Genomic DNA, 57,445 nt, shown 5'->3' with positions numbered 1-57,445 from the left:
CAGCAGTAAAATTTTAGAATTGCATGCTCTTTTTAACATGTGCTTCACTTAATTTTCCGGTAAATTAACATTTAAAACCATCATTGTTTCTTGTTCGATAGTAACTTCAATAAAACTATATTGTTTGTTTTTTAGGTGACGTAAAATCGGAAAGATGGAAGGCTTGTTTGGCGAAAATTGTGACAGGGATACCTTGTCTGCCCCTATAAAATGCATTAAAGTAAGTGCGATTTCAAGCATAATTTACCTTTCAAATTCATTTTACGTATTTTTTGCCAACAGTTGATGATTTGGGATTCCATGGGGATGATTTTGATGTCATTCTCATACCTCTTTAGCAATAAAACTCATTTGCTGCAATTGTACACAGAGTTTGGTTTTTTCTTGCTTAAAAACCTGTTTTAAGTGAATAGTTTTAAATTTTATGTTTCTTTCTCTGAAAATATTATAACTATTCCGTTAAATTGTGGGTAAATATCAAATTGAAGTGATATTTTTCTGAGTGACAGGTTTTCCTCTGTTTTCGATATTGTCTGAAGAACATAATTCAGTGATAGCAGAAGAGGTCTTCAAAATTCTTTCAAATGCCATCCAGAGTTACCAAACCTTCCGGTTTTGGCAAAAAACTTGCTTTTCAGCTGAATCTCCCACTTTACCCCAAAGCTGAATACTTTACGATGTTCTGCAACGTAGCATCATTTGATTAAAATTGTTCTGCTAGTTCTTCAAATATTGTACCCGAAAAATGTGACATTTTCCACGAATTGGGTGCCAAAAATCGAAATCGTTTCATATAGGTGTTTTTTTTTTTAAAAACTGGACTGTTGCTGTGCAAATGAGATATTTCCGGAAACATCACAGCTTTCAACCAAATGACTAATTAAAGAGCTCTGAATTTGGAAAATTAGTTGATCATGAAAACTATACATTAAAAAAAAATTTTAACGAGTTTTCAAGCCTAAACCGATGGAGATTCTCCAAAAATAGTTTATATGCTTTCTAAAATGCATAGAAAGAGCAAAGATACAAAATTTTATAAAAATCCGAACCTAGGTGTCAAACCAGTTTTTTGGTTAATTTTAAGTATCATGAAGGAGCAATTAAAATATTGTTACAAAATAAAGAAATTGCTGAAATAATAAATAAAATGCAACGAGTTTTCGTCGCATATAATAAACTTTCTAAATAAGCATAATAAACATATAAATACATAATACATATAGTACATAATAATATAACATATAATAATACATAATAATAATGCATATAATAAACTTTCTTCAAATCTTTCTAAATAATAGGGAAGTTTTCGATTTTCCAATTTTATTTTTATATGATAGAGTAACATGTATGAACATCATAGGTGAAAATTTTTTTGCGATACAATAAGTAGTTTTTCTAAATTAATTTTTAAAGTTCAAGCGCATGTGACTTCAAATGGCATAGGAAGTGACGTCATGTGCTCTTCCGATACGGGAGAAGCCGAAGGACATGCAGTTGGCTTCGAAGACGAAACGTAAAAGGCTTATCTCCTCGCATTTAACTCCTCGCGTTTCTGGAACATTAAACCTCTCATCCTCTCGGAAATATTCGAATATCATCATTGATGTTACTTGAGGAAGATTAGTTAGATTGTGCTTTAATGAATCCGGCCTCCATAGTGTGTTCAAAAGGATTATTGAATTTCTAAAAAATAAAAATATCAGCGCGCTCAAAATGTCCCTAGCGAAAACAAGGGATCTTCGGCAGAAGGCTGCCCATTAATGCCCTGTGACGTAAGCTCGTGACGTTTCAGAAGAGCACACTTTTGCGTGTGGATTTTTAAAAATTCATTAAAAATCAATCACGGTGTTTTAAAATTCGGCGATGGTGAATTTTTTAGTTCTGAGGGTCAATTAACAATATCCAATAGTCAAAATATGAACATTTAATAAGTTGCAACTTCCTTATTGAAATATTTTCTGGAAGCAAAGGGATTGAAATCTCAAACAAGACACGCAATTTCCGCCTATGTTCATGTTTCAATGTTGGCATGTTTCCAAAACATATGTGTATGGAGGAAATTGCAGTTGATGAAGATCGATTGGGAAAGTCCTACAAAGGACTTATTGAATGCAACATCGCGAGCTTTCCACCAAATTATCGTAATTTGAGAGAATTTTAGATTTTTTTTCTCATTTTAAGAAATTTGCAGAACTTCGGCAAAATTCTATCTTGAGTTCGAAGATATTTGTAGAAAATTTGCAGTTTCTACAGATTTTCTGCACCGCAGTTTCTGCAGAATTTTCGCTACTGTAGCTTCTGCAGATCTTCTGCAGATATTTCACTGAAATTTGCAGAATTTCTGTAGAAAATTTGTCAGTTTTCCTTTCACATTTGAATAGAGAATTTTTCTGCACCTTCGGGATTCTGTTCTGCGACGTATGTCGCAAATTTAGTAGTATTCTGCTTTGGGGCCACTTTACAATTTATTTTTCACAACCTTTTCAATTCTTAATGATCCTCCCATGTTTTTAGCAATTTAACTTTATGTTTTGATATTTGAGCAAATTTTTTGACCTCCAAATTTATATTTTCACGATAGTTTCTTGTTGCAAATTGATGAGTGCTCTGCCATGTGCAGGTAAACGGCAGTAGCTGCAGAAATGAGTTTTCGAGATATTTTAAGAAACGCGTTTTGGATTCAATACTAACAGTAGGGAAATGTTGGAATTAGACGTTTTTTTCGCGACTTTTTTTCAGCGGAAACCAAGTAAGTGAGCTTGTACAATACGTACAATCGATGACAAAAATGAAAAATGAAAAATTTGCAGTTACTGCCCTTTACCTGCACACGGCAGTGCTCCTCTGCTGTAGTTAACAAATTTTAAAAACCTCCCTGCTTCTTAATTTTTCAATTGTTATTGATTTATATTTCTTCTAGTTATCTGTCTTTTGTCTCTTTACACATGTTTTATTTAAAGTTACTTCCGTTACTAATATTTTTTCTTGAACTTGCTTTCTTCTTTCTTGAATTTTTAGAAAAATTGCTTTTTGGGAGTAATTTTGATGTCCTCATTTAAAAGTTACTGAAGCGCAACTGAACTTAATTTGCAAAATTGTATAACTAAGTTTTTGTTTGTCTATTTTTCTCTCGTATTTTTCTAGTTCTAATTGCCCTCGTCAGGCCTCAAAATGCAGAGTTTTGTATATACAGTCAGTTCGCGATAACTCGAATATTACTATAACTCGAAGTTTTATCAAGTCCTGATCCCTTTGTCTTAAATTCCATGCTAATTAATCTGAATATCTCGAAGTTAACTTCCTTTAACTCGAAGTTTTTTCAAAGATGACAAGAATTCCTGCACATTAGTATCTAAAGCAAGGAGAACACTTGTTGAGTCAATGTGCAATAAAGGAGTTACATGTGCTGAAATGAGTATAGCTTGTTTTTTTTTTTTTTTTTTTTTTTTTTTTTTTTTGCATTACTCTATTTTTTACACTTAGACATGTTGCTTGACTACAAATCTGCCTTTAAGCTGTCAACTTAACTGATCGTACCTTTATTTAAAATCTGACCTAAGTTAAGATGCGTTCCCCTTCATTCTTTAGTTCGATCATTTGCTGATAAGTTCTTGAGAAAGAGTGAGAGAGATTTGTCTTTACTATTAATGATGTCTAAGCGAAAGCTAAAAACCTTAGATTTAGAAAGTATAGTTAATTTCTATTTATGACATCGAATGGAATCCAACAATCAAAAAGAAAGATTCTTCAAAAGTGGTACGAATCCATGAATCCGAATTTGAAACGAATGAAGATGTACACCTTTCCTGAAGTAGAATCAACTCTGTTCAAGGGGTTCCAGAAGTATCAAAATCAAGGCCATGACATTCCTATAAGTGGGTCTTTGCTGCGTGAGAAAGCAATGAATTTTGCTATATAAAAAATTTCCACGCCAGTTCTGGGTGGATAGAGATGTTTAAGACCAAATACAACTTTGTCTTCAGAACTCTTCATGGAGAAACTACATATTGCGAAAAACTTTTAAGTTCTGTAATTCTATCTGTTATGCATACGTAAAAATTAAAATATTTGATGGTTTTTAATATTAAAACCTTTAAAACGGAAAGTAGTGTTAAGTCAAACTGCCGATAAGTCGAAGTTTTTCGTCGGTCCCTCTAGATTCGAGTTATTGCAAATTGACTATATATTTAAATAATCTCCCATACTACCTACTTAAAAGGGGTCCCCGCATCAATAAAATAAAATAAAATATAAAAAAAAAAACTGCTGCAGGTTTTTTTAAAAGGTGAAAAAACTATCCTTGTTTTTTTTTATTGGTGAAACAGACACACATAGTGAAAAATGCATCAAAACAATCCCATGATTGGCCACCAGCATAAAATTATTATCTTAACTACAAATAAGGGCTACACTGCTGTGCTAAGCACAAAAGTAGTATCTGCAGTGGAGCTCAAAATGAGAAATTCATGATTAAAGTTTTACAACTCGTTTCTTTGATTTGTGACTTAATTAAATTTCAACTTGCGGTAGTTGTTCGGTAAATAACTTATCTAACCTACATAAGGGCATTTTTTTTTTAAAGTCTTAATTTAAAATTAATGAATGCAGTTACGACAAATTTTCTCTTCAAAACCTTTTCATATGCTAGGTTAATTTCACCGTATGTGACTATTACTTAAGCATTTTTAGGGGTATCTGCACAGATACGATAAAAATAGCTTAGTAAAATGCACTTAATGTGTATAATTTTTAATAGTATCTTTAAATAATACTCTGCTTTACTTAGACTTAGCTTCCGCTTTTTTTTTGTTAATACAAATCTAACAGAATCTACCTTCTGAAAAATACCATTTTTCAAAATTTTGGACATTTAAAAATGTATAAACCATAATATTTTTCTGTTTTTTATATTCAAAAAATGTGTTGATGTTATCATTTATAATTTATTTTCTAGATTCATTTTTACCCAGCCTGAAGATGATTCTGACAGTTGACAATACTTAAATAAAAATATAATTGGCCATAGAATGAATTTTTTTTTTCATTATTATTTTATTTTCATGAAAGAATTAGATAAGAATATTTTGAATGCATTTCATTCTAAGAATTTGCTTTTTGAATAAAAATTTCAATAGAAAAAAACTGAATATTTACTTGAACATTCATCCAAATTAGTATTAGTTTTTATTTTCGACCTATATCAACTATTTAATTATAAATTAATTTTAGTACTCTGTTACAATAAACTGCTACCTTATTAAATATGCTGCTTTACTAAGGTATAAAAGTCGTATCTACAAATTACTAAAGAAAAAGTGGTAACTGCGCAGATACCGCTTGAAAGGCTTAGTATTTGTCAATTACATTCAAATTGCCTTTGCAAACTAAGCAAATTTGCAGTTACAACTCTTTTCTTAAAGCGTTTTTTAACATTTTGCGTTCACCAATCGGCAAAAAACTTGAGATTTTGGTAAATTAAATTACTAACAACCACCTGGTGACAATAACTCAATTTTGATAAAATGTGCAGATACCATATCTGTGCTTAGCACAGCAGTACAGCTTAGGTCCCCGTTAAGTCTAAAGTTGGCCATGTTTATACTGTATATATCTAATGCTGTCTAGTGTTTTCCCCAGACTAACGAAGGGGCAGGGTGTTTGCAGATGAAATGGCACTTTAATTCACTTTTATCACTTTTTATCTTTTTAATAGAAATATTGTAGTACAAAAGATGCTTATTTTTAATTTTCTGTAGACGCATAGATATAAAGTTTAAGTATATTTCAAAAGGAGTTAGTTCTTTAAACAGTTGATAAAAAGCTTTTAATGTTTAGTGTAAAAAGTTACACTAAAAACTTAAAAAAAATCAGATTTACATTCAAATTAAACTATGGAAAATGAGAAAGTTAGATTTAAGGCTTGTGTGAATCTTTACTTTTTGGAAAAAGTTTGCTTTTGTGATAAAATTTTGATAAAACTTCAAAATGACGATGAGAGTGCATGAAAAAAAAAAACAGAAAAAAGGGCAGGGAGCATCTTGCGGTACTATAAAAGGGGCAGGGTGCAGCACCCCGAAACATTGCTCTCTTATTTTGTCTTTGCATCCAATGTAAATTACAATTCAACTAATTTTTTTTCAGGATAAAGCTAAACTGGTTCCTGCTTTTCTTAAGACAAAAGGTCTTGTGAAGCAACACATCGACTCCTTTGATCACTTTATTAATGTTGAGGTGAGTATGTTTTTGTATTCGTCCAGAGGCTGAAATTCTGGACTTGATTTGCTTCAATTTCTCTTATCCCTTCCTTGATCGTAGTCTGAGTAGGTTAAACATGCCAGCAAAAGATCCGCAGCATTCTTGAGAAAACACAAAAATCCACCTTTTTACACATTTGTTAAATTATTACTATTTTAGATTTGTTTTTTAAAGTGAAACTTATGGAATGACTTTGAAGTTCTGATCCTCAACCTTTTTGTGTGACGGAAGTGATGTAGTTGTTTGTAATTGTTGCCAAAAGCAATAGTATAGTGGATGCTGGTTAATTGAATCAACAGGTTTAATGAATCAAATGGTCAGAAAGGGAACAAAACCCAGCTTTACCAGGGGTCTGGCCAGAGGATATTTGGGTCCGTTAACGGACCCTTCACAAAAATCCGATCAACCAAAACGGACCTTTCACAAAATCCCGATCAAACAAAACGGACCTTTCACAAAATCCCGATCAAACAAAACGGACCTTTCACAAAATTCTGATAAACAAGATCGGATGTCAAATTGTTTATTGAAAGAGCAAATCTGAAAGCAAAATAACGCATAATTCTGTGTATAAACCGATAATTTTTGGAACCTTTTTTTAAGTCAAATTAGAGGGATCAGCTTATACAAAATCGGCTAATTTTGAAAAAAAAAAAAAAAAAAATCGGCACTCTTGGGATGCTCCTGCAAGCGATAAATAATTGCTACTGCCAAATAAATATAATGGTTGTTTGTTTTATCACAGCTAATTAGCAGCGGTGTTTTTGTTAACTTTTCTGAAAAGGCATTGGTAAGCACTTTTCTCCGCTCATGACTTAATAAACAATAATAATATATATCTGCGAAATGAACTTAGAACTGCAAAAGGATAGTAAAGGTGAGGAAAAAATATGATCGCTTCAGATAGTGTTACCAACTTCAAAATTATCACCACTTAGCGTCCGGCGTTGAACCTTTATAATGACTCGATTAGAAAATATTCTCATCATTTTGCCAGCTTGTCAATATTTGCGTTTTTACGGGTGCGGGTGCGATGTTTAATTGTTATTTTGGGAGAAAATTATATGGGTTTTGATTTTTCGATGCTAACACAAGGATGATTAACTTTAAGTAAACTCTTTTAATTACCTTTTTTTTTTTCTTTAGATGTCTACATTTTGAAAAATGCAATCTTTTAACATCCGATATGAGAATCATATTTTTTTCTTTTTTCAAGCTAACTTAGCTTTAATAGGATTCAAATAAATGAAAAGTCTCTTTATTTCTGTTAGAACTCTCATTTCAAGTTTTTAAAGCAAAATTCCATTTTCTGTTATGAGTCAAAAATTAAAATGCTAAGTAGATGTTTTAATTAATTTTATTTTTTGGGTCAACTGTGTCCAGAGATATTAATGATATGTTTATCATAGGACTCTAAAATGCAATTTTAAATTAATTTTATCAAAAATATTTCTTTTACAAGCCGTTTTTATACTTTTGATGCCTTCACTTTGAGAATTGCGATCTCTTTGCATCCGCTATGGGAATCCGATTTTTCGAATTTTTAATGATTATTACGCTTTGTTAAGAGGTAAACCATTGAAATATCTTTTTATTTTTGTTTAAATCATGGAATTTATAAGTTTTAAACGAAATTCTGTGCTTTTTAAGAGTTTCTTGGGTCAAAAAGTTGAATGCTGAACCCTATTCTGAATTTTATTTTATTTATTTATATTTTTGTTACAATTATTTTAAGTACTGTACAGAAATATATCTAGTATAATTTAACATAATGTAGAATGGTAGATAAATATTTATACTTGAAAGAGCGATGCCCCCCCCCCCCCCGCCAAATATTAGTAAAAAAAATCCATAATGATTTTCTCGACGTAGAAGAGGAAAACTTTAAGTTTAATTGATGCAGTTTGTGCCATCTCTAAATTCTAAAATTTCGTTTTAACAAAAAGAAAAAATTTTTTTTTTTTTTTGCAAAATTTTTTGATTTTTCACAAAATTAATTCACTTTTCACAAAATTATTTGATTTTTCACAAAAAACGGACCCTGTGAAAAAACCTGGACAGACCCCTGTTTACTGAATTAGCCGCTTAATGGAATCAAAACGTTTTTGAACAAACATGATTCAAAGAGCAGCAGCCACTGTTATTGAAAAGTTAGTTTTGTGAATGAATTTAACAAATTAATTTTCAGGCTGAACCTAAGCAAGCATATATTTGGATTTTGTTCATTTTAAACTGTTCAAACGATGCAGGTTTTCGAAGATTTCTTTGATTCAAGTCAAGTCGTTTGTTTAAAAGTGTAATCCACGTTGCTTAAGTTCAGCATTGAAATTCATTTGCCAACTTTTACAACAAATTAACTTTATATTTACTATTGTTTTTCATTGCTTTTAGCTGCAATTGAAATGTTGATTTCGAGTACTGTGTTTACTCGTTGTTCATAAACTATTTTCTTCATTAAAGTATAGAATTTTGTTGTGAATATGCCTAAGTCAGGCACAGAAAGAACAAGAGTGTAGTGTGAGTGTCGGTGAAGTGACAGTTCAGAATGTAAAAAAAAATAAATAAAAAGTTTCACTTTTATTGTTTGTCTTTATGACATACAATGTTTTACATTTTTTTACTCAAATATTAAGTTGAATACAAAAATGCCATTGAGATTTTTATTTTATAGCTTAAGGATACATTGTAACTTGTACTATAACTTGCTCAAGCTCTTCCAATGTAATCTTGAACCAACATTTATGTACCCAATTCTAGTAATCTTTGTATGATTCTTAATAAATTAGAACTAGATTATTTTGCCTATGCATTTAAAAAGTTCTTATTGCCTTTTTATGATTCAGTGTCTAATATTTAAAAAAATTCATTTTTGCAGATAAAGAAGATTGTTAAAGCTAACGAGAAAATCATATCTGATGTGGATCCATCTTTTTATATTAAGTAAGACTTGCTAGTTTATTCCTCTAGCCCAAAAATTTTTAAAAGTAAAGTCTGTCTACAGTTTAATCTTGGACCATCCTTTTTCATGTTCATGAAAAAATAATTCGGAAAAATAAAAATAGTGAATGCACAATTTTCTTATGTTATTTGTATCAAAGTCGTTGAATATCTACAACTACGGTAAAATAACTTTTAATAGGAAAGTGCTTAACATGAAAAAGTGTTAATACAGAGTGATGCAGAGATCTGAATAGTATATTGTGCAATTTTTTTCACATCTTTTAACACAAAAAATTATGTTGATCTCTTTAGTTTGTGCGATTGAGGGTATTTATTTACATTCAAATGTGTTTATTTGAACTCTTCCAAATCAACTTGAAGGGTTTTCTTTTTTAACTGTGTCACAACACAATTGACAATGTTCTGATTATAACTTTCCTGGCAATAAGTTCACGTCTACATATTGTGTTCCAATTGTTCGGAAAAGCGCATACTGGTTTTTAAAGGCTGAGTTAACCTTGTCTATCCCATTAATCAAAACTGGACCTAAGCCGTGGAAGTGTGGAGTATCACTGAGCTTCTAGTTATCGGACAGAAAACTAAAAATACTCTTTAAAATTCATTACAGTAGAGTCTTGAAAATCCATGGTAATTGGGGCTCATGCCACCTTGGATTATCCAAAAAATTCTTCCAGATTAAAGTTTGACTCTTTTCAGATGGCAGAAGGAGGAACGCCTTTTACGTCTTTGCACAAAGAAAAAGAAGTTTTGTTTTCAAGAAAAATTTATCACTGAAATTTCAACCTAAATTTTGCTTGTTAACACTTTCAGGTCTGAGCTATTTCGACTGAATATCTCCTTCTAGACTGGGGTTTTTTGGCGCTTTGCATGTTTTTTTAAAAAATACTTGGAAGATGTGTATTTTAGTAATTTTTATTGTATTACATATTTTCTTTCATAATAAAGGAACTAAGGAACTATTTGAATGAAATAAAAATCATTTTTTAATAAGAAATTGTTGAAAAAAGCATGTTTGAAACTTTAAAAAAAAAGTTCTGAATAGGAAAACATAGTTTTTAACCATAAAAGTGTACCCAGACTCAATTAAAAACTTACCTGAATCTTCAACAAATATCTGAAAATAGGCTTAATTTGAAAATAAACATTATTTAATAAAATTTGCTTTTGTATAGTACATTTCAAAGCACAAACTCGAATCTAAACCCCCTATTCTATCACGATTCATGTAATTATTTCTGCCTAGTGCTGTCATCTCTCTCTCTCTCTCTATATATATGTATATATATATATACATATATATACATATATATATATATATATACATATATATATATACGTATATATATATACGTATATATATATATACGTATATATATATATATATATATATATATATATATATATATATATATATATATATATATATATATATTTGAAAGTAAAATGTTCCTAGATAGTATCTAAAATGGTTAGAAATGTGTAGAACTCGTACTTTTATAGCTAAGAGAGAAAAAATTTGACCCTGAGAGAATCTTGGGCTTAGTTCCCTTCACCAAAAAGCGGCAACCCGAGTTATACTCGGGCATAGACCTCAAAGTGTTAATGATCTCTAAACAAATTTTGACTTTTTTTTGCTTTCAGGATGTCAGTATATATTTGTGTGTGCAATTTGTAGGCAACCAAACATACATTTTGACAGTGCTCGAAATTATTTCGATGAGTTTTGTAAATATGTTTGCATCTATGTACACATGCGAGCGTATGTATGTAACTTACATACAGTTAGTTGTAGAAGGTGTGTACGACTCGTGGGGTGTCAAGTTCCAAACCTTCTTTTTTGACTCCTATCAATTATTCCAAAAGGCATGTTTACACGTTCTTTGTGACTATTAATGTAAATTTTACTCATCAAGTTATTGTCTTCTATCTTTTAATCCATATTTTGTTGTCTATGAATATTATGTGTCACTTAGGGAGTGTTGTTGACAACAACCTTTCAATGGATTTTTTTATTATTTACTGTATGTTCTTAAATAAGTTTAAAAGTAACTGAAGATTTTTTTTCCACAGATTTTAATGAAAATTTATTTTTTTTGGAACTAAAAAATGTAACTGAACTCACTAAGTAAACACCTTGATTAAGCGAAACCTTGAACTTTCGAGACTCAGATTTTTGAGACTCTACTGTATTTTTGTCCATGATAATGATTTATATCAGTAGTAAATGACTGCAGCGATTGACTTTCTTCACTGTTATTTTTCAGGTATTTAGATATAAATATTGGAAAGCCTGTAATTGAAGAGGGATACCATATGGTTAATTTGACTACTCCACATGAGGTAAGTCTCAAATAATTTGTTATACCTTTAAGATGAAATTTATTCTTTTGTGAAGTTATATTGTTAAATCATAAATTCTTATTAAGTGTAACGTCATTAACCCTGGAGAGAAAAATTTCAGATCCAAATTCGGTCATTTTTACCTATTTATTAGTGCTAAATTATCTTGAACAGTGATTTTGAATTTTGTTGTATATACAGTAGACCCTCGTTTTATGTGGGTTTATTTTACTCGGATGAGTTTTGGTTTTACGCGGATGCGGCTATGCAAACAGATAAAATTGTCCCCTCTCTCAAAATCCAAACTCCTAAAGATTGCAGATTACACGTAATCAACTGCATTTTGGCATGCTAATCATCGAGCTTGGGCCACTGGAGACATTTTATGTGATTGGTTCCAGAGCTTCTTCCAGAAGTAAAGTTACCGAACTCACACAGTTCAGAACTCAATGGAAGAAGAGCTTTTAGGAGTGACACAGGAGGCCAAAACCAACGAGGATACTGACGTGGGTGACACACAACCAAAAATGTTCACATTGAAAATGTTGAGCCATTCCTAGACAATAGAAATCTGATTTGTTAGTGAAGGAAGATTCTATCATGGAAATGACACAAGTGATCATGGATGCGCTAATGTTCTGCAAAGAATTACAGAAATAAATTCTTAATGACTGCCAAAAGACTATCATAGCCAGCTCCTTTTTATAAACAGGACATTAAATTAATTAGTTTTCTTTTTATGCATGTTGTGCATAAGTCAATTTAAGTACACTTTAAACTCATTATACAATTATTCATCACTAGAATGACGTATTTTGTTATCTACAAAACCAAACTCCTATTTTAACACTAGTATTATGTCTCCATTTATGCGGTTTTGATTCACGCGGCATTTCCTAGGAACGTAACCCCTGCCTAAAATGAGGGTCTACTGTATTTTGACTTTGGTGTGTTTAAAATTTTTCTACCATATTTTTGCAAATATAACTTTTAAAAAACATTTTGAAAAATTTTTAAGTTAATATATTTCTCTATTGTTATTTCTCTTTATTTTATTTATTAATTTATTTTGCTTTGATTATCTGTAGCCTAAACAATATAGACTTATTTTTCTCAATTTTCTTTCAAGTATTTTATCTTAACTTAATTTTGCGAGTTTGTAATTGTAAATATAATTAAGCAAATAGTGAGTTTGAATGGAACATGTTACATGCTGTTTGTAGAATTTATCACTTTATTTTTTATTTATATCATCAAAACAACATGAGTTTCTTTTTTTTTTTTTTTTTTTTACACATTGAGATTTTTTTCAATTTGACAGCTGCATTTCCATTTTTCAAAACTTTAGTCAAAATTTACTTGTGTTCACATAAGTTAAATGTAGCTTTCAAACAGAGTTTTAACTCTGGAAGCAAAAAAAAAAAAAAAAACAGATTGTATTTAGACAGAAATACAATGTTTTTAGCGCATGACAAAAACGATTGTTTGATTTGTTTTTGACAAAATTTGCCTCTAAATGCTGCTTAAAAATAATTTCTTGCTTAGTTACTTAATTTTTTGAATTAATTCTATGCCTATGTATTACATAACATTAAATTTTAAGCTAGCCATTTTTAACTAAATAACTAAAGTGTATAATAGCTTGTTAGAATTTTGCAATAGCAAATTCTCATTTCAGTTAACAGAAGTATTATCAAAAACCATTTTGGATATTATTAACCAGTTAAGTTTAGAATTCTGTTTTTGTCTTTTTATTAGTGAGTAATTAGCAAATGAGTAGCATTATTTAAAACTCCATCAAAAAAATTCAAATTTCTCAAAAATGTAAGTTTTTTTAATGAACACACAATCACCCGTTTAATACAAAATTAAATTTTTTTTAATAAAGGATTTTAGTTTGACTTTGTATTTGATGAGTTTATTTTTGATGATAATACAGTGAAATCCCCTTGCAACAAACTTAAAAGGCCATAAATTTTATTCATTGTAATGGGAATTCCATTGTAATGCAATCCAAGCAATGGCCTGGAGGTTAAATTGAGACTGAAATTTTATTTCGTTGAAACAGAAATTTCATTGTATTGGTTAGATGAACAATCAAAATAGAAACATCTTATGCTTAAGGGAAATATTAGTAAATTGATGCCCTCAAAAAGCTCAATTAGTTCAAAAGTATCACTCAACATGTTTATTCATTAAGTTCTATGATTAAAAATAATTTAAAGATTAAAATTTAATTTTTCTAAAAAGAAAATGCAATGCAGAAAGACTTTTGAAATATAATGTGCAAGACTTGAATAATGCTTTTCAAGTATTCAGTATCGAAATGAGTTTTTAAAAAATACTTCAATTTATTTTTAGTGCCGTTTACGAGACATTACATACAGTGCTCCAATAACCGTAAATGTAGAATATGTCAAGAGTCAAAAACGGTTCATCAAAAATGACCTAAACATTGGAAAGTATGAATTTTTATGTTTTATATTTTTTAGCGAAATGATAGTTATAAAAAAATAGTTTGTTCTAATTTTCATTTATTCTCCATATGATATTTTACAAGTAATTTTTTTTTTTTTGTTTAAGACTGTTTAGCACAGAAATGAAATACAGTAAACTCCCGATTATCTGTGGAATAGTGTAGCATGGTAACTGCAGATAGTCCAAATAATAGGTAAAAAACAATACTGCTGTGCACAATAGCTAAAAAAATATGAATAACTTACATATATTTAAATTATAGCTGAAAACATTGCTATATTGCATCTACTAACATTGAATATGAAATATATAAATATGTAAAAGCTCAAAACAAACAGTAGCACAATCATAAGTATAATAATTTATTTAATAACCGTTTAAAAAAATTGTAAAAAGACCCGTGGATAATATGAGCACCGATAATCCAGAGTTTACTGTATAAGGACGTTATAAACTTTTACTCCATAGTTTTTTATAGTAATTCTATCAGAATACTGGTGTTAGTTTCTAATATAATTTTTTAAAACTTTCAAGCACAATAGGACCCTGTACTTCATTTTTTATGCATTTCTGCAATTTGAAAAATTGTTTCAAATATGTGTTAACTTATTTTATTACAAAACCTAATGATTATTTTTACTATTCATGTAATTGAGTTATAATTTATAATAACTAAAGATCAAAGTATAAAATTAGGGGTATGTTTTAATATTTTATTGGGAAGGTTTCTATATTTTCTTTAAGAAATCCCTATACTTCTTATTATATTTTTGGCAAATGTCCTTTCTAGGGCTCGGAAAGTTCCTTTGAGTGCCTTTTTTGCACTCTTTTTAGAACAAAATATATACATATGTTTAATTATAATATACCCTGATAAGAGTGGCTAACCCTTTTGATTGTACTAAATTTACACCCCATTTCAAGTGCCAAAGGCGGCATTTTTCTTGCTTAAAGAATACTTAACTAACCTTTTGAGGTTTGAACATCAAATTTCATCACAATTGACATCTCCTTACACAAAAATATTACTGCAACTAAAATTTGAACATTTTAGTATTTTTGCTCGATACTTTGAAATTTTGAGAAACACATTTCTCACAGAATATGTTATTTGATTTGAAAAAAAAAAAAAAAAGTAATGTAAATGGGGTTTGGTTACAACTGAAGTGCCCTTCTCAGTCAAAATTATTACCACATAATGATAATTCTCTAGTATTATATTTTCATCCATATTTTTAATGTCTTTTAATTCTTAAATTTAATTATTTTATTTCTATTTAACACAAACTGCCGAACGGCAACACGTAATTAAAAAAAGTGAAAAAGACGCACGAGATTGTGTTCCACGATTTTGGTGAGGAGAAAATAAAAATGACGACTTCTTGAAGTATATGTGATGTAAATAAAGTTTTGTCGATTTTTATAAAATAATGGAGTCAAATTCTTATACAAAATTAGGGTGTTGTTATAAACCTTCACAACTTAGAATTTATGGTTCAAATGCTGAGAAATTGAAAATTTTCAACATGGGAAAGTTTTGGGGGTAAACAAATTTAAACTATATGTGTCTTTTGTAGATAAAACCAGCCATAAATAAGACAAATTTCTATGTGCTAAAAAGTAAAATAAGAAATAACTGCATCAGAAACCACAAAATGCATATAGCTGCAGACACGTGTTTCGGCATTACATAGAATGTCTTTTTCAATGCAAAAGAAATTAGCTTATGGATGGAAACACATCCGACAAAAACCATTTTTTCGGATGTCCTTGATATGTATCTGCAGTAATCTACAATTTGCTTTTTGACGTTGTTATTTCTTATTTTATATGCCACAAATGTTGCAATTGCTGAGGGCCTAAGGGAGATCCGAAAAAGCGCATGAATGATATTTGTCATAGTTTTGTTCGTCTTTTAAAGAGCCCCAAAAATGCATTGCAACGGGCCCACAAACCTGTGTATATTTCAGTGATCAACGATTGCAAAAGTCTTGTCTATTTTTGCTTTTACAAGAAAATCTCTGATAATTATCCTAAAAATGACTTCCAAATATAACAATAATTCTGCATTTTAGGATGCCCATTATGCTACGCAGTTCTAATTGTCGCCTGCGTGATAAAACACAATTTGAGCTTTATAATCTGAATGAATGCCCCCTGGATCCGGGCGGCTACTTCATCATTAATGGAACGGAAAAGGTAATTCTCATGCAAGAACAGCTGTCCAAAAATAGAATGATTGTTGAAAAAGATAGGAATGGTCTAATAGCCTGCCAAGTTACTAGGTTTGTAACTAATTTTGTTCCTTTTATTATTGGAGCAGTTTTTTCTCCCTAAATCACTAAATTGTTGTTCGCATTGATCCATTAGATTTTCATTGTTTTCGAATAGGCAATCATAAGTAAAGCAAAAATATGTATTGGTTTTCTTGTCTAGAACTATTCAACTTTTTTTTCAACTCTCTTTTGTGATTGTGAAAACATTAGTTGTTGAGTACGAAGAGAAATGGTTATTGTTTCATTGCTGGAATTTCTTGTTTGCATTTTTTGCTATCATTGCTCTACCATGAGGCAGTTGCTTGAGACAACCCTGAAATATATTTCATGTATGCCCAAATGCTTAACATTAACCCACATGACAATTACCTAAATGTTAGTTGAATCAAAACTTTTTGCTAGTTAATTAAAAATTATAATTTCTCAAGTTTTCAAAATTAAATGTATTTTACTTTTAATTATACAATAAGTACACCAGCATAATTTATAATATGTTATTAAAATAGTCATCAAGTGACTTCATTTTAGGCCATCAAAGGTACTTTAGAAATCTATTCTCATTTATTTTTTTTAATTACATGTTTTTAACTTGATGTCCCCTGCCCCCATTTTTTTTCTGCTACGCATGTACTTGTTTTCATTGAGATAGCTAATTTTCCTATGCCTTTTTTTGCATTTAAAAAGTTATTGTTTTTTTGGTCTCGTCGTTATCGCTCCCCTGCTTTAAATTCATTCATTTCTTATGAACTGTGCTCTGTCGCATCGAACATCCTTGCTCATTTTGTATTGTTTTTCTCTTTAAGCTCCACACATGAGAAGAAAACGAGAACCAATATAATTACAAAGAAGGGAAAGTTTTACATGAAGCATAATAGCTTTGCTGATGTAAGTATGAGGGTCAGTCAATAAATAATGAGGTAGAGGCTATAAAACAGATTTTATTCGTCATTCTTCAAAAATACTGACGGAAATTGTTTAAACACTTACCCCTCTGGGAAATTAGTCGCATAATTCCGGGCTCATAAAAGTCTTTTGGCTGCTGCTGGAACCAATTACGCACGCACTCCTTTACTTCATCTTCCAAATGAAATAGTTGTCCCCGAAGTGCCTTCTTGATTTCCTCAAAGATGTAGAATCATATGGGGATAGATCAGGACTATAGGGGAAATGTTTCAAGACTTGCCACTTACATTTCTGCAAATGTTCTTCAGTTGCATTGGCTGTCTGTGGTCCAGCATTATCATGCAACAGGATGTCAGCACGTGAAAGTTTACTGGGACCATACAGAGACAATGCAAATAAAAAAAAAACTTTTGGAGAAATTCAAGTTGAAAGTCTTCAACCTATATAACTATGACCTATATAACTATGGTCTTGAACTCTATAGTCCAGATCTATCCCCATATGATCCCACATCTTTGAAGAACTCAAGAAGGCACTTCGAGGACAACGATTTCAGTCGGACGATGAACTAAAAGAGTGCATGCGTAATTGGTTCTAGCAGCAGCCAAAAACTTTTATGAGCACGGAATTATGCAACTAATTTCCAGAAAGATCAGTGTTTAAACAATTTCGGTCAATATGTTTGGAGAATGTCGAATAAAATTTGTTTTATAGCCTCTGCTTAGATATTTGTTGACTGACCTTAATATTTATTTGCATTCAATGCTTTCTAATTTGGTTTTTAAATTCTTGCTCTCACAATAATAAAATGAAATTGACTTTTTAATCTGAAATTACTTCCGTGTTTACCAGGCAATTATTGGCCTACTTACACCACGACACATTAGATATGAATTAGATTTGTCAAAACATAAGAAAAATAGGAATTTAATTGTGGTAGAAAAGAAAAACAGTGTTGTGATGCATAAACTTGCAAAACTTGTATTTTTTGGTGTTGTAAACTATCGATTGGCTGTCTGTTCTCTAGTGTTATCATGCAACAGGATGACAGCACGTGAAAGTTTACCGTAACCACACATAGCCCATGCGAAAAAGGAACTTTTTCAGAAATTTAAGTTGGAAACCTTGAAACCCCCCCCCCCCCCCATAGTTCAGGTCTATCCCCATATGATTCAACACATCTTTGAGGAACTCAAGAAGGCACTTCGGGGACAACGATTTCATTCGGACAATGAAGTAAAGGAGTGTGTGCGTAATTAGTCCCAGCAGCAGCCAAAAGACTTTTATGAGCCCGGAATTATGCGACTAATTCCCAGAGGGATAAGTGTTTAAAAAATTTGGGTCAGTATTTTTGAAGGATGTTAAATAAAATCTGTTTTATAGCCTCTGCCTCGTTATTTATTGACTGATCCTAATAGTTATTCGCATTCCATGATATTCTAATTTGTTTTAAGTTTTTGCTCTCACAATAATACAATGTAATTGAGTTTTTTATCTGAAATTAAAAAGTGAAATCTGAAAGTTTCATCTTTCTAACGTTGTAAATTTCTAAGCGAATAAAATTTTTTGTCTATTTTTAAAATTGATAGGAACCTTATTTCTGGATTGACCCTCGGATCATCATATGTGTCCAAGTTATAATATTATAATTGTTTTTCTGAAATATAGGAGTTCAGAGTTGTGATGTCCTTTTGTTTTATAACACTTTTCCATAAGTAGTCTAAATGCATAACAGTCTCACCATTGACCCTGTAGTTGCAAATTCTAAGGCACAACTCTTTGATGAGTATTGGTGTCATACTGTCACATATGTTCAGAGCATCAGGCCTCTTTCATATGCCATTGTTATGAAGATGTTTGAAAATATTTCATTTGTTCATTTGTTGTAAAGGTATAATGAAAGACAGAAAAGCCAAGGTCGATTTTCAAATGCAAAATGCTGTGAATTGCACACAACTCTTTCAATACTTAATCATCAGTTGAAAATACTGAATCTTTTGTACATCACATCCTGGTTTGCAAAACCTGTAATATATTGCTTTTCAGTTAGTATGAAAAAAAAAAAAAAAACTAACGCTACTTCTTGAATTCCTTTTCAAGGCTCTGCTGTAGAAATGTTTTATAATAGTTAAATATTTCTTTAAAAACGTATAAGTTTTTTTATTACAGGATATACCTATAGTTATTGTATTTAAAGCCATGGGGTTTGAGAGTGATCAGGTCATTGTTCAACTGATTGGAATGGATGAAATAACTTTGACAAAACTTTTCCCATGCATTGAAGAATGCAGAAGAGCACAAGTATTTACCCAATTACAAGTAAGGCTTCCGCATTTTGCAATCATGTGTGGGGATAAATCTTTTGACAGTTGATGTGATCAATGGGTTTTTAAGTGTTTTAAAGTGATAAAAATCCTTACACACGCAGGGTTTCCAACCTTGTAAGAACTATTTGAGGAGCATCTGTGATGATTTAGCGGAGCATTTTGAAATTTTGCGGAGCAGCTCAGTATTTTGTATGTAAATCAATACAAAAAATTTAAACCTCTTCTCTAAAAGTGTTCTTGAGCTTTGAAACCTGTTCTAGAGTTTTGTTTCTTTGAGCTCATTTTAAATAATTATTTTTAATAAAACAGCTTTAAACACTATGTCATGTTTTGAGTATAAGCATCTTTAATTTCCCGTATTTGCATGTCTGTCATAGCAAACTGGGAAAATATGATAAAAATAAATTTAATTTTATCAAAATCTTTGGTAACACCAACGAGGAAATGCAGAGCAAAATAACTTCTTTGTAGAGCTGCAGAGTCTCGCTTTTTTTGCGGAGTAACTCTGCAAAAAAAAGGCAACCCTGCATATGGGAATTCTTTTGGTATAACATGGATATGATATTGGTTTTCACTTTTGCGATTTTTCATTTTGAGTTTATTATTGCTTTTTTTTAGTAAATATAAATCCATTTTTTATTAATGTGTAAACCTTAAGAAAAAATGCATGTCTTGGAAAATTATCCTTATGATTTTTTTTAAAAAGTTTTTACTGTTTTGTGCTTATATATATCTTAATGTTATACTGGAACTAATGTAAATCAGCAAAATTTAAAGCAAAAATTGTTATTTCTGTTCTTTTAAGACTTATAATTTTTTCCATGCTTGGAATATATCAGTGGTATCTCCGAAGAGGGTATTAAATATATACATATCTGTTAATATGTCACTCCCAATGTAAGAATATCACAACTTTAGATCGATTCATTTTCCTGAAGAGGCATTAAATTGTTCTAACCCTATTTTTAAGCTGTGGTGTGCAATAAATTCTCATTTATCTCAGCTTGAATAGCATTTTAGATTATATAACCTAGTATGGATATTATTGTGTAAAACTATATTTATTATTTTGTGCAATTATCTTAGAATTATCTCTATTGCAGGTATTACTAGAATTATTTCAATTTTTTTAAGTAATAGAGATACAGGTTTGTCCTGAGTACACAGAACAATTTGGCAAAACATTCCTGACAATAATTCTGAATTTATTGCCATTTTTCATTTTTTGAGTTATGACCCTCTTGTGACAAATTGCTTTTAAGGAGAAAAATTTTATGACATGACTAATTATGTGTATCATTTTGTGATAAATGACTTAACATTTGAATTAAAAAAAAATAAAAACCTTTCAAATTAAAAAAATCAAGCAGAAATAAATACCTTGGAATATTCAAAAGATGCATTTCTTTTTAAAACGTCATAAAATAATAATAATTATTATAGAAACATTTAATCTAAAACTTCCAAAAAAAAAAAAGACTCTTGTTCAGCCGAGAATGCTATAGATTAATTTTGGATATTAGGTAACTTATAGTTGCTTACAGATTGAGTTTGTGCCTCTCAGCAAATAAGACTGTCTTACTAAACTATGTTGCAAATATACGCTGGGGCTTACTTTTAGTTCATGCCTTATTTTCATGCATATTTTATTAAATATTTCCTCCTGCCCAGAAAAGAAAAAAAAAATATTTATTCATGTTCAAGAAATTTGTTCAAATTTAAGAAATATGCTTATTCCAGTTCAATACATTTATTTCTCTTTGATAAAATTCAAAAAATGAAACAAAACCCTTAATACAAGCATGTCTTCAAGCACAGATCTAAGGAAGTCATAACCTCCCCTTAAAATAACCTTCACTTTCAAGAAACTACAGGGAAGGGTCATAGAGCTCTATTTATGCTGAACACTTCTGTCCCCTACCGATTTCTGTAGCAAGATGTTTGTTCTTTCATATGATGATCAATCTTAATTACAACTGAAACCATGCTAAGGCCTGTTTTTTTAGGAGATTTTTTTTTTGGGGGGGGGGGGATACACTGATGTTATTTTCTTTCTCTCTCTCTCTCTTTTTAAATTCACAGCTTTCTGAACTTAATTGGTGACTAAATAACTAAATTCCTCATTTTTTAATTTAAAAGTACTATCTAAACTTTTCATAGTTTACATATGCATCGGATGTTAATAATATGTCATTCAGAAGGAAATTAGAAAATGTTGTTTATTAAAAAAGCTTAAGTTTTACAAATGTAAATATTGCTTTGCTTGTTAAAATTGAAGTCAAAACAAAGAGTAAGAATAGGTGCTTGTTAAAATATCACTTTACTTCGGAATTGTTTTTCACTGCTTCTGAAAGACTGAGTTGTCAAAGTATTTTTTGAGTTGCATGGGAGTTGCTGAAGAAACAAATGTACATTTTAACCACTCTAGTCTCTGCATTATTGCTCACAAGTTGTCTTTTTTCTGTACTAAATCAATCATTCTCTACAACTTTGTAGCTTTTTTCGCCTATCTCGTTTCGTTTTCCACATAAAAATGCTAACTCTTCAGTTTTCCACTTGGTGGTGCTGTAGGTGGTTATATCCAGCAGCCCATTGCTACTTTGTTATACCTAAATGTTCCTTTTTTAATATAGCTACAGCCATCCTAAAGTAAAGAGTAAGGGACTTTAGTGGGCATACTGAACATAGTGTGAAACCACTCTAAAACTACCATTTATCTTTACCTACTTTCCTCATATTATAAAATATCAGAGAAATGTCTTTATGCTTTTGTTTTATGTACAGTCTATTGTTCACTTTATTGTGTAGCTTTATTATGCTCTTTTAAACAGCAGATTAAATTAATTGAAATATTTTAGGCACTTCGTTACATGGGCAGTAAACTGCGTCAAAGAAAGATGTGGGCTTCTTCTCAAAAGAAAACTCCTATTGATGAAGCTAGAGATCTTTTAACCACCACAATTTTGGCACATATCCCAGTAAGTTGAAACATTTCAAAGCTTATCTTTAAAAATGACAATGGATTTGTAATGATTTTTTGAAAATATAATGAAAAGAAATGGATTTCAGCTTCAGAAATGTTCATCCGTTTTTTTTCTTCACCTTTTAAACTCACTTTCTGCACTGAAAAAGGGTAAATGTATCCCAGTGTGAAAACACATGTTTGTAATAATTTGCAGTTAAATTCCTTGGTTCAAAGAAAAGGACAGCTCCCCTTTTTAAAATTTTCAAGAATCATAAAAAAGTTTTAAAGATTCATTTTTAAAGGTTGTTTCTTTATCTTTAATAATATGTTAAAATCTGCTTCTATGATATTGATTTTCATGATATTTTAATAAAATATTACCTATGTGCAATTAATTGTTACATATTGGGAACTTTCCCATTCTTTGTTCATAATACATATAATAATCCAAAAAGAAAAGATTTTTTAATAATGGTTAAAATAATATCTGGTTATAATATAAGAAAACATTGTGTCATGTGTTAAAAAGTTTCAAAATAATACAACAAAATATTTAGTTTTTTTTCTTCTTTACTTTCCCTTGAAGGTCAGCTTGTTACAGCTCCTTTCCTTTGTTATCTTATGGAATGTTGGTTGGAGATGTCTTATTCTTGTGCAGAATTAAAGCAGGGATCAATCTAGATTTTACTTTTAGGTCCGCTTTTTGTGGGAAAAAAAGTAAGAATTTTTTGTGAACTCTTTCCCCTTTGTGAAGAAAACTATTTTTTTGGCGTTTTTCCTTTGCGTTTTTTGTGAAAAAAAATGCCATATTGTAGGATGTTTAGGCGTCACAAATCCAATCTGAAACCACTTTGGCCTGAAGGACTTCACTGGGAATGGCTTGAAAGCTGGAAGTTTTTTTTTTTATTGATTGTTTTGCTATTTATAAAGCCTAAAAGTGGTGAAAAAACTTACATTAGAAATTTTGTGAAAGGTCTAATTTTCGTGAACTAGCTGCTTTTATGACATAGAATTTTGTGAAGGGGTTGCAAAGTGGCAATTTGCGTTTGAATCCACCCCTGTAATGTTAATATTTTTCTTCTTTTATTTCTCTGTGAAACCCAATACTTGCAAAAAGTGTATTTCTGAGGTCTTCAATTTTTGTACCTCGTTGGCATTTTTTCTAGTCATATCCTGCAAATATTTATTATTATATTTCTTTTTGGACAATTAGCTTTTTTTCCTTAATGATTCTACTTTTTGCCCTTTGGGAGTGTCAAAGATGGTCCTGGAATCAACCGTTTCTGTATGCTATAAAGACTGGTGACTTTCACCGAGGTGAACGTCTAAAAAAATTTTGCTATAAAATTTGCCATTCAAATCACAGAACTGCTCTTGAAATGTGCTTCTTCTTAGTAATCCTTCTGGTCTGAATCAGATAACCTCTTGTGTTTGTTTGACTTCATGAAGATGTAATGTAATAGTCTACTGAATGAAATATTTGCCATTGATATTGTCGCATAGATGAAGCTATCGAAAACAATGTGAAAGCCAAATGAAGGGAATACTCATTAGTCTCAACTCGAGATCTTGATTCAGAACCACGAATGAAAGTTACATCTGCTTATATGCAACTTGAGAAAATGCTGGAACTTTCCAGACTTGGAAATATACAGAAATTAATAGAACATTCGAGAAAACACGGGAAACAGCAAAAAGGAAATTTTAGTAAAACTCACTTTACCCTAGTTGGGATTTGAACCCGGGTTGCTCACATGGCAGGCGAGAATTCTACCACTGAGCCACCGTTATCCACGGATGGGAGGTACGAACTTCGCTACAATATGATAAAATTTGTTTTCTATTTCTCAATACATCAATCAGTTCAATTTTGCTTTAGGTTGAAGATTTCAATTACAAGGTGAAGGCCGTGTACATGGCTATAATGATCAAAAGGATTATTGCTGCTGAGAAGAACCCCAAGCTACTTGACGACAGAGATTATTATGGCAACAAAAGATTAGAATTAGCCGGCTCCTTGCTGTCCTTGTTATTTGAAGACTTGTTCAAAAGATTTAATTCCGAAGTAAGTGCTGTCTATTGCCTATAAATTTTATATGGTAATCAAAACTTGATTGTTTCTTTTAAACATTGGAATGAAGCCCACTGAATCCAAATTTTAAAGATTCCAAGAAATCAAGAAAAATTGTTTTAAGCAATTTTAAAGGTACTAGAACAGTTTGCAAAAACAAAATTTTAAAGTTATGCTCTTTTTCCTGTCAATGAATATATATTTATAATACAGTCAAACCTCATAAACATCTTACATCATTTAACATGAAATACTTGTTTAGTTCTGTGAGTTAAAAATCACTGATTTATGTATTGGATAGGATGAAATACTGCTAACAGTAAATAGTTATTGTGGGTTTTACATTGAGGAGAGGACATTATTTTCTTTAGAAAATAATGAGATTTTTTTTGTTCTTTTGACCACTGGAGAGCACAGCAAAGTTACTTTTCTTACAGCAAATTTCCTGAAGAGTTCAAACTGAAGAGAACTTCAAACGTGTTTCTCCTGTAAAATTTCATTTCTTTGTATTGTGGCACTCTTCTTCCAAATGAGTGGTATGATGTCTATATTCCAATCCCTTGAGTGAAGTTATCGCATACTTTTGCTAGAGAACTCTTTTAAGTGCTTATATTCTAAGTTATTTTGTTATTTTTTAATGTAACAACTTTCACGTCATGCAACAATGGGGTTGTTTCCTTCAGTCAAAAGCACTACTTTTTGTCACTGAAATTGATAGAATAAGCAAAAAAATGTAACATGGACCCAGAAAATACTTTCATTTTCGCAACAGTTGTTTTTAAATTAATTTTTTAAGATGTCCGATTTTTCAAACAAGGCATGGTCTTGATGACGTCACAAATGATGCTCTTTGGGGCATCTTTCTACAGCGTTTCCACGTTATGATAATCAAGCAGCGAATTAAAATTGCGCTCTACGCTTGCTATCAACCCTATCGTTGCCAATACATGTGAGTAAAGATGCAAATTAAATATTTTGCTCAGTGAATGGCAACACTGAATGGCACTTCATCATTTGTGATGTCATTGGACAGAAGGGTAAACATTGAAAGCTTACTGATTTAAGCAATTTTTTTAAAAAATATTAAACTTTCAGAAAAAAAGACTTTTAAAATTTTGGAAACAACCCCATTATGTTCGTTTTTTAAATTTTTGATAAAAATTATTGATTGTATCATATACTGTTGGCTGGTTAAAAATATTGACTAGTAAGATTTCTGAAAACTCCCCGCCCCTTTTAACCAAGGAACCAAATGTTATTTTCAGAGGGGAAAATTACCTATTGTATATATATATATATAACCTTGTTGTAGGTTTTTTCAAACATATTTCATTGAGTTTCTATAAATTAACATGATTTTCTTTTTTTGTGCAGCTAAAGTTTGTAATTGATAAGTTAATTCCAAAGTTAAAAGCTGGTCCATTTGATCCTCTGAAGCACATGAAGCCAGACATTATTACAAATGGGTTAGTCAATGCAATTGCAACAGTAAGTATCATCATTACTGTTCAATTGTTCAATTATTTGATTTGTGTAATTCAATATTGTGTGTGTTATTCAATATTCAATTTGTTTGCTTTGTTTTGTGATTTTTCCTTACTATTAATTCAATGAGTAAAATGAATGACCAACTTAGACTTGCACACAAAATTATTATTCACCAGTTTGTATTTTTGAAAGTTTATATTGGTTGTCTAGGTTATTTATATTTCAGGGGATAGTTTTTAACTTTAAATTATATGTAAGTATAGGCAGGGTTTGCCCAACTAGGGGGTGTTTATGGCGCAGGCTGCACCATTAAAATTTTTAGGAAGGTTGTTAGAGGTATTTTCCTCCCTCTTAGGGGGGGGGACTCTTGTTTTGGGGGTCTTAGATACTTGGGAAGAAGGGGGGTACCCCTGATATAAGTGTATATGTATTTTTTTTTTTTTTTTAATTGAAAGAGGAACAGATGTATAGAAGCATTTTTTCAGAAGCCTCAAAGTGTAAAACTAAGTTTAAACAAAGATGAAAAAAGTATCAATCCTCAAAAAAATGTGTAAAAGATAAATAGCCGAAATAAAAGTAATGAAATTTAAAATAGAATTTAGAGCATACTTGCTTCAAAAGACTAAAACAGGTATTCCATCAGATTAAATGCAATCAGTAGAAAGTAGCTACATCCAATCCTAGTGTTATTCATAATACATTTGAAAATGTTTCCAAAAAGTGAAAAAAATTAACAATGTTAAACATCAATTAAAAATGTACTGTAGTGTCAGCATTAAGCTGCTAGAAACAAAAACAGTACAAAATTATACAGGAAAAACATAAATTATCAAGAAATTGCAAAATGAGAAATATAGCAAAACATGAAAAAATGGGGGGGGGGGGGGGGGGACCGAATACCAAATAATACCAAAAAAAGCGTGAAGCAAGGACTAATATGTCATCAGGGGAAAGATTAACCCCTACTTCACAAAGCTCTTTATGTGCTGCATGTGGGAAGGTCCCAAAAACATGCAACCTTCCACAAGATCCTTAAAACACGAACAGAAAAGGAACAAAATCATTAACTTGTTAAAATAAAGTCAAGAACTGAGTTTCTATTGATTTCATTAATCAAAGTATTACAAAAAAAACTTAGATGGAAGGTACAGTAGACCCTCATTTTACACAGGGTTTACATTCTACGGAAATGCCGCGTGAATCGAAACCGTGTAAATTAAGACTTAATATTACTGTTAAAATAGGGGTTAGGTTCCATTGATTTTTAAAAAAAACTTCATTTTACTGATGACTAATTGTGTAATAAGTTTTAATGTATTGATTTCTATGAACAACATGCATAAAGAAAACATAAATTTACTTTGTGTTCTGTTTATAAAAAGGAGCTGGCTATACGTAATAGTCTTTTGGCAGTTATTAAGAATGCTGTTATTAAGAATTTTTCTCTGTAGTTCTTTGCAGAGCATTAATGCATTCATTTCCATGATAGAATCTTCTTTCCCTAACAAATCAGAAAGATCATTTCTATTATCTAGGAATGGATTAAAATTTTCAATATGAAGGTTTTGGTTGTTTGTCACTGATGTTGGTTTCCTCGTTGGTTTTATCCTCCTTTGTCACTCCTAAAAGCTCTTCTTCCAGTGAGCTCTGAACTGTGTGAGTTTAATAACTGTACTTCTGAAAAAAGCTCTAGAACCAATCTCATAAAATGTCTCCAGTAACCTAGCTGGATTGATAGCATTCCAAAATGCAGTTTACTACATGTAATCTGCAATCTTTAGGAGTTTGGGTTTTGAAAAAGGGAAAATTTTTTATCTGTTTGCATTGCTGCATCCACGTAAAACCGAAACTCATCCATGTAAAATAAAATAAAGGTGTCAAATCTTAAACCGCGTATAATTTAAAACCGCATAAAATAAACACGTAAAACAAGGGTCTGCTATATTTGAATTTCATGAAATTTGTCGATTAGCATGGAATTAAAACGATTTCTTAATGCTTTTTTTAGATGAGCCGTAGTACGTTTGAATGGGGGGGGGGAGGGGTATGGTGATTTCAAGAATTGTTGCTGTGAAAGCTGCTTCATTCAAAAATTCTTTATCTTTCATCCTCAGGGCAACTGGACTGTGAAGCGTTTCAGAATGGAAAGAATTGGGGTTACGCAAGTCCTGTCCCGCCTCTCTTACATCTCTGCCTTGGGTATGATGACCAGGGTTAACAGTCAGTTTGAAAAGTCACGTAAGGTCTCTGGACCTAGATCCTTGCAAGGTTCACAGTGGGGGATGCTATGCCCCAGTGATACTCCTGAAGGAGAGGTGAGACATTTTTGCTTTGTATTGTTCAAAAATCTGTAGTAATGGGGCATCTACTGATAAATATGTAATCACAGTTCTATTCTCTAAATGTTGAAACAGATAACTTTTAAAATTGACCAATGAATAACTTGGAAAATGATTTGTTTCAGTTTAGAGCCATTTTAAATAAACCTTTTTTTTCAATAAAATGTGTCAATTTGAACTGATTTTAAACAATATGAGACACGATTTACCTGCAGTTAAAAGAAATGAGAAATCAGATTTTTTAGTAAATAGTGTTTAATTTATGATTTGAAACAAAGCGGGAAAGGGAGGAGTTGCAGAAAGTTTGTTTTTGTGATGAGCCCATGTTTAACTGGAGTGAATGCGAGTATTTTTATCTGTTATTACGAATTCTAATTTATGAAATCAAATGCATGAGGAAAACAATGGCTATGAGGATTTTCTTTAAAAAATTGAATTTTCCAAAGGAAAAGCAATTAGTTTAATGATTTACTAAAACCACAATGAAATAAGGGTGATTCAGGGCTAGCTATTTCATTAATTATAAGTACTTATAGAATCACAGAAAAGCAAAATACTGTGAAGTACAGTAAAACTTTGATTTAACGAATCCCAATTTAACGATTTCCTCAATTTAATGATGCACAAGGGTGCCAATATGCAAAATTTTAAGGGGGGGGGGGCTCAGAAAATTTCCCCATGGTTTAGCCGAATATTTTCCCCATGGAAACCGATTTCAGTACAGATTAGAGTTGTTAAAATTTGACATTTTTAATAACTTATTCATTAATGGCTGGAAAAGAAATTTTTATACATTTTTGCAAAGAAAAAAGCACTAAAAGCAAGGAAGTTCTCATTTCTAGGGGGGCTTGAGCCCCCCTTGCCCCCCTATATAGGCGTCCTTGATGATGCATTTCACTGCTCCGGATTTGTCTGCATTGAATATCTATGCTTGATTTAACGATATCCATGATTTAGCGATAACTTTTTCAGTCCCTTGACAATCGTTTAATCGGGGTTGTATTGTGTGTCAAGACTGAAAGCAATTTTGTCCCATGAAGAGAAAGAGCAGAATTTTCTGTCTAAAATATCATCTATTTTACTGTTGGATGTGAGTGTTTCATTTTACAATCGTAAAAGAGATCAAGAATTATTATTAATTTTCATTTTTTGTTTGAGTTTCATTTCAAGACTTGAAAAAATGTTTTTGCAGGGTTGTGGTTTGGTTAAAAATTTGGCTTTGATGACTCACGTTACTACAGATTTGGAAGAGGAACCGGTCGCTGCATTAGCATACAATTTAGGAGTTGAAGATGTTTATTTGCTTTCTGGTCATGAGTTTTCAGATCCTAATACTTACTTGGTATTTGTGAATGGTAAGAAAGTTAGTTATCCAATTATTCTATTGATTATTATTGAAAAATTTTTTTGGCCACACATATTTATGTTATATAGTAACTGATTTAATATAATACGGTACTGTGCTTTAAATCTGGCGTCCCCCCCCCCATCATCTAAATTTCATACTTTTAATGCGTTTCCTAAAATGTAGTGACAACAAGCTAATTTTTAAATACTAGTTCTGACAAGTTCCAATAATCTGGGATATGTGTGACTAGGGATGTACCCAGGGCTGTGGAGTTGGAGTCGAACTGATTTTGGGATAAAGGAGTCAGAGTTGAGAGTTTAAAATTTCAAGAGTCAGAGTCTGTCCTTTTCCTCCAAAGTCCGCAACACTGCCAATACTAGTGGAGTCGGAGTTGGACAAATTTTAGGGTAAAGGAGTCAGAGTTGAATGCTCTATAATTCCCAGAGCCAGAGTCTGTCATTTTTCCTTTGACTCCGCAGTCCTGGATATTATAGTACATTAAACTATGTATTAGCTGAAATTCCATTTATGTACATGTTGGGTACTAAAATAGTGTTAGCTCTTTTATAAAAGATATTTGAATGTATGTGTTGACAATGTATTGATTTGCACTTTGATACTGCATGACATAGAGCATGAGTTTTTTTTTTTTTTGTAACAAGATAGCAAGCAGTAGATCATTTGAAAAGAGAACAATTGATATGATCAATATCAAAGCTCAAGCCTCTGGTTTTATTTGGGCTGCAACACTTATGTGGTTAGATGGTGTTAAATGAGCTCTTGTAATCATTTTCACAATTGCAAATTGGGAAATTTCAAGTTCATTCAGAAAATTCCTGACAGCTGAATTCATTGCATTTAAAGTGTGGTGAAATCACTAATTAGAACATATTCCGCCACTTTTGCCTCAACATCATTTTTCTAAAATTCAGCTTTTGTAACTTGTTTTGTATTTCAAGACTTGATAAAGTTGTGCCATAATGAAGTACACATATAATTACGTTTGTTTCCCTCCAGGTACCTTGTTAGGAATCCGCAGAGGCTACAAGAAACTGGTCCATAGTTTTCGGCTACTGCGTAGAAAAGGGAAAATTCATCCGTTCATATCAATCTTTCCAAATCATACACAAAGATGCATTTACATCGCGACTGATGGAGGCAGACTTTGCAGGTTAAATATTCTTTTGTTTTCCAGATCAATTAATTTAAAATACGAACCCGTTTCTTTATCAAATTTATTTTATGTAATGTTGTGCCCTTTTAAAAGTACAATGCCAATGTAGGCACTTTACACTATACTGCAGAAGGTTTAAGTAATTCAATGTATATATATTTTTTTCAAACTCTATTTTTATTTTAATTAGAAACTGTCCCATGTTTGAAAAATTATGCATGATGATGTATGCAAAAAAAAAAACATGCTTTAAAATTTTTTTAATAAAAATATTCTAGGGCCTGTATAAATGTTCTTAAACTACTAGTCATTAGCCCTTGAAGCATGTTTTATTCCTTTTCTCATGGTTCCTAAATCAAAGAGCAAACATGTATATGAATAATGTAATAAAACAGTATAAAATATCCAATTTTGTGCAACTTAAATCATAAAACTTACAGTCAGACCTTGATTTAACGAACCTCTATTTAACGAATTTCGCAATTTAGTGAATTTTTCTTTTTCACCCGGCTAAAATGATGGCAAAAAACCCTACTTACCGAATAATAAACCCCACATTAAGGAATTATTTTAACAGCCGAAAATTTTTTTTGTTAATTTGAGTTAGGAGATATCGTTTTCCAAATGATATTATCCATCTTGTCCAAAGCAGAAAAATACTTATCTTGGAATCAGCAATGTTTGACGGGCAAGGGGGCAACCAAAGAATAGCAATTCTGTTGCAGAAAGCGATAATGAAACTGATTAAAACTGTTACTTTTTCTAATGCTTTACATGGAATGAAAACTGTAAAGATATATCTCATGCAGTGGCGTAGCTAAGGGGGGGGGGGTGGAGGGGGCGGTCCGCTTCGGGCAGCACTTTTCTAGGGGCGGCAAATTGACCCTTTTGATATGGAAAACATAAATGTATTTTCCAGATAAGGAAATTATGATTTTAATCTGTTACTGCAGGTAAAAAGAATCTTAAAGCACTCAAAAGGACAAAATAACTTTTCTGGGGCATAAGTATTCCTGTAGTTTTCAATAATTCCAAGAAAGTGACACCACAAACGAAGAAAAGTGCTGCTCAAGTCATTTCAAACCAAACTTTCCCAGAAAAATATGCGTGTTTAAACACTCAAATTTATGAATGAGAGCTTGATTATAATAAGAAATTCTCTACCTGACTTGAGCCATACTTTTCTTCGTTTGTGGTGTCATTTCATTGGAAGAATTGAAAACTAAAGGAATACTTAAATATTCCATTCTAACCCAGATAAGTTATTTTGTCTCTTTGAGTGCATTATGAAAAGTGCATAGTATTTTTAAAAAAATCTGTTACTTTTACTGTTGTAGAGGTTAACTTCAGGAAGACGAATCCAATGAACTTTTCCAATTTTTGTTATAAGAAAACAGGACTTTAGGAGAGTTTCTTGAAAGCCTACTCGTAAAACAAAAACTTTTTTTTTTACTTCAGAAAAATGATGACAAGAATAAGAAAAAGAGAGGGAGGTGTAAAATGTTACACTAAACAATTTATTGCTCATCACACTTTATATGTTTTAGAGTTTGCTTTAATTTCTCACTCTTTACAAGAAATCTCTTCTTCAAATGAAGTACAAGGGATTTCCGTTTTCTCGATTTTGAGAGTAGATAATCTATCCGACAATTTTGGATATGGAAGGTAAGCGAATTTCATTTTTTAACGTATGGTTTGGACCCTCTACTTATACAAACATAGTCCAAAATGTGTTTTAAAGAATTCAGTTTCAAATAATTCCGGTTAGAAACTTCTCCCACTCCCCAGTCTAATAGTTCAAAAATGTTTTTAGTCGGTAGAGCGCTTTAATATCTCTTAATATACCCTTTAATATACCCTTGTCCTTTTATCTCCAAAGATAGTTTAGAAATACGTTTTTAGACCTCAATGTTGAAAAATTTCTGGACAGAGTCCATCCCCCTGCCATTTCCTCTAACGTAGCAAACACAGCCAAAAAGTATATATTTAGGCCTTTAATTCTGAAAACTTTCCTGGAGAAAACTCCCACTCTCACTTCTAAAGTCTCAACATCTAGCCTAAAATTACGTTTTTAAAGCTTCGATACTTCAATATCAATGTGTGAAAACAGCATTTGAACCCTGAGTGTCTTTGATCCCCTAACGTGATCAAATATAACCTAAAATACGTTTTTATGACTTTAATTTTGGAAATTTTCCGAGCGAGATATCTTAATCTCCTTTCCCCTCTCACGTAACGCCTCCAAAAATTAAAACTGCATTTTGAAAACTTCAATTTTGAAAAATTTCCTAGGGAAGAACTCTTCACCCTTTTCCTAACTTCCCCAAAGGTAGCCCATAATTTTCTTTCTTAGAAATTTGCGTGAGCAGGAGAGCTCGCTAACCCTTCCTTCTGACAGAAAGTCTAAAATGAACTTCAGCTTTAAAAATGATTTTGAGCGGGAAGCCTCCCTCTGTCCTCTCCTCCTCCTAACATTATAAAACAAAGCCCAAAGTCGGACGTCAACTACGAAAATTTTTCAGGAGAGAACGGCCTGGCTTCACATAATTTGTTATGCCATTAGGGAACTCCTCAACGACGTCACCAAAGACAGCCTAGAATTGCGTTTTCGAGACTTCGGTGCCGAAAAATTTCCAAAGAAAGAACCCGAACCTTCCGATTCAACCAAGCCACCAAAGATACCCAAAAATTAATTTCAATTTTAAAAACATTTCGGTAAGAAACCTCAGCACCCCCTCTCACCCCTAATGCCTACAACTGCGCTAGAATACGCATGCCGCATTGAGTATCCGACCATTCCCGATTTCCTTGACTTCTCCTAAGTAGCCTAAGCTGCATTTTAAAATTTCGTAAAATTTCCTTTCGTTGCCCACTGATCCCCTAACGTCAACAAAGAAACACTAAATGAGACTAATTCTGAAAAAAATCGGCAGCAAACCCAAAGCGCTCTTTCTAATAACTTGACTAAAATTGCAAATTTTGACTTAAATTTAGCAATTTTCTCCAAGTGTGGGCCCTTATCCCCCTTAACTTTTTTTTGGTTTTGAAAAATATAGAGAATAATTAAGTCGTATTTTTTTCTTCAATTACATTTCTAGTTTTAGTTTAAATACTTTTGACAGTTTAATGTATTAGCTATTTCCCAACCAAAGGGCGGCAAATTGAGGAACCGCCCCGGGCGGCAAACACTGTAGCTACGCCACTGATCTCATGCAGCAGGCTGTAAATGATGCAGTATTTTCTTCTCTCCATAAATTAGAAAGAGAACTATTTTGAGTCAAGTACCAAGGAAATTGTTAAAATCCTTTACTCAGCACAATAAAATTTCAAATTAACTGGTGCAGAATAAAAAGTTTCTAATTATGGATATTTTTGTGCAGTTGCTTATTGGGGCTTTTGATAAAGTAACTGCAATTTAAAAAAAAAAATCGCACCTTGATTTTACGAATAACCCCGATTTAACGTATAAAAGTTTCAGTCTCAATTAATTCGTTACATCGGGGTCTGTCTGTATATCTGTACATCAGAGCCAGACTAAGGTAAGTCCAAAAACAGCTATTTTCAGGTTATTACTGCATTGTATGCAGAATCTTATTCAATATTGAATCATAACAACAGAAGTCTGTAAAGAAATCCCTTCATAGCTATTTACCAGCGTTATAAGGGCACAAGTCCAAACCTTTGTATGCACCTGACAAACATTTTTACGCTCTCCTGCGAAATAGTGATAGTGTGACTTACCTTAGTCTGGCTTTGAGGTGTATTTCTTTGAGTTTTTCTTTCAACTAATCGCAATGATTGAGCGATTACAGAAAAGGATACTCATTAGGCGTAAAATGTAAATGTTTTCAACTGTTAATATGTAATTCTGGTATTCCGCCATGCAGAGGCGGCGATTAGAACTGAAAAAGAGGGAGGGGGGCAGCAAAAAAAAAAAAAAATTTAAGGTGGGGGAGGGGGAGAGCAAAGTTTTGCTGGGGCTGGTTTTTAAAATTTTTGAAGCAGATAAGTAGAAATTGATATAAATCTAACAACTTACTCACGTTTTTCTTAAGATTTTGATGAATATTGTACACAATAACTTTCCCCAAAGAAACACATAGGCATATTAGACTTACATTATTTGCCCCAAATTGTTTTCAGGTGACACAAACACTTGGCAATAATTTTACTGAACAAGTATGGCTTGTTAAAGTAAAACCATTATTTACTAATATCTAAACAAGGAATAAGAAACTAAAAGTTACTGCTCTTGCTAAATAATGTTTCATAAACAGATATACAGTAGAAGACCGTTATAACGCACACCTTGGGACCAGAGTTTTTGCGTTATACAGGTTTTTGCATTATATAGATCATTTCACAAATTTTGAAACTAATATTCAGAATATATCTATATATAAGCACTTCAGAATGCATTTTATCTGCACTGAGTATTAAAGCACCGATATTACAGTTAGTTATTCACAAATAAATATGTTTCACAATCAAAATCCTGCACTTCTGCTAGCTTCATGGTTTGCATAGCAGCTGCATTTTCAAGAGCCATCTGGTATTTTCTGTTTACTATGAGTACTAATTTTCAATTTAAAAGCTTTGAAATAAGATAGAAAGATGAAAAACTTTCAAAACTTAATTTGCCTAACAATTTTTATTTTTGAAAAGCAAAACAGAGGGATTTTTTAAACTTCAAAACATATTGCTTACTTCTGAAAACTTGTGCATTTTATAGAGAATTGCGTTATATAGGTCAGCGTTATATAGGTCAGCGTTATAACGGTCTTCTACTGTACAAAGTAAAGCAAATAATCATGTTCTGAAAATTTTGACATTTCTGCTTTTTTTTAAAATAATTTCTAGTTTTGGTTTCTAAACTGACAAAAAAAACCATAAAAAATGGGGGGGGGGGGGTCCCCCCACCCTTACCCTCCTGAATCGCCGCAATCGTGCCATGGGAAAGTAAAGCACAGAATTTGCAGAAATGAGTTTATGAGATCTTTGAAGAAACTCGTTTTGGATTCGAAACTAATAGTAGGGAACTGTTGGTATTTGACTTTTTATCCTTTGCTTTATTTTTAGCCGAAACTAAATAAGCAAGCTTATGCAATTAAGCTAAAGTACAATAGATGACAAAAATGCCCAAAAATTGAAAGTGAAAAATTTGCAGATACTGCACTTTACCTTCCCATTGTTCAGAGATGACAATCATTAGATCATTCTGAATGTAGTAAATGTATCATATACATTAACCAATGCTTTTTAATGATATTTTTCCCCTCAGTATGCTTTAAAAAGTATTTTGGGTGTTTGTTATATCTTATCTAGGCCTTACATAATTGTGAGTAATGGAAAACCGAGGGTGACTGACAAGCATATTGATGAACTGAATCAAAGAGTCAGATTCTTTGGTGATTTCTTGAAAGACGGTCTGGTAGAATACCTGGATGTGAATGAGGAAAATGACAGCAATATAGCTGTGTACGAAAAAGACATAGATAGGTAATGTCCTTTACTACTTTTATAGAGTTACTAGCTGCGTGCCCGGCATTGCACGGGCTACCTAAAAAATGAAAGTTATATCAAGTGACGCGAGTTCAACACTCAGGCTTGAACCAAAAAAAAAAAAGTCACTGAAATTTTGCAGCAGATTGCGGAAAACCCCCAAAAGTAAACATTTTAAATCCCCTGATTACAGGAAAAGCCTCAAAATAAAAACAAGAATTTTACCTGTTCATATTCGAGAAAAAAAATGGCAACAGATCTTTCATCTCAATGATTTTCTTCACCCGATATACATTTTAATAAAAGCATTCATCCGGAAAGTTGAGTTGAAGCACTGAATAATAATTTGAATGGAGGAAAGCCTTCGAAAAATAGAGATTTTATGTCGAAATCCAAGCTTCATAATTAATAGTTTTTAATTGATATCTCCGCTAATTATTATCGGAGGATTATGTTAAATAGCCAAACATGAAGACGGGAAGATGACGAATCCATCGATACCTGGTTCGATGGTCAGTTCACTGTCGTTCGGGAGAAGAAGCTTGGACATAGATAGATAGATACTCAGATTTTATATGTATAAGATGATGTCTCCTAACCACACACACACACACAGGTGCCTTGAACTTATCAAAAAAAAACCTCTCGCATTTTTTTGCTAAATATTTGAAGATGTCTTTCAGTATTAAACACAAGCTGATGTGTGCATCACATGACTTCCTTTTACTCCAATTTAATGTCATTTTCCCATTATTGGCAATTTTAATGTGATTCAATAGTTTACTCTCTAAATATGACCAACAGTGACCAAATTGAAACAGATTTTTTTTTTTAAAAATCACCAAATTTGTCGCCAAGTTGGCGACAAAACTCAATGAACTCATCGAAATTAACAATGGTTGCCCCCCGAAAAAGCGACAAAAGACCCCTTTAGAAACATTCGAATGCAACCAAAAGAGAAGGTGCACAACTAAGGCCCCACTAGGAGTCTATGTACCAAATTTCAATTTTCTAGGACTTACCGTTCTTGAGTTATGCGACATACATATGCACATACATACGTACATACAGACGTCAAGAGATAATTTGTTATTAACTCGGGAATCGTCATTATGGATGATCGCATGTCTATACGTTCTTAGGCACTTATCCACGTGTGGTCGAATCGAAAAAAAAATTCATCATTCATTCGGGAGTGAGTAAAATGGAAATTAAGGTTGATTTTTGAGGGAAAAATTTTTTGCGAATACAATACTTCCTTTTTTGTAAAAGGAAGTAATAAAAAGTTGTTAGGCACATATTGTGAAAATTGCATTTTCACTCTCACATTATCATTCTTAGGTGTTGAGTTTGATGCCTATTAAACCGTTTTTTTCCCCCTCATGCCAGTTTAAATGGTCAAAAATGGCTCCTAGGTTAAATTCCAGGGTTGGCCGGATTGGACCCAATTGGGTCGGACCCAATGGGTTTTTTTGAAAAAACCCATTTAAAAAAACCCATTATTTAGCCCACTTTTGGTTTTTTTTTAAATTTTTTGGGAAGTTTTTTAAAAAATTAATTTAAATACTTTCACAATTTCAACTTCTTTTTCATTTCTTCTTCACCACAGACATTGGACATAAAAAATGAATTTTTTGAAATAGTATTTCTCAACTCTTAACAGCATTAAAAAAATGTTTCAAAGATCTTAAATAAATATATTTAACTTTTTTCTTTAACTGATAAATAAATGGACTCAAATTATTTTGACTAAGTCCTGTCACGTCTGATTTTCCCAATATTTGCAGATTGTACAGAGGATACCACTCTAGCTAAAAGGCTTTCATGTGAATTATTTCCTGCAAACAAACACTTCGCAAATCTCGAATAAACACAAGGTATATTTTTTAGAAATTAACAGGTTTTTCAAAAGGTCGGGCAGAAAACAGAAGAGGATGTACAGTATTTTCATTATCTTACGAAAAAGTTTAATATTTCTTAGTTTGTACTCATAAATAGAAAAACTGGCAACATAAAATTGAAAGAAATATCTTGATTAGCTGGAATTTAGCTGGAATTCAGTAAAAAGGGAGTAAAAACTACTTGAGGTTCTACAGTAGTTTTTCATAACAAAATAAAATACAGGAAAGTAAAATGCAAAAAAAAAAAAAAGTAGTAGCAATTGAAAATGAACAATAGATTTTCTCACTCGAGAAGTAACTTTGCATTAACTGTTGGTAATCATGAAAACTAAAAAATCTGAAACTTCACCATTCTTGGGTTTTGTCGTCTTTTATACTTTTCTTCAGAAAACGCTGAATTTTAACTAGTTTTCCAGTTTTTTTACCCTAAGACAATTTTTGCGCTTTGTCCATATACTTACGCTACAATATGCTACAAGTATGCCCACATTTTCCCTAAAAAGAGACAAAAAAGAAAAAAACCCACATTTCTTTTAAAAAAACCCAGCTTTAGTTGGGGTTTTTTGGGTTTTATTTAAAAAAACCCAAAAAACCCTGGATCCATGGGCTTTTTTAAAAAAAACCCGGGTTTTTGCCAACCCTGTTTAATTCCCATTTCTAACACTAATGTATTTTCTTTTCTCATGAACATTTCTCCTTTACTAGAGTCCAATCATTTAGCTGAGATGTAATTCTGAGGTAGCTTATGCTTATGGTAGTATTTTTCTTCCAGTCTATCTAAGTGAATTGGCTCATAAAAAAACCATAAATTAAACACCGTTAGACATAAATTGTTGAAAATTTTCAGCTATGCAAAGAAATAGTCTTTTGAATGTATACCTCAAAGGTTTGATGAAAAATTATCACTGCATAGAATGGACGGCGAGATATCACCCCAATGTCATAAGGCAGGGGTTCCCAAACTTTTTTGATTCGCTGCACCCTTTGATGAATTAGAATTTTCTCACTTCACCCCAGACTATATCTTTACTAATAATAAAGCTGAAAGTCTCTGTCTTGGTCTCTGTGACGCGCATAGTGCCTAGACCGTTCGGCTGATTTTCATAAAATTTGGCATAAAGTTAGTTTGTAGCATGGGGGTGTGCACCTCGATGCGATTTTTCGAATATTCGATTTTGTTACTTTTTCTATTTCAATTTTAAGAACATTTTCCGGAGCAAAATTATCATAAGATGGATGAGTAAATTACCAAGTTATCATAATGTGGAACCATAACATGAGCAAGCCAAATTGGTGAGAAATTCATCATACATTATTTGTAAATATACAGGCGAACCAAAAGACCTTTTAATTTTCTACTACGGGCAAATCCGTGCGGGTGCCGCTAGTTTTAATACATATTGACATCAAGGATACTTCCTGGCACACCTCAACTTTCCTTGAGGCACACCAGTGTGCCACAACATCCACTTTGAAAACCCCTGTCATGAGGAACCACTTCCATGCTTCACAATTGGCAAGAGGCAAGTTGGGAGAAAATGCTTCCGTAGGTTTTATCTACACCTAAACCCTTCTAGTTGTATGAAATATGGTAAAGATTGGTTCATCAGACCAGATGATTTGTTGCCACTGCTGAAGTGTCCAGAACCTGATTTTTTTTTTTTTTTTTGCTTTTTATGGCGTTGCTGAAAAGCACGACAGACTCACCACTGGTTTACGAAATGCCACTCTTTTATAAATTTTCTAACCATGACATTTCCTTTGGGCAATTCTTGTTGAAATGGGATTCTGCAGACAAGGGCGCCCATATGGGGGGGGGGGGGCAAGTGGGGGCTCAACCCCCCTCCCCCCTCTTGACTTTGAACTTCCTTGCAAAAATGTAAAAACATTTTTTCTCTGGCAATTAATGAATAAGTAATTAAAAATGTCAAATTTTAATAACTCTAATCTGTACTGAAATCAGTTTCTATGGGGGAAATATCTGACCCCCCTCCCCTTAAAATTTTGCATGTGTGTAAAATTTTGCTTGTCTGCAGATGACAATCTATGTCTGACCTTATCCAGGACAAAGATTTCTTGTTTCAACTCTCTTTTAACAAAGTTTTCTGAGTTCTTCACTGTTGTACTTTGCAAATGAGACATTATTGCATGTCGTGCATGCGATTGTGTACCCTGACTCAATATTATTTACATGCCCAAAATAGGTAATTGCTTCACCAAGCAGCCAGTGCATCACATTCTAAAAAGCGTGACTTTTTTCAAACTCTGACAGGTTAGTCATTATTGAGTTTTTCAAAATATGTGGTCATGTGACTGTCAGTGCAACATCTGTGACTGATGTTGAACAGCCTATACCTTAATCTTCATAACCGCTAAGAGGCAGGTTTAAGTGTGAAGTGACACTGATGTTCTGCCACTTTGAAATGGGCCATGCCTTTTTCATTGTTGTTTATAATTATTGTGTGACCCATCTGTGTTTAAAACATCGAGAGAAAAAAGTGAACATTCTTTTTCTTCATGAAAAATCATGCATGACTTACTACAGGGTTGCCAGGCCACAGGGAAACCTGAAGAAACGGGAAAAACACAGGGAATTCAAAAATCAACAAAAATAAAAAAAAACAGGGAAAATCCAGGGAGTTTCAAAAAATTTCCTCAAAAACCTGGAAAATACAGGGCATTTTTTTCTTCTTAAATTGAATTTGCAAAAATCAATTCCCAAATATATAAACTACCAAAAAATAAATAAATAGTAATAATTATAATGATAATATTAATGAAGTTGAGAAACAAAATAAAATAAAAAATGGTAATTATACTTAAAAGTTTTTTTTTAAAGTAAATATTAAAATATTTATCATAAAAATAGAATCTTGAATTTAGTGATAATTTAGCGTGTATGAAATTAGTCGTCAATAATCATTGTTCTGGATCACTTATATACTTTTAGGTTCATGTAATGAATGGTAATGGTTAAGAGAAGGTTTTTTTTTTTTTTTTAAATAAAAAGTTGAATGTATTTAATCACCCTGCTATTATTTCAGTTATTATGAATTCCTATTTATTTTCCCTTATTTATTTAGAAATGTGTGTTTCTTTTTTTTTTTTTTTAACCTGTGGTGAAATTATCAAGATATTAATGTTCTTTTTCAAATATCAGTGTTCACTCATTTGTAATATTTCATTTTCATACAGGGGGAATTTATTTTTCCAAAATTAAGTGGCAACCCTGTAGTATCTTTAAATAAAAATGTTTTATATATGATTCAGTTTGCTTTGTTTAACCTTGTTCTCTGCTTCAACAGTGAAACCACCCACCTTGAAATTGAGCCGTTTACCTTGCTCGGTGTGTGTGCTGGTCTTGTGCCTTACCCTCATCACAATCAGTCCCCTAGGAACACTTACCAATGTGCTATGGGCAAACAAGCCATGGGTAAGCTCAATTCCAATCCATAGCTTCAAATTAAAAAAAAGACTTAACTGCAAGCTTTACTAATGTTTCGATTTTGAAATTTTAGGAACCATTGGATATAACCAGAAAAATCGCATGGATACCTTAATGTACAACTTAGTGTATCCGCAAAGACCTATGGTGAAAACTCGAGTAAGTTTAGTATTAGACTGACACTGATATATTCAGTAAGATATTGCCCTATAGCCAGATCTAAGGCAGAAATACATGAAATACACTGCCAGCTCAGTCAATTCCAGCCGAGGACTGCAGTTTTGTGCTTATTAGCACAACTGAATCCTCAGCTGTAATTGACTGAACTGGCGGTGTATTTCATGATACTAATATGATTTATGCTTACTGTCTGTGCTGGAAAATAATGTACTGCTTGAGACATTAGTTTTTTTTTTTTTTAATTTAAATAATTTACTTTAATTTCTGAAATGTTATCTGCAAACTGCATACTGCCTACTTGCAAAGTCGCAAAATATGCATTGAATTAAGCTAATTTAATATTATGCTCTTAATGTCGGAAAAGGGAGTAAACTGCCAAGCTCTCTTTGCTATGCCCCACCCTACTTGAAATGATCAAGAATGCTTGCATTTTTCCTAGTAAATTTTTATCTATTTCAAGTAAGTCAATTTTTTATTTTACTGTTGTGTGTGTATATATTCATATTTTTTCTGGCATCCAATAAATTTTGAGATAATTTTAGACTTTAGATCTCATAAATTTTGAATGCCTTCCTGCCGGACAAAATGCGACGGTGGCCGTGATGAGCTATAGTGGGTACGATATTGAAGATGCAATAGTGCTGAACAAGGCGTCATTAGACAGAGGTAATTGCTGCTTTCTTTCATCCTAACTCTTGCGCTTTTGTCATTCAGGATTTGAATTCCACAAATTCTGAATGAGATGTAAACTTTAAAAATGGTGTCTTGTCTAGAGAGCTCATAAAATACGTGAAACAAATATTTCTGATGGATTCCATTTTTAGTCTGAAGACTTAATCCTTGATATAACCACCCAGATTTGAGAAAATATGTTAAAGTTGGTGATACTCCGTATCCATAGATTATGACAATACAAAAAATAACAAAAAATTAAACACTAAAAGTGTGTAAGTTATCATTTGATTAATCCACATACTGAATGAAAATACAGTGAAATCTCGTTTCAACAAAATAAATTTTGAGTCCGAATTTGAATTTCATTGCATTACTTGTATTCTATTGCAACAAAATTCCTGTAACAACAAACAAAATCTGTGGTCCCTTTAAGTTCATTGTAAAGGGATTTCACTGTATCTTTTTTCAACTGTTCTTTATTATCATAAATAATATTATAATTGTGATAATAAATTCATAATATTTAATAATAAATAAGAAAATTCATAATATTTAATAATAAATAATTAATAATAATAATAAATAACAATAAATTCATAATGATAAATCATAATATTTAGCAGCTGCAATACGTCCATAAGTTTCTACTCAATTAACTAGGTTTCACTGTCTAATTTTCGACACTTGCAAATTTTAGCTGTGCAAACTTTTAATCCAGTGCTCTGGTACTATAAAATTCTTTTCTTGCTTTGCCTGTCACTAAAAAAAGCTGAATGTTATTGCTAAAATGTATGTAATACATTAAGCACGAACAGAAAAAAATACTGAGGATGTGTCTGAATCTTCAAGTTGATGATTCTCTTCATGATGAATTAGCATGTTGATGTATGAACTTTCATTTGCTATATTTTCTTCATTTAAGGCTTTGGACGTTGCCTGGTTTATCGCACCAACAAATGTACTGTGAAGAGGTACGCCAATCAGACTTATGACCGAGTCTTGGGGCCCAAGATTAATGCTGAAACTAAGCAAGCCATTTGGAAGCACCTTCCTTTAGATTCAGATGGCATTGCAGCTCCAGGTATTATATTACAAATTCATGAATTTTATCTGCTGCTGTTGCTTGTTTTGTTTCTTTTAAACTTATTTTTTGACTTAAAAGTTTTAATAATAAGTCAGATTGAGATAATTCTGTTCTTTCTGTGTGTTGGCGAGGAAAGGGGGATTGACAAACTCCATCCCCTACTAATCTGTTATTTCCGGTAAGTAACATTAAATGAGTTCCAAATATTCTTATCAAGTCACTTAACACTTCAGATGTTACAGGCAAACACTGTTATTTTAACTCGTATATATTTGACTTTTTAAAATATAAAGATCTTAAAATAATGGCTTAAATTGATAAAAATGATTTTCAAAAACCTAACTTGATTCACCTTAAGCTGCCTATATCTTCTGATGAACTATTTTCATTTTTTATTACCCTGTTAACCAGCATGCCAGAAATAAGTAAGGTTGATAATTCAGGGTTTGTTTGCAAAAAAAAAAAGTAGACTGAAAAAATTTGTTTTTAGTCAAAAATACAAATGTTTAAAGTAAAACTAGAAGCAAAACGAAAATTTGTTTGGTTTTAATGCATTTCATTCGTTATAGATTCAGTTATATTCCAATGAAATGATTGACTCTGAAGAACTCATGGTAATTGTGATTTATAAACTAATTATGAAACTAATTCATAACAATAGTTAAAAATAATTGTGAATTATTTTTAATTATTGTTATGAATTAGTGTATAAATTCCAATTATAAAGGTTAGTTTAGTTCTCTATTCATTGAAAAATGAATTCCCCCTCAAACATTACAAAGTCCCACACCAAAACAAAAACGAGAGAAAGAAATATCCAAAAAACAATCCCCACCCCTGAAAATTTCAATGGTGCAGTCTCTGCCATGATCCCCTTACTTGGACACTCCTGAATTAGCAATACACTAATTAATCAACACTGCACGAAGAAACTTACCACTTGAACCAGGTACTTTTCCACCAAGGTCAAGTATTCTGTAGTTTTGTTTCCTTGCAAGCAACTTTGACATGATTCCAGGAACAGACAATCAGTAATTTTGAAGCAAATAAAATGTCGCTGAGAATTGACATTTTAATATTTCCGCTAATTAAAGCCGTAGAAACACGAAAACTGCCTAAAATGATGTCCGAAAAATTATGAATCTTCAATGCTCTGGTGTTCGGAAAAAGTTAGACTGACATACCTAGATAGATGCAAAGATACACTCAGTTTTTAACTGTATAAGATAATACGTAATCTTTATGGCTCTGAATATATATATAGTATCAACTTTCTAAAAAAAATTGTTTCGAAAAGTTATTATTTGTACTTAATGTGTGTGTGTTAATGAGAACAATGGAAATTCCGTGTTATATTCATATCCATGAATAGATTTTCCAAAAAAAATTGATTTGTAATTTATTTGTTCAGGAGTTAAAGTTGACAACAGGCAAGTGCTTGTGAACAAATCCATGCCATCAGTTTCAAGTGTGCTTCCACCGGAATCTCCCACAAACTTGCAAGAACAGCAATACAAAGAAGTTCCTATAACGTAAGTTTCAAAACTTTACTTTATTTTAACTGATAAACTTGTTGTTTACTTCAGATAAGAATAAATTTGCATTTTATAGATCAGCATTATAAAGGTATTCCACTGTAGTTGAATTTTATAACTTTATTATTCCTCAAGAAACATTCCTTTTCCATGATTGCTTCTTTACATTCCAGCTTGAAGAGCATCCTGCCATCTTACGTTGAAAAAGTGATGATCTCTTCCAACAACGAGGAAGCTTTCCTGATCAAGCTCCTTCTCCGACAGACCCGCAGGCCCGAAATCGGAGATAAATTCAGCAGTAGGCACGGTCAGAAAGGGGTCGTCGGACTCATCGCAGAGCAAGTCGACATGCCATTCAGCGACCAGGGCATCTGCCCGGACTTGATCATGAACCCCCATGGTTTCCCTTCCCGTATGACGGTGGGCAAGATGATCGAGCTCTTGGCCGGGAAGGCCGGTGTCCTTACGGGCAAGATTAAGGATGGCACAGCTTTTGGTGGTGACAAAGTCAAAGATATCTCTGAAGACCTCATCAAATGTGGCTTCAACTATCTCGGGAAGGACTGCATGACCTCTGGTGTGACCGGTGAGCCTCTTCAGGCGTACATATTCTTCGGACCAATATATTACCAGAAGCTGAAGCACATGGTTGTGGATAAGATTCATGCGAGAGCGAGGGGACCTAGGACTGTCCTCACCAGGCAGCCTACGGAAGGGAGGTCTCGCGATGGTGGTCTACGATTGGGCGAGATGGAAAGGGATTGCTTGATTGGCCATGGAACGAGTATGCTTCTGCTGGAGAGGCTGATGTTGTCGAGTGATGCCTTTGATGTGGATGTCTGCAACAAGTGTGGCCTTCTTGGATATTCTGGCTGGTATGTGTTGTGGTTTACTCATTTTTGTACTTTTAACCAGGGGCGAATTTAAGGGGTGGATTTTTAGGGTTCAAGCTCTTTTTGCTGAAAAATTATTGTGATTTTAATATTTATTCATTTTTCAATTTCACTTGAGTAAGGCAGTTATTTTTGAACAAGTTATTGCAAACTTAAGGCTTTATCAAGGGCGCCCATATAGGGGAGCAAGGGGGGCTCAAGCGCCCCCCCCCCCCAGGAAATGAGAACTTCTTTGCTTTTAGTGCTTTTTTCTTTGCAAAAATGTATGAAAATTTGTTTTCCAGCTATAAATGGAAGAGTTATTAAAAATGTCAAATGTTAATGTCTCAAATATGTACTGAAATCGGTTTCCATGGAGAAAATATTCTGCTACTCCATGGGGAAAATTTTTCAGCCCCCTTAAAATTTTGCATATGGGCACCCTTGCGCTTTATCTAAGGTATTTATTTTTGTTGTAGTAATTGCAAATATTCTTTCTTACAAAAAAAAAAAAAAAATAAATAAATAAATAAATAAATAAAAATAATAATAATAAAATGAAATACAGCTGCTTCCTTTAAAATTTGAATACATTATGCTCACAAAACTTGAAATATTAAATTTGAAAGCACTTGAATCTATAATTGACATTTCTTATATAATGGTCAAAAAATATGAATTTAAGAAGTATTGCTGAAATTTTGTATACATGACTGAATACATGGATAAATGTTTTTTGAGTTGTTAAAAATACTTCTAACATTTGATTAGACTGAAGTTATGTAGTGTACACAAAAGATTTCTTTCCTTCATTTAAAAGATACATTTTTTCAATTTTTTCATGATAATTATCTTAAAGCAATGGTTCCTCATTTATATAACCTATTTTGTAACAAAAATCAATAGAATGCATAATGAAATAAAATTTTATTGATCATATACATTCGCAAAAAATTTGTTTGGTATAACCCTCCCCGAAACAAAAGTCTATTTACCACCGTGCTTTTTACCATAGTAAAATAAAAATATAAAGTACCTGTGCACACAACTCATAACTATCTGCAGGTTTAGAAAACAATTTACAGTGCACGGATTAAACATTTAGTAAGACAATGTTGCTTTCTATCAGTTACCCATCCGTGAAAATAAGGGGTAAACTTTTTTTTATTAACTTTTCAATATGCTTTCAAGATAGTCACTAATTAACTTTGATATTAATTTACTATTATCGAGCATTGCACATATCCTCAACAAATGTATCTGCGCATGTTTTGTTTGTTTATAATATCTAACTAAGCCTGTAACTATCTATATTTTCATTTATTTATGAAGTATGTTTTGTAACTCATCTGCAAGGGTCTGGCCAGAATAAATTTAGGTCCTTTTAACTTGTGAAGGTTGACTTTTAAGGACCCTTCACAAAAATCTAATTAGTTAAAAAGGACCCTTCACAAAATTCTAATTAGTTAAAAAGGACCCTTCACAAAATTCTAATTAGTTAAAAAGGACCCTTCACAAAATTCTAATTGGTTAAAAAGGACCCTTCACAAAATTTTGACTGACCAAATCCGACCTTTCATGAACTAATTTGTTAATAAATGAGTACGCAGACCAGAAGTCTTCTCTATATTGATGGATAAGTTTTGGTTAAACATTTTGAAATTTCACAAAAATAATTGATTTTTCACAATTTTTTTTTTTTTTTAATTCACAAAAATAGGACCCTGTAAAAAATCCTAGACAGACCCCTGATCTGCTGTTATCCATATTTTTTGATGAGTATTTTAATGTCAGAAAAGTGATGCAACATTGCTTCATTCCTTTAATAATTGGGAAGATTTCATAGTGCTCCAGACACTTAAATTAGATGAGAGAAATTTTCCTTTTCTTTGATATTATTGTTGTCTTTTAATCTTTTTTGATATGTTTTTAATCAGTTGTGATGTCTCCAGCTGTCTTTAATTTGGGCTTTTTAAAATGTCATTTAATGGCAAAGAAATCTCTAAAAAACAACAATTTTGTCAGATATGATTTGCAATTCTTTGTTTGTACTCCATCCCTTTTAATTTTCAAGGGCATCTGTTTTCTTTCAGAAAAACTATATTAGAAGTCCAATCTATTTCTCGATAAAATTTTTTGGTCCTGCAGATTTTACATTGTACGTAGGTCAGTCAGAAAGTTAGTTAGTTGCACTACTTGGTAAATATCTTCCGCCTATGGCTATTCAGAAACGTACCTTTATCGTGAGACGAAGCGGCTTCCCCGAGGCAAGTTTAGTTTTTCTGATAATCAGTCGCAAACATGTTGCGACAGCTGCAAGTAGCGTCCAAATTGAAAATGCAGGCAATGATTGGTTTTTTGGCTGCAAAAAGGTGCAACTGCACTGAATTTTATAAGCAGTTGCATGAAGTGTATGGTTAAATTGCAATGTCAGGTCAAGCTATCAAGAAATGGTGCACCATGTTTGAGAATGGACGTACAGATATTCACCACGCTGAGCATGAGGGAAGACCAAGTTGATGTGGGAAGAAAGGGAGCCCATATAGGGGGGCAAGGAGGGGGCTCGAACCCCCTCCCCCTTTGAAATTAGAACTTCCTTGCTTTCAATACTTTTTTCTTTGCAAAAATGTAAAAACATTTATTCTCCAGCCATTAATGAATAAGTTATTAAAAATGAAATATTTTAATGACTCTAATCTGTCCTAAAATCAGTTTCAATGGAGAAAATACCCTCTTTACCCATGGGGAAAATATCTCAGCCCCCCCCCCCTTTACAATTTTGCATATGGGCACCCTTGGTGGGAAGCCTGGGATCACTCTCTGTAACCTCCTAGACCTTTCACCTCCTGACTTCCATGTTTTTGGCCCCATGAAGCAAGAACTTTCAAAGCGACCATACCATCCGAAGTGAAAGCTGAAGTCCAACAATCGTTATCGGACATTGGACGGGATATCTTTGCAGAGGGAATCGAAAAACTTGTACCACTCCTCGACAAATGCTTAAATAACGGAGGTGGTTGCGTTAAAAAGTAGATTTTGAATGGAAATTTAAGATACCAATAAAGTTGTTGCAAAATTTCAATCCTTTTTTCCTTTTCTTGAGCAGTCAACTAACTTTTTGACTGACCCTCGTATGTTTCTAGTTTACGCTGCCAATCCATGTAAACTGTATTTAACTTCCTTATTTTCTTTGAATAAATGTTTAACGTGGTAAACTTCACTTCCATCTGTATTCAGTTTATCACAAGTCTCAGGGAGGTGATTTAAATTTTTTCTTTTGTAATTGATGCTTTTTCATCTAATTTCTTTTTCTCTTCTTTCACATTCCAGGTGTCATTTCTGCCGCTCCTCTTGCCACATTGCATCTATCCGTATGCCTTATGCCTGTAAACTTCTTTTCCAAGAGTTACAGTCCATGAACGTTGTTCCTCGTTTGAAGCTGGCGAAATATTTTGAATAATGTGTTTTGTATATAAAATTGGAATAAATTATGGTGCTATTTTGTTTACACTTCTCGACCATGGTCTTTTCTTCACAAGCATTTTGATTAGAAGCTATTGAATCGTTAGTTTTGGAGAAATTATTGTTTTCATTTTGGAAAGTAAATGAAACAGTGGTGATTGCGTGCGCAGAAGGATTCGGGTTTGTCTTTGTTTGCTGTTTTGTGATTTAAAATTTTCTGGATGTTCATTATTTTTCATAAGTTTGGCCTCCCAAATTCATTTATTGAGTTTTATCTTCCTTTTCAAAAAAAAATTCTAATAATTGAAGCAATAATGGAACGTTACCTTCTCATTGGCAATGGTTTTCAAGACAAATACCAAAGCGATGACCAGTAACAGATTCTGGGCCCAGCTAAAGCCCTGAATCTTAGAATAAGTTGAGACCAGTCGGCCGCCTTGAGGCTAAATGCTGCTTTCTTTCTATGTCTGCTGTGGTGAAGTAGCATGCTTTGCTTCTTGATTGTGGTTTCTAATTAACTCCATGTTAGTCCACAATCAAGAAAAAAACGGGCTGATGTGTGCATCACATGACTTCCTTTTACGCCAATTTGATGATAATAGTGCTTTGGAGTAAGCAAGGAAACACTAAATATTTTTACCCCTAGTTTCTTGTGAACCAAAGCAAAAAAAACGTTTTACACAGATTTATTTCCCCATTATTGGCAATTTTAATAAATTGCCAATAATGGGGAAAACTGAACGACTAAACTGAATACGATTCAGTGGTTAACTCTTTAAATATCACCAACATTTTCCAAATTGAAACCAGATTTAAAAATAAAAAAAAAATTGCTAAATTTTTCTCCAAGTTGCCGACAAAACTTGGTGGCAAAAGCTTGCCGATATATCGCCAAGTGTTAGACAAATTATAACATCACTTGAGTTAGCATTGAAATTAACAATGATTTCCCCAAAAAAAGGTGTAAAAGGTCCCCTTAGGAACATTTGAACGACACCAAATGAGAAGGTGCACAACTAGACCCCACTAGGAGTCTACGTACCAAATATCAACTTTCTAGGACATACCGCTTTTGAGTTATGCGAGATATGTACATACACACATACCTACGGACGTCACGAGAAAACTCATTAATTAACTCAGGGATCGTCAAAATGGGTATTTTGGGTGTCTGTACGCTCCTAGGCATATATCCACGTGTGGTTGGGTCGAAAAAAAACTCAACATTCATTTGGGGGTGAGCAAAATGGAAATTAAGGCCGATTTTTGAGTGAAATTTTTTTTGAAAATACAATACTTCCTTTTTTTTAAAAGGAAGTAAAAAACCTAACAAAGATTGCTTCATATAGAAGACATAAGAAGTTAGCAGCATTTAGCCCCAAGATGGCGGACTATCACTACTTATTTCTACGATTCAGGGTTTTAGGCCCAGTTAGACTGATGCTAGTCAATTTATCATTCTCTAATGAAGATTAAGAGCTCTCTTAAAACTATTCACCGGCCGTATTGTAGTAACAGCTGCTTTAAATAAACTATTCCAAATTCCTACAACCCTGTTGAAGTAGTCATTTTTCCTGATTTCAAGATTATCTTGGGGTTTGAAAAGCTTAAAGCAGTGACCCTGGTTTTGCCATCTGTGCAGAAATTACGCCATAAACGTCATCCTCAGGGCCGGATTTGGAAGTGTGGCGGCCCCGGGGCAACGAAAGAGTGGAGGCCCCTAATCAGGGTTCAAAAAGATGATCATATTTTCGAAAATATCCGATACTTTGATATATATCTGAACATTTTGATATATATGTATGTATCCGATATTTTCGACCTGTGAAAGTTAGGATATTTTGTAAAAAATTTATTGTGGGGGCCCCTTTGTTGTGGAGGCCCCGGGGCAGTAGCCCCGCCTGCCCTCCCCTAAATCCGGCCCTGGTCATCCTGCCTCCTCTTACTCTCCTTTGCTCAAGATTATACATATTGAACATTTTAAGCCTGGAATCCTGATCTTAATTACAAAGCCCATTCACTAACCTCATTGCCCTTCTTTGAGACCTTTCCAATAAATTGATCGTTTTTTAAGATAAGGAGACTGAAACTGAACTGCAGATAATCTATATAAGCTATGGGAAAGGATATTTAGGATGGGTGGGGGGGGGGGACTGAGCCACATGGATTACATGTTAGTGGTTAGAGAGTCAAAAATGATTTCCAAGTTCGGAACAGAACTATTGCATAGTGTATCACTTTCTTCAAGAAGTTCTTACAAATGGAAACAGACTGACTGACCACTCAGAGCAGTATAAAAGGGAGTTAAGCTCAAAAACGTATTTAAAGAGGGAGCCGAAGAGATCCGGGATCCTCCGAAAATAAATTTTAAAGTTACTATTGTAAAAAAGTGTTTTGATATTTTTCAATCTCAAACTTAGAAAGTACTCATAATACATACTTGGCTTGGGCCCCACCTGAAATAAATTCCTTTATGCACTCATGTTTAAGCTATTGCTTTCATTCTCCCCTGCCTGAGAAAAGAACGGATTAATTACCAGCTTTAAAACTAATGAGTAAATTATAGTAAGTAGTACGTTTTGTACGACCAACACCAACATACTAGTTTTTTCCTCTCTCAGATCTTGCTCCCTCAAAATCCAAATCTTAATAAAGGATATCAGGTAAAGGTAATAAAGATTTCAATTTTTGGGGTAAAACAACCCACATTCAAAATAATAAAATGTCAGAACTTTTTCATCAAAACTCGTCGATGAGTTGTGTAAAATGAACTCGTGCAAATTAAAAGGAGTGAAGGGGGATATTTCGATAATTGGGAATATGGCGCGGTCGTCTCATTTTTTTGCGTAAATAATTTTATTTTGGTAACCCTGCTGCTAACCCTATGTGACTAGATGTTTCCGATCGCTTTGTTTTGATTTGCAAAGAAAAATACCTCTCACGCAGGCGCTGGAGCCAAAAATTGACACCAATGAATTCCCAATTATCGAAATATCCCCGAATGAAGCATGTTCTTTATGAATGGGCTAAATAATTTTCAATAACTTTGCAGATATTATTTAACAATTTAAGGATCATTAACGTATTAAAAAATTAAGTTGATTTTTTATATGGGGTTCAAGAAATTAGAGTAATCAATTTATTCAATGTTAATTTGAAAGCATCACAAATATTTGCACACCTAGTAGGGGGGCATACTACATTCCGTGGGAAATTTCGTGAGGAAATATTGAGACCAACTTTAATATATTCCTTATGATCTGTGTAACTATGCCTCACCGGGTGTTTTGCTTGAATTTGTGTCAGACGGCCTGTATGACGTCATCAATCCAAGATGGCGGCTTTAATGAGTTTTTGCAATTATGAGTTAATTTTTGGGTATTTTGTGATAATTTTCTGGTGAATTTACTTGATTAATATTCTATTAATCTTCTTATTATGAATTAAAAACAAAATATTTAATTTTTTTTGTTTATTAACTCATTTAAAAAAAAGTTCTGATAAATCTTTTTTTTCACTTTGGCTCTCAGAATTAGCTGTTTTAAACGTACCTCGGGTGAACTTTCGCAGTTAAAAATACTTTTAATTTTAAGGTTAAGATCACTTCACATTAGTACAGTCGAGCCTCGTTAATTCGAACACGATTATAACGAACTACTGCTAAAGCGAACTATATTTGCGATCCCCGTCTTTCTGTTGAAAATCACTTAACACACCTAACACTATTGTTTTTCGGATAAAACGAGCTACTGTTGAAACAAATTCACTTTGAAGGTGCCTTTGAGTTCGTTTTAATGAGGTTTGACTGTATAATCGTTTGACAGAATTCTAATAACCTATATACCCCCTGACCCCCTAAACTCTTTGACCGAATTTGAATATCGTACCTTGGGGGTGCTCTTAAGGAATTTGTAGGGAGAGTAGAAGAGAAAACTGCTGCGTAGAGAAAGTATTGTTTGTCGGTTCGTTGGTGAATAATCTACAAATCTTCAAGTACGGTTATTTTTCCTTAACTTATCACTGCTATTTTATTCACGATGTCTTATCTCCTAGAAACTCATTTACAAGTTTTTTTGCCTCCATCTTCGAAAAAAGCAAGGCTACAAATTAATTATAAACTATGTATTTTTTGCAGATTAACAGTGCCCATTAGTTAAACCCACTGGTTATGATAAAGTGTTAGAATGTATCAAGAAGAGAGTAGAATGAAATGAAAAAGAGTATATACATTACTTACTGAACGATTAACGAATGTGAATTGAAAAATGAAAACCGCATCATGGCATGCAGGATGCTAATAGAAGTGCACTCATAAAGCAAGCATGGACAGAAGTAAGAGATTTCACGAAATGGATAAGAATAAATGTGATAATGCATATCACATTTTTTACCCATTTACATTTTTCCCATGTTTTCGGTCATTTTAATCGTTTTCTTCCCCCATTTTGTTGTTTTTTTATTTTCTTGTGCATTCCACGTTTTCCCCGCGTTCCCCCGTTAAATTTCGCACACTTTACGATATCAAAATATGACTTATTCACTTTTCCCATCGTTTAACTTTTTGTCACTTTTTCAAGCGTCGATCCAATTTTTTGCATCTTCTTGTCGGCCATTAAAATGGCGTAGCGTCCCCTTCCCTTCGTTGTTTGGGCGCCAAACGCACTCATTGGTTCCCGCGCATCACCGCGTACCCGGATCTGATCGCTCATTTGCTGATTCATTTTTCCACCCCACTTCACTCTACTTGCTGCTCTCGGTCCGCTCGGTCGCATTTTCTGCGGCTCGGGTTTTTGTTCTACGATGGCGATAATGAAGCATCGGTGCACGGCGTCTGGGGACGGCCGTTGCTCGCCGCAAAATCGTTAATAACCTCAACATGAGGTGAACGTTTCATTTTTTCATATATGTTTAAAATATATTAATCAAGACCGTACTTCGTCGCAGCTGAAGATGAGTGCATTGATGATCCATCACCTGTTTGAATGATGGCGTCCGATGGCGGCACGCAGAGTGCACCTGAATCGTCCCCTTAATGTAACTACTTCTTCGATGATCTACATACCATGAGGTGACGGCATGGATCCGCAATTACCTTGAAAGTATCCTGATTCCTTTTTAAGCGTGGGACGATCTCAACGTTGTCACCATGGCGATTACAGCCTGCACCATTTTCGTCTCAACGTACATCGGCCTGCAACGGACATTTTTTTTTATCAAAAGCCATCCCTCGATAACATCCCACCATATTCATAGCGAACTGTACGTCCTTCGTCCATTTCAATTTAAATATTCCACGGACCTCTGGGGGACTTAAAATTTTCTTTTTTTTTTCTCTTTTTTTTTCTTTTGCTTTGCCAGTGTATGTGATAATGCATATCACATTTTTTACCCATTTACATTTTTCCCATGTTTTCGGTCATTTTAATCGTTTTCTTCCCCCATTTTGTTGTTTTTTTATTTTCTTGTGCATTCCACGTTTTCCCCGCGTTCCCCCGTTAAATTTCGCACACTTTACGATATCAAAATATGACTTATTCACTTTTCCCATCGTTTAACTTTTTGTCACTTTTTCAAGCGTCGATCCAATTTTTTGCATCTTCTTGTCGGCCATTAAAATGGCGTAGCGTCCCCTTCCCTTCGTTGTTTGGGCGCCAAACGCACTCATTGGTTCCCGCGCATCACCGCGTACCCGGATCTGATCGCTCATTTGCTGATTCATTTTTCCACCCCACTTCACTCTACTTGCTGCTCTCGGTCCGCTCGGTCGCATTTTCTGCGGCTCGGGTTTTTGTTCTACGATGGCGATAATGAAGCATCGGTGCACGGCGTCTGGGGACGGCCGTTGCTCGCCGCAAAATCGTTAATAACCTCAACATGAGGTGAACGTTTCATTTTTTCATATATGTTTAAAATATATTAATCAAGACCGTACTTCGTCGCAGCTGAAGATGAGTGCATTGATGATCCATCACCTGTTTGAATGATGGCGTCCGATGGCGGCACGCAGAGTGCACCTGAATCGTCCCCTTAATGTAACTACTTCTTCGATGATCTACATACCATGAGGTGACGGCATGGATCCGCAATTACCTTGAAAGTATCCTGATTCCTTTTTAAGCGTGGGACGATCTCAACGTTGTCACCATGGCGATTACAGCCTGCACCATTTTCGTCTCAACGTACATCGGCCTGCAACGGACATTTTTTTTTATCAAAAGCCATCCCTCGATAACATCCCACCATATTCATAGCGAACTGTACGTCCTTCGTCCATTTCAATTTAAATATTTTTGTCATGTTGCGCGCGTTTAATTTTGTCAAATTATACGAAAACCAAAGAGAAAGCGATTTTAGGCCGTGGAAGTGGAAGCATCGCTGCCGCGCATAACCTCAGACCAACGACTGCCTTGAATGCCCAAGAACAAAAATTTAAAAGAGACTTACCCGGGGGTGGTGTTTGTTGACGATAGAAAACACAAAATTAATTACCACACATTCTTTATTCTACGTTACTTCCAAGCAGACATGAAGACAGGCACTAGGCATGGTGATCACCAGAACATTTCACTTAGTATAAAAAAAAACAAATGCGAGGAATACAGACTTAAGAGTTCATGAATGGAGCTGGGTTTTGTTGCTAAGTTCGTTAACGATCAAAAAAAGGTAGAGTTCTCGCGGAGGGTGGTGGAATATTTAAATTGAAATGGACGAAGGACGTACAGTTCGCTATGAATATGGTGGGATGTTATCGAGGGATGGCTTTTGATAAAAAAAAATGTCCGTTGCAGGCCGATGTACGTTGAGACGAAAATGGTGCAGGCTGTAATCGCCATGGTGACAACGTTGAGATCGTCCCACGCTTAAAAAGGAATCAGGATACTTTCAAGGTAATTGCGGATCCATGCCGTCACCTCATGGTATGTAGATCATCGAAGAAGTAGTTACATTAAGGGGACGATTCAGGTGCACTCTGCGTGCCGCCATCGGACGCCATCATTCAAACAGGTGATGGATCATCAATGCACTCATCTTCAGCTGCGACGAAGTACGGTCTTGATTAATATATTTTAAACATATATGAAAAAATGAAACGTTCACCTCATGTTGAGGTTATTAACGATTTTGCGGCGAGCAACGGCCGTCCCCAGACGCCGTGCACCGATGCTTCATTATCGCCATCGTAGAACAAAAACCCGAGCCGCAGAAAATGCGACCGAGCGGACCGAGAGCAGCAAGTAGAGTGAAGTGGGGTGGAAAAATGAATCAGCAAATGAGCGATCAGATCCGGGTACGCGGTGATGCGCGGGAACCAATGAGTGCGTTTGGCGCCCAAACAACGAAGGGAAGGGGACGCTACGCCATTTTAATGGCCGACAAGAAGATGCAAAAAATTGGATCGACGCTTGAAAAAGTGACAAAAAGTTAAACGATGGGAAAAGTGAATAAGTCATATTTTGATATCGTAAAGTGTGCGAAATTTAACGGGGGAACGCGGGGAAAACGTGGAATGCACAAGAAAATAAAAAAACAACAAAATGGGGGAAGAAAACGATTAAAATGACCGAAAACATGGGAAAAATGTAAATGGGTAAAAAATGTGATATGCATTATCACAATAAACTATATTGTTCTACTTCCATTCATGAAGACAATGTTGTAGACTACACACAATGAGATCCAAAATTGTCGTTGTTGCCAAAAATTAGTGGTTTTTCTGCCTCGGGAAAAGGCGGTGTAAGAAAACCATTGGTGTCTATAAAAATAGATTCTGCAGGTCAGCTATTGAAAAAAAGCCATTGAAATTTCCAAAAATGAAACTTTCAAAATCAAACTCAGTGACTGTACAGATCCAGGAGACCCT

At 33.2% G+C, this 57,445-nt stretch overlaps 1 protein-coding gene across 1 annotated transcript; it reads left to right on the top strand.

Annotated features, from left to right (window-relative positions):
* Positions 1 to 5,988: 5,988 nt before the first annotated feature.
* Positions 5,989 to 49,610, top strand: LOC129226294 (DNA-directed RNA polymerase III subunit RPC2-like). The gene is made up of 22 exons (XM_054860898.1): positions 5,989 to 6,000; positions 6,145 to 6,234; positions 9,134 to 9,198; positions 11,484 to 11,559; positions 13,921 to 14,021; positions 16,113 to 16,322; positions 17,117 to 17,198; positions 19,386 to 19,535; positions 22,402 to 22,521; positions 24,388 to 24,573; positions 25,954 to 26,067; positions 28,182 to 28,382; positions 29,599 to 29,761; positions 30,772 to 30,925; positions 36,254 to 36,427; positions 41,637 to 41,764; positions 41,850 to 41,935; positions 42,499 to 42,622; positions 43,554 to 43,712; positions 45,127 to 45,247; positions 45,424 to 46,125; positions 49,453 to 49,610. Exons 1-22 carry the CDS (start codon positions 5,989 to 5,991, stop codon positions 49,580 to 49,582), a joined length of 3,348 nt encoding a protein of 1,115 aa, XP_054716873.1. The 3' UTR covers positions 49,583 to 49,610.
* The last annotated feature ends 7,835 nt before the right edge of the window (positions 49,611 to 57,445 follow it).

Source organism: Uloborus diversus, chromosome 7, assembly GCF_026930045.1.
Source record: "Uloborus diversus isolate 005 chromosome 7, Udiv.v.3.1, whole genome shotgun sequence".
NCBI classification, from domain to species: Eukaryota; Metazoa; Arthropoda; class Arachnida; order Araneae; family Uloboridae; genus Uloborus; species Uloborus diversus.
The sequence above is the reverse complement of the archived record's forward strand: the minus strand, read 5'-3'. Positions and strand labels throughout refer to the sequence as shown.

Coding starts and splice junctions, on each gene's coding strand:
- LOC129226294 (XM_054860898.1), top strand. Junction 6,235..9,133: donor ATCACTTTATTAATGTTGAG/GTGAGTATGTTT, acceptor TCATTTTTGCAG/ATAAAGAAGATTGTTAAAGC. Junction 41,765..41,849: donor TATGGGCAAACAAGCCATGG/GTAAGCTCAATT, acceptor TTGAAATTTTAG/GAACCATTGGATATAACCAG.